Source organism: Scyliorhinus canicula, chromosome 17, assembly GCF_902713615.1.
Source record: "Scyliorhinus canicula chromosome 17, sScyCan1.1, whole genome shotgun sequence".
Classification (NCBI taxonomy): Eukaryota; Metazoa; Chordata; class Chondrichthyes; order Carcharhiniformes; family Scyliorhinidae; genus Scyliorhinus; species Scyliorhinus canicula.
The window spans coordinates 96,280,243-96,345,142 of record NC_052162.1 but is presented as its reverse complement, the minus strand read 5'-3'; the positions used below and the strand labels follow the sequence as shown (position 1 = coordinate 96,345,142).

The following is a 64,900-nucleotide window of genomic DNA, read 5'->3' as shown; positions in this document are numbered from 1 at the left end:
ACAAATTGACTTTACTTAAACAGGGACCAAAGGAAAGGATCGAGGATCAGTGATGGACTGGCCAGGGTGTCGGCTTGCCCGATGGCAAGTGGGCCCCTGATGAAGTGGGCCCCCTATATCAAATAAAAATGCAATAAAAAAACAAACATAGACAACTGTTTTAGTAATAAAAAGGAATAAGAAAAAGGAGAGAACAGGATACAAATAAGCAGTGCATGAAAAGGAACAAAGCAGGGGAGGTAGTGAAAGGATGTTCAATAGGGGGGCCCGGGTTGGGCATAATAAAGGAAATTCCATGTTTTCAGAAAGAGTGTGTGAATTTAAAGATAAAATTACAATTCGTGATTTGAGATGGTCGGCAACTTCAAAGGATATCAAGCAGTAGTCTTGGTTAAGCCGGTACATCGGCCCGGGGCCCGTGAATCTCTGAAGGGCCCTTAAAAATTATAATTAATTAGATAAATAAATCTCCAACTTTTTTCCTGAGATTTGTATTCTAACTTAATAAAATATAATTGTTTTTAAAAAGAGCAATACCAAATAAAAATGCAATAAAGAAACAAACAAATAATCACTCAGTGTATGAAGGAACGAAGCAGTGTTAAACAGATGTGAAAAGGAGTGGAGTGGGGTGGGGGGGCGGGCTGGTTCACCCGGGTCGGACATAGTTGGAAATCCACGTTTTCAGCAAGAGTGTGTGAATTTAAAGATAAAGTTACAGTTCGTGATTTGAGATGGTCGGCAACTTGATAGGATATCAAGCAGTACATAGGGTCGTGAGGTCACCAAAAAGGAGAAGCGGTACATTTGACCGTGAATCATGAGGTCAAAGATATTAAAGTGATAAGCCATGATCGGTAAACTCAAAGGGTTGTGACTTGTAACACTACACTGGTATCAAACTGGACATGTTAACTTTGGCCGTGGGACCATTCTTAATGTCTTACAATAGTCGGACCAAACTTCTAAGTTTCAACAGTTGTCTCAGTTGCTTGCTGGTATGAACACTGGACAGTGGATTGTCTCCTCTTCTGAAGCTGCATAGGCCACAGTAGTATTGACTAATGAACATAGCCTACTGAAGTGTAAATAAGTTATTCTATATTTTTTATCAAGTAGGGGTTTATCTGGCGTTCCTTCAAGTTATTCTTGCAATCATCAATATTAATTTTTACCAATGTGGGCTATTTTTAATTAAGTTTTTATTTCAGGAATGTTACCCCTACCAGCATGGAAAAGAAAAAGCATAAATCTGGGTCACTAAAACGCAAAGAACAAAAAGAAGCAGAAAGGAAGGAATCAGCCAAGCAATGCAGGCCTATTACAGAGTTTATAATACCACAAGCACAATCCACATCAATATCCAGTTCTGCAACAAATAATCAAGAAGCAAGAAACAATGCTCATGGTGATGATGCAATGACATGCGAGTTACAAGAACAGAGAAGAACTACATTGAATGTAGAGACAAATACAAGTGCATCCATTACTAATCAAACCAGGCCCAATATTTCTTCTGGCTTCCTTGTTCCGATATCTGTACTGCCTGTAGTCGCAACATTTGAACACATAGCTTCAACTAGTGACAGGGAATCAGATATTCCTTCAAACATAAATAAACATCCACTTCAGCCACGATGATCTGCCATTTGATGCTCGTTTGTATGAGAGGAAAATTATGAATGACTCAGTCCCAAGAAAATGGCTAACATATAACAAAGAAAATAAATGCTTATATTGTTCATACTGCTTAGCCTTTGAGTTTCCCAACACTTGTAATCCATCACCCTTTGTACTTGGCTTTAGTGACTACAAGCGTATTAGCCAGAGCTTGACTTTACATGAATCGACAACAATACATGCCAGAAATGCTCAGCAATATATCAGTGTGGTTAATGATGGCACCTTAGATAAATTTTTTGCAGCATCACTAATTAAAAGGAAAGAAGAAGTATTGAAGTGGAGAAGTATTGCCATGAGGATTATAGACATCATAAAGTTGTTACGCAAGCAAGCACTTCCTTTCGAGGTCACAGAAATAAATCGGCCTACACTCGAGATAATGAGGTTCTGAATCATGGCAATTTTTTAGCTACAGTGCAGTTGATGGAAAAATATGACCCCATTATGGCAGCTCACGTTTCTGCAGTGCAAAACAAGTCTAAACAAAGAATCAAACGATTAGAGCAACAAGGAAAGGCTCAAAGTAAAGGTGTGGTGGACTTGTTACATACCTGAGTAAAACAACTATAAATATGTTAATCAAAATTATGAAGAATATGATACAAGAAAGAATTAGTCATGAAGTTTCTCAAGCAAAATGTTATTCTATTCAGGTTGATTCAACACAAGATAATTCATCCATCGATCAGTTTAGCATTATTATTTGGTATGTGCTTAAAGGTATTATCTGTGAGCGACTACTTTCAGTTGTGCCAAGTAATGATGGTACAGGACAGGGACTTTTTGATCTATTGATTGAAACATTACAGCATCTTAAAATTGACCCCCAAAAATGTTTATCTGATAGCACAGATGGCGCTGCAAGCTACCATGGCCAGTATAATGGTTTACAATGTAAAATTGCTGATGTGGCTGATCAACATGTTCATATATGGTGCTATGCCCATGTATTGAATTTGGTGATAACTGAAACAACAAAATGTTGTGTGCCTGCAGTTTCTTTTTTCAATTTGCTCCAGAATAGAGCAACTTTTGTGAAAGCATCATACAAGAGAATGGCTGTATGGATAGAAGTTGTTGGAAAACACCTAGGACAATACAACATGAAACGATTAAAGCGGGTAGCAGGGTAGCATGGTGGTTAGCATAAATGCTTCACAGCTCCAGGGTCCCAGGTTCGATTCCCGGCTGGGTCACTGTCTGTGTGGAGTCTGCACGTCCTCCCCCTGTGTGCGTGGGTTTCCTCCGGGTGCTCCGGTTTCCTCCCACAGTCCAAAGATGTGCGGGTTAGGTGGATTGGCCATGCTAAATTGCCCGTAGTGTCCTAATAAAAGTAAGGTTGGGGGGGGGGGGTTGTTGGGTTACGGGTATAGGGTGGATACGTGGGTTTGAGTAGGGTGATCATGGCTCGGCACAACATTGAGGGCCGAAGGGCCTGTTCTGTGCTGTACTGTTCTATGTTCTATGTTCTAATTGGTGAGACCAGATGGTCAGGAAAATCCAATGCAGCAACAACTATATTTGGACGTTTTGATGATGCCGCTGCCAGTACTTTCGTAAATCTATTGACATGCTTATCAATGATACAAGATTCAGAAAAGTTTGATGCAAAAACAAAACATGAAGCAAATGTTTTACTTCAAAGTCTTCTAAAGTTTGAAACCATATTGACAGCATTTACTTACTTGTATATATTTGAAACTTCAACCCCGTTATCAAGTTATCTACAGACAAGTGGTTTAGATATGTTTACTGCATGGAGTTTGGTAGATTCAGCTACAACAAAGTTGAAGCAACAGACAAGAACATTTGATAATGTTCACAGCAAGGCTTTGGAATTTGTAAATAAATGTAATGACAGGATTTCACAGATGAATATGGATGAAAATCAAACTTTGGAACTTGATATGTTGGAAACAGCATTGCCAGTTAAGAGGCAGAGGAAGAAGAAAAGAATGGCAGATGAGCTTATTGATGATGAAAGAAATTCCTCCGATTCTCTAGCTGATTTTCGAGTAAATGTGTTTAACCTAATAATGGATCGCATTGCCCAGTCACTAGAATCACGCTTTGTACAACACAAACAGTTGTATAAAGATTTGTCCTGCTTGGACCCAGCAAATTTTAAAACTATTGCAGAGAAGGGCCTTGAAGATGAAGCATTGGAAGGTATTATTAAACTGTTTCCACAAATTAGCAAAGATCAAGTAATATTGGATTTGTTTTCTTTTGCTTCAAACTTTGATGTATTAAAGCTATTGCTTAATGATGGTGAGAATATGGATTCCAGTTGCAACAATTGTAAAATTTGCAGCACTTGCCCATCGTGTGTATTAAAAATTCTGACATCCAACAGACTTCATGACAAGGCATATAATAACCTTTATGAACTTTATAAAGTCATCTGCACACTATCAGTTACTCAAGTCTAAAGTGAGAATACATTTTCAAAGCTAAAGATCATAAAGACAAGGTTAAGAAGTTCGCTGTCTGAGGAGAATTTGGAATCATACATGTTGCTATCCATTGAAAAGGAATTGTTAGATGAATTGGATGCAGAAGCAATTATTGGCAGATTTGCACAATCATCTAGCGAACACAAACGATTGCTCTTAATATAGTGGACTGCATGCAATGCAGTGCTTTTGAACTATCTGTCAATGTGTAAATTGTGCAGTAAACTATTTAAAAATATCAACCAATTACTTAAAATTTTAAAACATAAATAAAAAATTCAATTATAACATTCTGTATTTACATTTCGTATCTGCTGCCAGTAATATGTACAGTACATGTACACTGTAATTACTAAGAAATACACATTTTTTCCACAAAAGTTTTAATTGTACCCTTTTTTCCATATGTATTTTTTGAAAATTTTATTTATTCGTTATGAAAATTAAATGATAGCATTGTAGTTGTAAAAGGGAATATAGATAAGATTGAATATGACAGATTTAGGACAGAGATCTCTCTCAGAGGATTGTGCAACTTTGGAATTATTTGCCTGAGACGGTGGTGGAGACGGGGGTCATCAAATTTTTTTGAGGTGGAGGTAGATAGTTTTTCGTTAGTCAAGAGAATCAAAGGTTATGAGGGTAGATGAGAATGTGGAACTTGAAAGACAATGAGGCCAGATTTATGGAATAGTTGAGCAGGCTTGAGGGGAAGAATGGCCGATCTCTACTCCTAATTTGTCTGTACTATAAAGAGGGGGAGACATTTATTTTACGAAGATTTGTGAGGCTATGGAATGCACAATGAGTTGATAATTAAAACAGAGACCAAGTCGACATTTAAAAATAGGAGAGAAAGATACGTCAAGGAAAGGGATATGGAACCAGGGGGCTGGATTCTCAGCCGCAGAGGAAGCCCTGCTGCCGGCAGTGGAGAATACCACGTCAGCACTGGTCCCTATCCGATGCTCCAGTTCTCTTGCTGGTGTCTGGATTGTGGTTCAGGCCCCTCATTAGCAGGAAAATAAATGGGTCACCATGTTCTCTGGGCCCTCGTGAATCTCCGGCCCTCTGGGCCGGGAATCACGTGAGCGAGAATTGGTTCAGGTCTCGACAAGCATGGCCCTGATGTGATGGACCTCGCAGTGGGCCAAGGGGGTAACTCTTTTAGCAAGTTGCTCCGAAAGCCCATCACCCTCACCCAACCGTAACCCTAACCCTTACCCTAACCCTCCCACAATGCAAGACATGCCCGGCTCACCCTCACCAGAACATTACCGCTCCCCCAGCAAAGACCCCCTAATTAAACAGAGCCCCACCAGAGACCCCATAATTAGAGAGGCCCTTACTGGAGACCACCTAATTAGAGAGATCCCACCAGAGACCCTGGAATCAGAAATACTCACACTAGTGACTCCATCTCCAAAAGAGTGACCCCCTTCCTGAAAGCTAGAGAACAGCCCAGAGAGAGGCAGTGAAAAAAATCACTGCTTTCAAACTCACCTGTGCAATACACCTGCTGGCCCAGGAAGGCACATTTCCTGGAAAGAGAAAACCAGTCAGTTGGGTTTATACCCTCTCCGATCTTCGATCTATTCTTTATTATCAGCTAATAAGGAGCAAGGACATTGTTATTCGCCAATACAGTGTAAAAACCCTGGGCTTGGTTCTCTGTTTATCCAATTAAGAGCCAATTTAGCTTGGCCAATTCAGCTACCCTGCACATCTTTGTGTTGTGGGGTGAAACCCACGCAAACACGGGAAAATGTGCAAACTCCACACGGACAGTGACCCCGAGCCGGGATTGAACTTGTGACTTTGGTGCCATGAGACAGCAGTGGTAATCACTGCACCACCGTGCTGCCCTGTTTCTGAGACTAAGTGTGGACGCCAGCAGCGCATGTGTGGGTTTTCATGACAGGAAAATCGTAACGAACCCCTCACCACCGATTCCGGTACCGGTGAGGGGCTAGCATCAGCGCTGAGTGCTAACTCTGTAATATATTCCAATCTGTATCACACATATACTAACTCTCTGATATATTCCAATCAGTATCACACCTATACTAACTATCCGATATATTCCAATCAGTATCACACCTATACTAACTCTCTGATATATTCCAATCAGTATCACACCTATACTAACTCTCTGATATATTCCAATCAGTATCACACCTATACTAACTCTCTGATATATTCCAATCAGTATCTCACCTATACTAACTCTCCGAATGATGCAGTAAATCATCTAACTGACCGAAACCCCCTGGGACTTCATCAGGTCAGATGATTAACTCCGAGCATCTTTTTTTAAATTTTTTTTTATTATTCATATTTTTTATTATTCATTATTCATGGAGTTTAGTGCGGAAAAGTGTGAGGTGGTTCACTTTGGAGGGTGTAACAGGAATGCAGAGTACTGGGCTAATGGCAAGATTCTTGGTAGTGTAGATGAACAGAGAGATCTCGGCATCCAGGTACATAAATCCCTGAAAGTTGACACCCAGGTTAATAGGGCTGTTAAGAAGGCATATGGTGCGCTAGCCTTTATCAGTAGGGGGATTGAGTTTTGGAGCCATGATGTCATGCAGCAGCTGTGCAAAACTCTGGTGCGGCCGTACCTGGAGTACTGCGTGCAGTTCTGGTCACAACATTATAGGAAGGATGTGGAAGCTTTGGAAAGGGTTCAGAGGAGATTTACTAGGATGTTGCCTGGTATGGAGGGGAGGTCTTACGAGGAAAGGCTCAGGGACTTGAGGTTGTTTTCGTTAGAGAGGAGAAGGCTGAGAGGTGACTTAATAGAGACATATAAGATAGTCAGAGGGTTAGATAGGGTGGACAGTGAGAGTCTTTTTCCTCGGATGGTGATGACCAACACGAGGGGACATAGCTTTAAATTGAGGGGTGGTAGATATAGGACAGATGTCAGAGGCAGTTTCTTTACTCAGAGAATAGTAGGGGTGTGGAACGCCCTGCCTGCAACAGTAGTAGACTCGCCAACTTTAAGGGCATTTAAGTGGTCACTGGATAGACACATGGATGAAAATGGAATAGTGTAGGTCAGATAGGCTTCAGATGGTTTCACAGGTCGGCGCAACATCGAGGGCCGAAGGGCCCTTACTGCGCTGTAATGTTCTATGTTCTATGTTCTATACTGGCCCTATTCCCTAGTTCTCCCTCAATGCTTTCACCTTCTGACCTATTGGTCCGGTCCCCACCCCCCTGCCATACTAGTTTAAACCCTCCTGTGTGACACCAGCAAACCTCGCGGCCAGGATATTTATGCCTCTTCAGTTTAGATGCAACCCGTCCTTCTTATACAGGTCACATCTGCCCCGGAAGAGCTCCCAGTGGTCCAGATAATGGAATCCTTCCCTCCTACACTTGCTGTTTAGCCACGTGTTTAGCTGCTCTATCTTCCTATTTCTAGCCTCACTGGCACGTAGCACAGGCAGTAATCCCGAGATTACAACCACAGAGGTCCTGTCATTTAACTTTCTGCCTCGCTCCCTGAACTCCTGCTGCAGCAACTCATGCCCCTTCCTGCCTATGTTTTTAGTACCAATATGTACAACAACCTCTGCCTGTTTGCCCTCCCCCTTCAGGATGCCTGCTACCAGTTCTGAGACATACTGGACCCTGGCACCAGGGAGGCAACATACCATCCTGGAGTCTCTTTCATGTCGACAGAAGCACCTATCTGTGCCCCTGACTATAGAGGACCCATGACTACTGCTCTTCTGTGCTTTGACCCTCCCTGCTGAACATCAGAGCCAGCCGTGGTGTCACTGCTCTGGCTGCTGCTGTTTTCCCCTGATAGGCTATTCCCCCCCCGCCCCCCCCCCCCCCCCCCCCCCCCCCCCCCGACAGTATCCAAAGGGGTATACCTGTTCGAGAGGGGGACAACCACAGGGGATTCATGCACTGACTGCCTGCCCTTCCTGGTCGTCACCCATTTCTCTGCCTGCACCTTGGGTGTGACCACATTTATATAACTGCTATCTATGACGCTTTCCGCCTCCTGCATGCTCCAAAGTGCATCCAACTGCTGCTCCAACCGAACCATGCGGTCTGTGAGGAGCTCTAGTTGGGTGCACTTTCTACAGATGAAGCCATCCGGGGCGCTGGGAGCCTCCCGGACCTGCCACATCTCACAGTCAGAACACTGCACCCCTCTAATTGACATTGTGTCAATTAATTCGTAAATTACATTTTCAAATTTTTTTTTAAGTTACTGTTAACAAAATGTTTCCTGGCACTATATCTCTACTATAAATGTGAAAGCTAAATACAGTACACTTCAATCTCTCTCTTAGATACCCTCCAAATTATAATTAAGTAATTATGTTTAATTAGTTTAACAATGGGTAATTTTTTTAATTTACCATGTCATGTTTTGTAGACTGGCTAATATGAATGATGCACTATAGAATATCTAGTTTACATAATTTATTATGAAACAACTGTGTGGTAAAGATACCTGGAATAAATAACCAATAAACTACTGACACTAACTAACTGTTATAGAGCTACTGCAAAATAAGTCTATCAACCAACACGATTTACTCCCGATTGTCTCGGGGCACAGAACCACATGATAGACTTACCCTGCCACACTGCCACCTGCTGGTCAGAGATCATGTACAATATTATCTACAGAATTGCTTCATGCATATCATCACACCTGCCTCATCGAACATACCATCCATTAGTGACTGAGAAGGTAGGAGTCATGGAAATTCCCAGGGAACAGAGCACAGGCTTGCAGGATGCGCTTTTGATGGTCTCCTTTCAGGTGCTGAACATCATGGGCTGTTGCCATGGAGTCACTGAAGTCACATGGGTGCAGTCTATTGCACCCTGCACACATGGGAACCCAGAGATAACTGTGAAGTCTGTAAATGTCTAAGCCTAGCTATCCTCATCCAGAGAAAAGTTCACATAATGATGGGACCTCCTGTAAAGCCCTCCTGGATGCATCAATGTCTTTCTGATGGTGAAATTCCCACCAGGTGCCCTGTTGATCCCTAGAAAGACCCAGAGGCAAAGAAATTGAGTGCTGCTATCACCTTCAGGGCCACGAGCAGAGGGAAGCCACCAAACTCACATGGCGTCAGGTCTTCTCGGAGAATGTGGCAGAGGGGGTGTGCAAAATATCAGGGTAATCACAGATTCGCCCTGCACTGCCTCTCATTCACGTGCAAATTGGAGACGTGCTCATAGACCCTCAGTGTGGTGAGTTATCTCTGCTCTCTGGGTGTCTGCTTTTGGATGTGGCATTTGACCAATTGCATTTACTTTATCTTGATCTGGTTGTACACATCTTTCGAAATTCCAACTTCAATTTCTCTATGCCAAATTGGCATTTGTCTTTGTTTAATTTCAGGCCATGCAAGTCAATTCTCATCATTGTTTACATGAGTCTTGAATAATGTTGTTCTGGTGTAGTTGACCATATTATAACATCATCGATGTAGACTCTAACACCAGATATTTGGTTCGTAAAAAGTCCCAAGTTCCGAGCTAGTGAACGCCCTCTCATTGTCGGGGACAATGATTTCTGGTATGCCGTGTGTAATGAACGTCTGGCGGAGTCGCCCGATTGTGGGCTTGGACGTTGTCAGTATCATTCGGTTCATATCCATCCACTTGGAATAGGTGTCGGCCAGGATCAAGAACATCAATCCCTAGAATGGCCTGGAAAACTAATAATAATAATAATAATAATAATAATAATAATCTTTATTAGTGTCACAAATAAACTTACATTAATACTGCAATGAAGTTGCTGTGAAAAGCCCCTAGTCGCCACACTCTGCGCCTGTTCTTGTATATTGAGGGAGAATTCAGAATGTCCAATTCACCGCCAGAAGAGGGAGAACGTGCAGACACTGCACAGACAGTGACCCAAGCCGGGAATCGAACCCAGGTCCCTGGTGCTGTGAAGCAACAGTGCTAACCACTTTGCTATTGTGCCGCCCTAAATCAACAAAATCGGCATGAAGCCGCGACCAGGTGGAGGGGCACTGCCGGCAGAAATTTCGGGTGCTGCTGGCTCAGGCCGCACTGCTGGGCAAGTTTTTTGATGTCCTTGTCAATACCAGGCCACCACACATAGCTGCAAGCCAGAATCTTCATTTTCCAGACCACAGGATGGTCACTGTGGAGATTCTTCAAAATGGTGCCGCAACCTTTTGTTGGAACCAAGATGCATGTCCCCCATAGGAAGACCCTGTCCTCTATGATGAGGTCCGTGACCATCAGGCAAAGCGCGGTGCTGAGTCCTGTCCAATGTGATGTGCCGGATACGGGCTAACTGGAGATCCGTGTGGATCCAGATCCTGAGTTGAGATGTGGTAACAGGCAATGTTTCCATAAAATGCAAAGTAACAATGATTTTGTCGGTTCAAGTGGGCATCAGTGGCCTGGTCGGCAGGGGAAGACGTCTTAGAGCGTCTGCATGAGGGATCTCCATCCCAGGCCGGTGTCCATTATATATTCATAAGCTTCCAGCAGCAAAGCCCATCATTGAATTTGTGCGGGTGCGACGGGAGGGATTGCCCTGTCTTCCTTGGAGTGTGATCTGTCAGAATCTTGAAGACGTGGCCAGAGACATATTGATGGAATTTCTTCAATGCAAAACTCTATGGTCAAAGCCTCTTCCTCAATCTGGGCGTAATTTCGCTCGGCTGTTGCAAGAGTCTGAGAAGTGAAGGTGATGGGCCGTTTTGTGCCGTTGTCCATCCTGTGGGCTAAGGGTGCTCCGATGCAGTAAGTATCCGGCTCATCAGTAGCTTGGCGGAGTCGAAGTAGGTGAGCAACCACAAGGATGAGAGTTACTATTTTACCTCGGCAAACACGGCCTGCTATGGTGGACGCCATGTTCATTCCTGAACCTTCTTCAGAAACTGGTGTAAGAGGGGCCAGCAGTGTTGCGAGGGTCGGGATAAATTTCCTGTAATAGTTTCCCGTTACAACCCGGTGAAGGCCACGGTGTTCCATACGGGAACCGACGTACGTAATTTCCCGGATGTGGAACACGCACGTCTCCCTTGTAGCCACCGAAGTTGGCCACTGCCCGAACACAAAATGGTGGATTAAAATGCATGCAGGGAAAATTGGACAATGTAAGGAAGACAAGCAGGTTGCAGAATCTCCCTGTGTATTCTGACTGCAAAGAAACCAGACAGCACTGAAGCTGGCTGTTGCGCATATTAATTGAGCGATTTCCCGGGCACAATGGAAACAATCGCGAATAATCGGAACACATCCAGACTCTTCGGCGCCAGCAGGAGTCCCGGACAATAAGTTACAAACAGGCCCCAACAACCGCCCAGCGATCGAGCATCAACCCCAGTATTGGGGGATTTAAACCAATCGATTGGTATGAGATCCAATCGATTGAAAGCAAGCATAGGGTTCACCCAGAAGGGTGCGAAACCCCTAAAGCTTATAAGGCAGAGACCCCAATCCCAGCACTCTCTCTCTTCACCAGCCCTCCCAGCAGAACATCCTAGCAGCTCTTTAAAAACTTGACCGTGAGAAGGAGAGGCGTGGCCAACAGGTACATCGACAAGTAAGTGTCCAGTCAACTCATGCAACGAGAATAGACACTCCTGACCGCTTAGCCTATACCAACTGGGAAGCCTGCAGTCTCAGGACAGAACAAGAGGCCATTGTTCCCTGATCCAGTGGGTTCCCTTATCGATGATAAGTATTGGCTCATAGTGGTAGGAATAGTTTAGTCCGCTCGTATTAGTTGCATGAGTATCGATTTACTGTGTAAATAATAAATGTGTTTGATTGAACCTTACTAACTGGTGTATTGAGTTATTGATCTGATCTTGGACTTGAACCTCGTGGCGGTATCATAAGGATACCTGGCGACTCCAGAGCTAAGTAATAAAACAGAGCAAATTAAGTGGTAAGCACACTTAGTAAAACGAGCAACACCCTGCAGCCGAAAAGCAGCGGTGAGAAGCTCATTAAGTTTCCTTAAGTGTTCCTGGTCCGACGTCGCAAGGCCACCCTTGTAATATGTTTTCCTTGACACATTAGAATATTGCGTAAGCCAATGATACCCCAAAAGGTGGTCTCGTATATTCATACAACCCACGGTGCGTATTTACTGTCACAAATTTTCTTGATACCGGTTCCAAGATCAGCTAAGGTCAACCATGGTACGGGAATTGAACCTGCACTGCTGGCCTGCCTTGATCGGCTTTAAAAGCCAGCTATTTAGCCCACTGTGCTAAACCAGTCCCTATATCCGTGCTACCTTTGGTGCAGCAATGCAGTGCAGTTGCTGGCAGTCAACAACTTCATCCAAAAAATATGTCTGGTTCGGGTGGGGGTGCGGGATGGCGGGGTTGTCGTGTCTGGCGGGCTGGCGTGCTGGCAGGTGGATGGGCCTTCTCTCTGGTGCCTCTCTGCCCAGTCCCGGTAGCCATACATATACCGGTCACTCCGATCCATGTTCTGCGGGTTGGGGGAATGCGCCTGCCGGGCATCCTAATCCTGCCAAGAGCGGAAATTGGAATAATCGGTTCCAGAAGGCGGTGCTCTGTGGGTGGTTGGGCCTCTCAGATTGAGGACCACCTTGCCCTGTAGCTCCTGTATTCCTTGTTCCGCACTCACGCGGGAAAGAACTATTTCAATGGGCTTCTTCAGGTCCAATTGTGGGTTGGCCAATATTTTCCTCTGGGTTGCCGCGTTGCAGATGCATGTGCAGCCATGTAAAATGGCCACTTGCAAAGGACAATGGGAACTGTGGTCAATTTAGGACACAGACAGGTACACAGCCTCTGTGTGTTGTGCAAAGAAACCAGACCTGGGAGAAACTCACAGTTCATTAAAGACTGATCACTTGCTCCCGCCAGACAATAGCATTCGCATTAAAAACCATCAACAATAGCAGCCTAACCGGCGCCACTCACCTTATTTGGAAAGGCCTATGTGCCTGGGACAATGTTAGCTAGGACCCGCCCAGCCATCACGGTATCCGCCCCTAATTGGCTAATATCGATGAGGGTGATCTAAACCCTATTGATCCATTGGACCTGGAGTAAGGACTGCCCAAAAGGGCGCGAAAGAGATGAAGGATAAAAGGCAAATAGAAATAGAAAAGCAAAATCTCCCCATTAACAGGTGACCATACAGGGTTTTGATTGTCATTGGATAGTATGCAGCAATCTACCCAATGACTTAATCAAAAGCTGTTAATCTGTTCATTGTGACTGTACTCCCTGTGCAAACATTCACACTGAAATACTCACTTTGGATAGAGAAGTTAGCAGTGCGAGAACTTCACTGAGTAAACACTCTGCTCATGCCAGGGAGCTGTACAGGTAAGAATGGAGAATTGAAACAAAGCGCGGTTGTCACAATTCAGGGTGAATTTTATTCAACAGGTTTAACGAGAGATTTTTAAAAATAAATTTAGAGTACCCAATTCATTTTTTTCAATGAAGGGGCAGTTTAGCGTGGCCAATCCATCGAGCTTGCACATTTTTAGGTTGTGGGGGCAAAACCCACGCTAACACGGGGAGAATGTGCAAACTCCACACGGACAGTGACCCTGAACAAAGAACAAAGAAAAATTACAGCACAGGAACAGGCACTTCGGCCCTCCCAGCCTGCGCCGATCCAGATCCTTTATCTAAACCTGTTGCCTATTTTCCAAGGTCTACTTCTCTCTGTTCCCCGCTCGTTCATTTATCTGTCTAGATGCATCTTAAATGATGCTATCGTGCCCGCCTCTACCAGCTCCGCTGGCAAAGCATTCCAGACACCCACCACCCTCTGTGTAAAAAACTTTCCACGCACATCTCCCTTAAACTTTCCCCCTCTCACCTTGAAATCGTGACCCCTTGTAATTGACACCCCCATTCTTGGAAAAAGCTTGTTGCTGTCTATCCTGTCCATACCTCTATAATTTTGTATACCTGAATCAGTTCTCCACCTCAACCTCCACCTTTCTAATGAAAACAATCCTAATCTACTCAACCTTTCTTCATAGCTAGCACCCTCCATACCAGACAACATCCTATTGAACCTCGTCTGCACCCTCTCTAAAGCATCCACATCCTTCTGGTAATGTGGCGACCAGAACTGCACGCAGTATTCCAAATGTGGCCTAACCAAAGTCCGATACAACTGTAACATGACCTGCCGACTCTTGTACTCAATACCCCGTCCGATGAAGGCAAGCATGCTGTACGCCTTCTTGATCACTCCATCGACCTGCTTGCTACCTTTAGGGTACAATGGACCTGAACTCCCAGATCTCTCTGTACATCAATTTTCCCCAGGGCTCTTCCATTGACCATATAGTCTGCGCTCAAGTTAGATCTTCCAAAGTGCATCACCTCGCATTTGCCTGGATTGAACTCCATCTGCCATTTCTCTGCCCAACTCTCCAATCTATCTATATTTTGCTGTATTCTCTGACAGTCCTCCTCGCTATCTGCAACTCCCCCAATCTTAGTATCATCTGCAAACTTGGTATTCAGGCCACCTATACCTTCCTCCAGGTCAATTATGTAGATCACAAACAACAGTGGTAGCGAGCACGGATCCCTGTGGAACACCACTAGTCACCTTTCTCCATTTTGAGACACTCCCTTCCATCACTACTCTCTGTCTCCTATTGCCCAGCCAGTTCTTTATCCATCTAGTTAGTACACCCTGAACCCCATACGACTTCACTTTTTCCATCAACCTGCCATGGGAAACTTTATCAAATGCTTCGCTGAAGTCCATATATATGACATCTACAGCCGGGATCAAACCTGGGACCTCGGCGCCGTGAGGCAGCAGGGCTAACCCACTGCGCCACCGTGCTGCCCTGGTTTAATGAGAGTTATCGCATACCTTTAAAGATTGCACTTGCGCGTTTGACTCTGTCCGTCTCCTTTTGTTTTTAAGCTCTGGCTGTGTTGAAACCCAAAAATTACTGAAAGCAAGCTTTATATTCGTTGTTCAGAGGGCAAACTGAAAAGAGAAACAAAACTTCAGGAAATAACGAGTCATTTATTTAGCAGATTGTGAAATGATGCAATAACGGGGTGTAGTGATCAAGTGAACAGAGGAGTTCAACAGACTGTTCATTTTTTTCAGTACATGCAAATCAGCTGATGTGCTTTGTCATTCCACTGCAGAGCTGATGAAAAGTTTGGAATAAGTGAGAAAGCACTGTTCGATATTAGTGCATGGAGGTTGTTAACATTTTTTAAAAAAATTGTTTTCAAAAGTTTTATAATGGCCACGTACTTACATCTATGGGTCAACAGTCACTAAATCACTGACCCTCGACTAGCTCTGACCAGAGCCACAGCAAATCCCTGACACTGCCCATCCACCCAGGTCTCACACACAACTGTCTTTTGGAAAATATATACTTTCATTAAATATCTGAAAGTGAGATTTCAAAACATTTCAAAATCATCAAAACATGGAAGTGCAATGATATTCAGATTTTCTCCAGAACAAAGAACATTACAGCACTGGGGCAGCACGGCCGCATAGTGGTTAGTACAATTGCTTCACAGCTCCAGGGTCCCAGGTTCGATTCCCGGCTGGGGTCACTGTCTGTGCTGAGTCTGAACGTTCTCCCCGTGTGTGCGTGGGTTTCCTCCGGGTGCTCCGGTTTCCTCCCACAGTCTAAAGATGTGTGGGTTAGGTGGATTGGCAAGGCTAAATTGTCCTTAGTGTTCAAGAAGGTTGGGTGGGATTACTGGGTTACAGGAATAGGGTGTGGGCTTGGGTAGGGTGCTCTTTCCACAAGCCGATGCAGACTCGATGGGCCGAATGGCCTCCTTCTGCACTGTAAATTCTATGAGCACAGGAATAGGTCCTTTGACCCGCCAAGTGTGCACTGATTGAGATTCCTGATTTAGACTTGGCAATGCGTTCCAGGCAACCACCACCCTCTTTCACCACACATCTTGTTGCTCGTTATGCCTTCCCTTAATTTGCTCTGTTTTAATTACCTTTGCTCAAGAGTCGCCAGGTATCTTTCTGATACCACCACAAGGTTCAAAACTGAATACTGATCAATGACTCGATACACCAGTTAGTAAGTTTGAAATCAATGCACATTTATTTACATACACAGTCAATTATTACTCATGCATAAACTCTATTCGCTAAACTACAACTACTACTAAAAGCCTATACTTAGCTTCAGGGGGGCACACTGAGTCAGAGGAACAATGGCCGTTGTCCGGTTCTGATACTGCTGGCTTCGAACTGGTATAGAATAGTAGCTAGGAGCGCCTATCTCATAGCGTGCGTTGACCTTAGACTTACTTGGCTGGTGCTTGGCGGGCCTCTCATCGCTGAGAGACAAAGTGAAGGTGATGAAGACGAAGAAGAATAAGAGAGCGAACTGACCTTGGGAACTCTGCTTTACAGTCCCCAGGGTTTCACGCCCTTCTGGGCGGACCCTGGACTTGGCCCCAATTAATTGGACCATGTCCCAATCGTTTGTATCGATTCTCTTCAATAACGGGGTCGTTCCCCAATCGCTGGGCGGGCTCTAGGTAACCGTTCGCCTGCCTTTGTTTTAGTCTCCACTGGCGCCAGGGAGTCTGTCCTGGTACCGATTGTTTCAATGTTTACTTTTGTCCCCGGAGATAGCTCATTACTATGCTAATGGCTTGTAGTTTCAGTTCTGTCTGGGCTCTGCAAGTTCTAATCCACAGGAATCCTTGTACCTTCTCGTTTTTCTAGTGCTGTCCATTTTTCCCTGTACTCTTTGCGAGTGTCCATTTTGGAATCGGGACGTGGCCACCCCAGGTGGCTACACTCCCTCCTTGTGATCCTCAACGCGAAGCGTGAAGGATCACCTTACTGTGATGTCTTCGTTCCCTGACCAAGCGGGCACCCATGACTAGGCTCTACTCTGACCCTAACTATGCAACATATTTTGAACTAAACAATTTTACATACACACATCATCTTAGGGGGGCGCTATGTCATTAAGGACATGCATTACAAAATAAAAAAGTGGAACCTCTAACTATTCTCTATAAACTATCATCACTCAAAAATATCCTAATATTTTAACTGTACAAAGATAGCAGCATTCAAATTTCTCTGGTTTGGCAGTCAAACACAGAGTTCACATTTCTTTATTCAACAAATGAAGACACACAAAACAAAAAAACGAATGTACTTTAATCCATGTCAAGGGGTTCGGGGGTCTGGTGGAAACCGAATATAGGGGATCTAATACTGTATACCGGGGTGCTAGAGCGGTAGGCTCTCCTTCGCCATTTCTTCATTCGAATGGTCTGCACGATACTGCACAGTATCGCCAGTACTACAAGTGCTTCAACAACATATGAGAGGGAATACCAAGTGATAAATTTATAACACCAGGTTGGGGTACTGTTGACTGTTACTGGGCTCTGTGTACTGTGGGGGAGTGAATCATTGATGGCCTGTGGGGTGGGGGTGAGGTGGTTAGCGTTCGCGCGCAACCAATGGGACCCTGCTAGTCCATTTAGCAAAGGTGGAGGTCATCTTCATCTTTTCTTCTCTTCTTGTCTTTCTTCTCTTCTTGTCTTCCTTCTCTTCTTGTCTTCTTCTGGAATCTTGTGAACACAAGCATAATACCTGTCACTATCTTGCTTAAGATCTCGTGTGTTTGTTCTTTATTGCCAATTACCCTTTATAATTGGTCACCACCTGTGACTCCCTCATTTTTTTTTAAAAACCGAATTTCTGGACAAGACATTCTTGAAAAATACTGACACAGTGCGAGCAGTCTCGCAGCCTGTGCGATTTACCATCCCAATATTTGAGGATGTAAATAGCATGAGGAAAGCAACCGAAGGGTCACTATAAAACAAAACAAAACTTTTTTGAATTGAAAGAGACAAAATGAGGTGCTTATGGGCCGCGGCAGGTACGATTTGGATGGAATCCCTGGGTAGGACAGGATGTGCTCTCCCCGAGCTCTGCTGACCAGAGGGGGGGGGGGGGTGTTCCTCAGGCAGGGCGGGGACCAGTGCCATTTCTCCACTTCCTGAGTAACCGGCAAGAACGGGCAAGAATGTAGTCGTTGTGGTGGGTTGCAGTGATGCCTCTTCTACCCTCAAATTAGAAGAGCAGTTACGAATTGGATTCTGGGCAAATTCTCCAATGTTTCTGCGGACAAACACGGCAGCTGTCCGTGGACAAACTTGCTCCATTAACTGCCAGGGGGCGTTAAAGAAGTGGTGGCGTGGGGCTGTGAACAGCTGTTTAAATTCTAATCACTCAACACTTAACAAACACATACAAACAAACATGCAACAAATATCGTGCAGGTTCCATCAGAAAGGACACCGCATCTCTCTAACAGTTCCTTTTAACATCATCTGGCCACCTCAGTTTTCAGTTGTAAACAGGGTCGCAAAGGGATTCGTGTGGTGGGAGTCAGACTAAATGTCATCATCTTCTCCCGGCTGCCATACTCTTGACTGCAGAAGTCCTGCCAAAGCTGCGTGGGGTGACATGGGGTCCATCTCATCGTTCCTGATGAGCCTGAATGAATTGTCTCGGTGCCAGATTCGTGTGTCTAGGTTGGAGCTACTGGAGTTCAGTCCGTAATCGTCGGGCGGTGGGTCTGGGTCAGGGGCTGTAATGTATGTGATCTCGAAGGGATCACTTGAATTGTACTCGGAGTCGCTGGGAGTGGGGCCTGGTGCATGGGGACAGTATCGTGGTGTGCTGTGGCTGCCGTCAGTGCTTTCGCAGTCACTGTCGCTGCAGCTGCTGTCTGGGGGCAGGGAGAGGCAGAGTCATGGGTCAGGGGGTGGAGTCGAAGTTGTGTCAGAGGACGGGCTGGACTGGCTGGGGGAGGGTAGGAATGTGGGCGGGGCGAGCTTATCTGCTACTGCGAGCAGGATGTGGTGTGTGTGGTTGTTCTGCGATCCATAAGCCTTGAGCTGCTTTATGTGGAACCACACAGACTTTCCATTAGGGTATTTTATCTTGTAGACAGACTTGCTTACTTTGTCCGAAATGGAGTACGGACCTGAGTATTTTGGTGACAGGAATGTGCGGGGATTGTATAGGGAAAGCAGTACTTGCTGCCCTACTTCAAACTCAGTGGCATGCACTGTCTTATCGAAACAAGCCTTGCTTTGTTTTTTCCTTGTGCCCAATCTCAAAGCGGCTGCGAGTTGGGCCGCCTTCACATTTGCTATTAACTGCTGTACAGCGTTTTCGTGTGTGAGGGCTGTCACTGCGGGGCTGGTCAAATCTAAGCCTAATAAATATTCCGTTCCTTTCATGGGGCGTCTGGTGATGAGTGTGTGGGGGGTGTATCCTGTGGACGTGGATACCGTGTTTCTCAAAAACATTAATGCAAATGGGAGGACTGAATCCCAGGTGCTATTGTTCTGCTGAACCATTTTCCTGAGGGTGGCTTTTAGTGTCCTATTCATGCGTTTGATAATACCACTTGACTGGGGGTGGTACGCGATATGAAACTTTTGAGTAATTCCAAAAATTGTGAGGACGTTTTTCATAACTCGTCCTGTAACGTGGGAGCCTTGATCGAACTCTATACTGCGGGGGAGTCCCCATCTTGTAAAGATGTGTTGGGTTAGTATTTTGTCTGTGGTATTTGCCGTATTGGTGCGCGATGGAAAAGCTTCCACCCGTTTTGTGAAGGTGTCGATGACCACCAACACATACTTATATCCGTTTCTGCAAGGGGTTAGGGGTCCAATGAAGTCTATCTGGAGGTTAGTCCATGGGCCATTAACGGGCGGGTGTGGCTAAATTGAGCCTTCTTTGCGTATCTGTTCGGATTGTTCTGGGCACAGATCAAGCAATTCTCAACGTAGTGTGTCACGTCGGCTTTTAAATTTGGCCACAAACAGAGCGGTCTGAGGTGGGCTAAAGTGGGTTCAATTCCCTGATGTCCATGATTGTCATGGAACAAACAAATGAGTTGGTTCCTATCCTGCTCTGGAACTACAGAAAGGCTGTCCTTAAAAGGTTCCCTTTAAAACTTCCCTGAGCTTCTCATCCTGTTTCAATGCCTGGGCTAAATCCTGTATGTTGGTCTGTGAGACCTGAACTGCGTATACTGGGGTGCTTTCAGGGGGGTTAGAAAAATACCCATGCCTAGAACCTGCCTTTGCTAGGGCATCAGCTTTAACATTTCCAAGGGGGGAAGAACGGTGGTGACTGCAACTTTCACAATGCGGTATATCCTGTCCTTTGCCTGCTTTAAAATATGGCTGAGTAATGGGGCTGATGGTAGGGGTTTTCCATCTGTGGAAACAAATCCTCTTGTCTTCCACAGGGGTAGGAATTCGGTTAAACTATTACAGACATACAGACTGGCTGAATAGATCTCTGCTGGAGTGGGGAACGAGTCGGGGTGGTCTACTAGATACACTATTGCTGCCAGCGAGCCTAAGTGTCCTGGCAACTTTAGGGAAATCTCTTCTATGTAAAGAAATAAAATGAAAATCGCTTATTGTCACGAGTAGGCTTCAATGACGTTACTGTGAAAAGCCCCTAGTCGCCGCATTCCGGCGCCTGTCCGGGAGGCTGGTACGGGAATCGATCCGTGCTGGTGGCCTGCTTGGTCTGCTTCAAAAGCCAGTGATTTAGCCCAGTGAGCTAAACCAGCCCCTACCCTGCGCGTCCTCTACATAAATACCGCCTTCTGTTATGCGTTTGCCGTCTAAAACTGTGGAGGAGCCATCCACATAGATTTTCAGGGGTGCGCACGTGTCTGTGGGCTGGGGTCTCCGGGGTGAACTACCGATCTACCTGGGTGATGTCTTTGGAATGAATGGGCCTGTGTTGTGCTGGGTGGAGATAATCTCACATTCATGAGGGGTGCCTGGGTACTGTAAATTGTCTGCAAGGAAAGTGTGTGTCTTTGTTCATTTAACTGTGATGTCCTGTCCCTGTAAAAGAAGGGTCCAGCGGGCTGCTCGGATTTGACTGACTGTGCCATCTTTAAGTCGGCTGTCTAACAAAAGCTGTGTTGGGGTGTGTTCTGTGAGGATGGTGATGGGGTTGAGTCCTGTAATGTATGAAAAGTACTGTACTGCCCAAAAAACTGCAAGCAGGTGCCTTTCACAGGCAGGAAATACTTGCTCGACAGGGTCTAATACTTGGGATGCAAATGCTACGGGTCTTAACTGTTCATGCCGTTCCTGGAGGAGAACGGCCGAAAGGGTTCGGTCGATGCTTGCTACTTCGATAGCGTACGGGGAAAGTGGGTCTGGGACCTGTAGTGCGGGGGCAGTGCTGAGTGCACTTTTTAAAGCATCCACGGCATCTGTATGCTGGGGAAGCCATTCCCAAGGTGCCTTTTTCTTAAGAAGGTCGGATAGGGGCGCTGCTTTAGTGGTGAAACCGTCAATGTGGTTTTGGCAGTAGCCAACCAGTCCTAAAATTCTTTTAGGATTCCTAGGAGTTCTGCTAGAAGCGTAATGTGCTCTGCCTTTGTGTCTGTCTGTAGTAGCAGGTCGTCTACATACTGGACCAGACATTCGGGGCGGGAAAATTTAGCTAATCCATTTGCCAGCTGTCGGTGGAAAATGGAGGGGGAGTTGTGGAAGCCTTGTGGAAGGCACGTCCACATATACTGCTGTCCTTTAAAGGTGAAGGCAAATTTGTACTGGCACGCTTTAGCCAATGGAATGGACCAGAAGCAGTTACTAATGTCCAAAACCGTAAAGAATCGTGACTGGAGTCCCTGCTTGAGCATGGTGTCGGGACTTGTGGCTACGGTGGGGGCTGCTGCTGGGGTTACTTTATTCAGTTCCCAGTAATCAATGGTCAGTCGGCATGATCCATCGGGTTTCCTGACGGGCCAAATCAGGGCATTATTAGTGGAGGCTACTGATCTCAGTACGCATTGTTCTAACAAGCCATCTATCACTTTTGAGATTTCTCCCTTTGCTTCCTGGGGAAATCCGTACTGTTTCTGGGGTCTGGGGTCAGGACCTGTAATCTGCACAGAGCCAGCCATTCTGCCACAGTCGTGCTTGTGCTGTGCAAATGCTGCTTTGTGTTCTTGCAGGACTGCCCTAACCTGTCTGTCTGCACTAATTGTTCTCGGGTCAAACCAGTAGTCTCCAACTGAGCTGATTCTATCTGCATATTCTCCTACTGTGAGCGTGGCGGGGGCTCGTGCTGCTTTTACCATTTTCCAGACACATTTGTTGACTGGATCAAATGAAAGGTTGTGGGAGCTTATAAAGTCGATTCCTAAAATGTGCTCTACTGTGTGGGACAGATCAACTAACACTATGGGGTGCTTTGTGGTGAGGTTGCCGATTTGTATGGATACAGGGACTGTGATGTGTCCCTGCTGTAAGTGACCTGTAAAGCCGCTGAGGGTGATGGTGTCTGTTGTGGGCCACGTGTCCCTCTGAAACATCGTGGAGGAATTGAGTATGGTGCGGGACCCTCCTGTGTCCCAAAGAAATTCAACGGGCTGACCCCGGACTTTGGCTGCTACGACCGGTCGGCCGGACTTATCCCAAAGGGTGTAGCAGACACAAGTTAGGGAGCCCGAACACCGTCAGTCTGTGCTGTTCATGTCTCCCTGGTCTGAACGGTTGCTAACACTATGAATAGGCTTTACCCTATTCCTATTTAGGGTGCCTGTCTGTTGGGCTCTTTGTGGTTTCTGTGGCGCATTGCACTAGAACATAGAACATAGAACATAGAACGATACAGCGCAGTACAGGCCCTTCGGCCCTCGATGTTGCACCGACATGGAAAAAAAAACTAAAGGCCATCTAACCTACACTATGCCCTTATCATCCATATGCTTATCCAATAAATTTTTAAATGCCCTCAATGTCGGCGAGTTCACTACTGTTGCAGGTAGGGCATTCCACGGCCTCACCACTCTTTGCGTAAAAAACCCACCTCTGACCTCTGTCCTATATCTATTACCCCTCAATTTAAGGCTATGTCCCCTCGTGCTAGCCACCTCCATCCGCGGGAGAAGGCTCTCGCTGTCCACCCTATCTAACCCTCTGATCATTTTGTATGCCTCTATTAAGTCACCTCTTAACCTTCTTCTCTCTAACGAAAACAACCTCAAGTCCATCAGCCTTTCCTCATAAGATTTTCCCTCCATACCAGGCAACATCCTGGTAAATCTCCTCTGCACCCGTTCCAAAGCTTCCACGTCCTTCCTATAATGAGGCGACCAGAACTGTACGCAATACTCCAAATGCGGCCGTACCAGAGTTTGGTACAGCTGCATCATGACCTCATGGCTCCGGAACTCAATCCCTCTACCAATAAAGGCCAACACACCATAGGCCTTCTTCACAACCCTATCAACCTGGGTGGCAACTTTCAGGGATCTATGTACACTCTCGTGCAAAGTGTCCTAACTGATCACATGGAGATCAGGATTTTTATATCTGCCAGGCCTCCTTTGTGATGGTCTCTGGGTCTATTCAGGAGTGTTCACAAAGAATATCAAGCTGAGTTATTGAAGAAAGCTGATTTATTTACACTAGTTTTGAAATAGAAAAGCAAAATCTCCCCAGTAACAAGTGACCATACAGGATTTTGATTGTCATTGGATAGTATGCAGCAATCTATCCAATGACTTATTCAAAAGCTGTTAATCTGTTCATTGTGACTGTACTCCCAGTGCGAACTCGACATTGAAATACTCACTCTGGATAGAGAAGTTAGCAGTGCGAGAACTTCACTGAGTAAACACTCTGCTCACGCCAGGGAGCTGTACAGGTAAGAATGGAGAATTGAAACAAAGCGCGGTTGTCACAATTCAGGGTGAATTTTATTCAACAGGTTTAACGAGAGATTTAAAAAAATAAATTTAGAGTGCCTAATTCATTTTTTTCAATGAAGGGGCAGTTTAGCGTGGCCAATCCATCTAGCTTGCATATTTTTAGGTTGTGGGGGCAAAACCCACGCAAACACGGGGAGAATGTGCAAACTCCACACGGACAGTGACCCAGAGCCGGGATCAAACCTGGGACCTCAGTGCCGTGAGGCAGCAGGGCTAACCCACTGCACCACCGTGTTGCCCTGGTTTAATGAGAGTTATCGCATAACTTTAAAGATTGCACTCGCGCGTTTGACTCTGTCCGTCTACTTTTGTTTTTAAGCTCTGGCTGTGTTCAAACGCAAAAAATTACTGAAAGCAAGTTTTATATCCGTTGTTCAGAGGGCAAGGGTAAACAAAACTGAAAAGAAAAACAAAACTTCAGGAAATAACGAGTCATTTATTTATTAGATTGTGAAATGATGCAATAACAGGATGAAGTGATCATGTGAATAGAGGAGTTCAACACACTGTTCAATTTTTTCAGTACATGCAAATCAGCTGATGTGTTTTGTCATTCCACTGCAGATCTGATGAAAAGTTTGGAATAAGTGAGAAAGCACTGTTCGATATTAGTGCATGGATGTCTAAACCTCTTGTTAACATTTTAAAAAAAAATTGTTTTTCAAAGATTTTAAAATGGCCACGTACTTACATCTATGGGTCAACAGTCACTAAATCACTGACCCCTCGACTAGCTCTGACCAGAGCCACAGCAAATCCCTGACACTGCCCATCCACCCAGGTCTCACACGCAACTGTCTTTTGGAAAAAATATACTTCTTTCATAAAATATCTGAAACTGAGATTTCAAACATTTCAAATCATCAAAACAAGAAAGTGAAATGATATTCAGATTTTCTCCAGAACAAAGAACATTACAGCACTGGGGCAGCACGGCCGCATAGTGGTTAGTACAATTGCTTCACAGCTCCAGGGTCCCAGGTTCGATTCCCGGCTGGGGTCACTGTATGTGCGGAGTCTGCACGTTCTCCCCGTGTGTGCGTGGGTTTCCTCCGGGTGCTCCGGTCTCCTCCCACAGTCCAAAGGTGTGCGGGATAGGTGGATGGGCAATGATAAATTGTCCTGAGTGTTCAGGAAGGTTGGGTGGGATTACTGGGTTACGGGAATAGGGTGTGGGCTTGGGTAGGGTGCTCTTTCCAAGAGCTGATACAGACTCGATGGGCCGAATGGCCTCCTTCTGCACTGTAAATTCTATGAGCACAGGAACAGGTCCTTTGACCCACCAAGCCTGCACTGATTGAGATTCCTGATTTAGACTTGCTATTTATTGTCCAAACGCTCTGTATCCCTCCATTCCTGCCCTGTTCATCTGTCTATCAAAATCCATCTGAAATGTTGCTGTAATGCCTGCCTCCACTACCTCTACTGGTAATGCGTTCCAGGCAACCACCACCCTCTTTCACCACACATCTCCCCTAAACATTCCCCCTGTCACCTTGAAGCTTCGCCCCCTTATAATTGAGTCTCCCACCCTCGGAAAAAATTCTGACTATTCAGTCTGTCTATACCTCTCGTAATTTTGTAGACATCAATCAGGACTCCCCTAACTCTTCATCTTGCCAATGAGAATAATCAGTTTATTCAACTTCTCCTCATAGCTAACAATCTCCAGACCAAGGAACATCCTGGTAAACCTTTTTTCCACTCTCCAAAGCATCCACGTCTTTCTGGTAGTGTGGCGACCAGAACTGCTCATAATATTCCAATGCAGCCAAACTAAAGTTCTACTCAACTGTAACATACCTGCCAACTCTTGTATTCAATATCCCAACTGATTAAGGCAAGTATGCTGTATGCCTTCTTGACCACTTTTTCCACCTTCATTTCCGCTTTCAAGGAACTATGGACCTAAATGCCCTGATCACTCTGTATGTCAATGCTCTTAAGGATTCTGTCTTTTACTACATAATTCACACCTGAGTTTGATCTTCCAAAATGCACCACCTCACTTCTGTCCAGATTGAATTCCATCTGCCTTTTCTCTGCCAACTCACCAATATGTATCAATATTCTGCTGGATTCTCTGACAGTTGCCTTTACTATTTGCAAATCCACCTATTTTAGTGTCATCTGTAAACTTGCTAATCAGACCATCTACATTTTCCTCCAGATCATTTATATATATACATACAACAGGGAGCCCAGCCCTTTGGAACAGCACTAGTCACAGATCTCAATTCTGAAAAACTCCCTTCCACTGCTACTCTCTGTCTCCTATTGACAAGCCAGTTCTTTATCCATCTAGCTAGCATACTCCAAATACCATCCAACAGTACCAGATGACATCCACAGCCTTTCCCTCATAAATTAATTTTGTCACCTTCTCAAAAAACTCCATCAAGTTGGTAAGAAATTATCTTCCCTCCACGAAACCTTGTTGCCTCATGTTTCCAAATGTGAATAAATCCTGTCTCAGTATCTTCTCCAACAGCTTCCCCACCACTGACGTTAGGCTCACTGGTTGATAATTACCTGGATTATCCCATTTCCCTTCTTAAACAAAGATATCTGTTCAGACTCAGCTATTTCCTCTCTTGCCTCCCAAAGGAACCTGCGATAGATTCCATCCGGCCCAGGAGACTTGTCTACATTAATGCATTTTAAAATATCCAAAACTTCCTCCTTCATTATGCTGACATGTCCTAAAGTATTCAGACACCCATCTCTCAACTTAATATCCATCCTATCTGAAGGGTTGTGTTGTAATTCTCCGACTGACTACTAGGGGCTTCACTAGTGTATAAGTGAATGTTAAAGTCAGCTGACCTCAGACTGGCTGGAGGAAGCTGAAGACAGAGGTTGCTTGTCGATGATTTTACTGTTATTCATCTGATGTTATAGTTCACCAACAGTTAATGTTAATAAATCATTTATAACATTAGCTAAAAGTGTTCCTGTGATAAATCAGGCCATCCATCAAGATCATCTCAATATCCCTCTCCTTGGTGAATATCGATGCAAAGTACGCATTAAGGATCACACCCACTTCCTCTGACTCCACGCACAACTTCCCTCCTTTGTCCTTGAGTGGGCCTACTCTTTCCCTAGCTACCCTCTTGCACCTTATATATGTATAAAAGGCCTTGGGATTTTCCTTGACCCTGCTCGCCAATGACATTTCATGGCCCCTTTTAGCCTTCCTAACTCCCTGTTAGAGTTTGTTCCTACATTCCCTCCAATCTTCAAAAGTTTTGTCTGCTTTTAATTGCCGAGACCTTGGGTGGGATTCTCCCCTACCCGGCGTGATGGGGCGTCCCAGCATAGGGGAGTGGCGCCAACCACTCCGGGGTCGGGCCTCCCCAAAGGTGGGGAATTCTCCGCAACTTTGGGGGCTAGCCCCGCGCCGGAGTGATTGGCACCAGAAGACTGGCGCAAAAAACCGGCGCCCCCGGAAGCGGGGCTGGCCGAAAGGCTTTCGCTGGTCCAGCCCCACCGACAACTACGCACAAGCTGCCCAGTGGAAAGGAAGATCCTCCCCCGGCCTGGCCCCCGCTAGCTCCGACTAGTGGTACGGACGCAAGAACAGGATCATTGCTCCCTGAGTCACGGACGACCACCGCTCCAACGTCGCCAGCACAGCTACGCAGGTCGCACAGGACGTCCAAGGCACTCGATCGGCTGATCAAATCCATGTGAACTGCTGATGGACTCTTATTTTGCTTGTTCCCCATTTTGTGTCTCCCCCCCCATTTTTTCCAAACTGTACAAAGTTACTGTTCTGTATTTTGTAAATAGCTGCGGGCCAGTGGACAGCCATCAATGCAATGGTACGATCTAACATCTCTCGTCATACTACCAGTCTCCGCGTTCCCAGTACACCCACCCACACTCCCCCCGGTTCCTTTCTCAACAGGAGGTGAATGTGGTAGTATGACTAGGGGTATTACGGTACCTGGGAGTGTGAGCTGCCATTGGTGCAGAGGACTCGCTGCCCATTGACCCAGGTATGTCATGTGCCTCTCAGCCGATTGGCTGCGAGGTAGGTAGCTCCACCTACAAGGCGGGGTATAAGAACCCGTGTTCCCGGCAGTCTGCCGTTCTTCTGTACGTCTGCTGCTGGGTCCACTTCTGGTGTATTAAAGCCTATCATTCGGACTTTATCTACGTTTCGTGTCCATTGATTGTGCATCAATTTAATACACAAGATTTTCAAGGATGGAGCTTCGCATCAAGCCAGAGTGCCTTCGACTCAGCCGGCACGCAGCGAATGCAACAGCAGCATTTAAGCACTGGCTTGTTTGCTTCAATAGCTACCTGAGTACAGCCAAAAACATCCCAACGAGGGAATAGAAATTGCACATCCTCAACTCGTGCTTAGACACCGCCGTGTACACGCTCATAGAGGACACAACAGACTATGATGCTGCCATGGACTTACTTAAAGGACATTTCATACGGCCGGTGAACCAAGTCTACACTTGGCACTTACTAGCCACGAGGCAGCAGATACCTGGTGAGTCACTGGACGAATTTTACCGTGCCCTCCTCGTGCTGGGGAGTAACTGCGGCTGCCCACAGGTTTCTGCTGCCGAGCATACCGAACTTCTGATCAGAGACGCTTTCGTTGCAGGTATGCAGTCCTCGCAGATCCGCCAAAGACTTTTAGAGAGAAAGACTTTAAGCCTCACGGAGGCACGGGCCCTCGCCTCCTCCCTAGATGTTGCTAATCGGAATGCTCGCGGATACGCCCCCGACCGCGCGGCGGCCCCCTGGGCAGCGTGGAACACGAACTCCCTCACCCCCACGGACTCGAACCCCCCCAGGCCTGCGCTGCAGGGCACCACGATAAACCCATGGGTCACCGCTGCTATTTTTGCAGCCAGGCAAAGTACCCCCACCAGCGCTGCCCGGCCCGCTCCGCAACGTGCAAGGGCTGCGGCAAGAAGGGCCACTTTGTGGCCGTTTGCCAATCCAAAGCGGTTGCTGCGGTCCCAAGCAGCAACCACGGTCCTCCCCCCAGCTCTCCTCAGGGGCCCCGTGCGGCCCGCAGACCTCGCTGCCCCCACCCCCCACCGCCACATGCGATCCCCGGGCACCGCCATTTTGGGCCCCCGACTCCATGTGCGGGGAACGGGAGCCGCCATTTTGTCCAATCTCCACCATCTTGGATCAGCACCGAGGACCCCGCAGATGACTACTCCTCCTGAGGACGACTCAGAGTTTCTGCCACGACTCGCCTCAGTCACATTGGACCAGTTGTGGCCCCGCACTCTATCCACAGCAACTATGAAGATCCTCCTCAACGGCCATGAGACAAGCTGCCTGCTGGACTCCGGGAGCAGAGAGATGTTTTGCCCACCCCACGATGGTATGACGCTGTGCACTTCCTGTTTACACAGTCAAACAAAAAATCGCTCTGGCCTCCGGTTCCCACTCGATCCAGTCCAGATCACGGGGTGCTGCATAGCAGACCTCACGGTCCAGGGGAGGGAGTTTAAAAATTACAAGCTTTTTGTCCTTCCCCACCTCTGCACGGAAGCACCCCTGGGGTTAGATTTCCAGTGCAACCTCCAGAGATTAACATTCAAATTCGCGGCCCTATGCCCCCCCCCTTACTGCCTGCAGCCTCGTGGCCCTCAAGCCTCGCGTCCCTCAAGGTCGATCCCCCATCCTTGTTTTGAAACCTCACCCCGGATTGTAAATCCATCGCCACCAGGAGCAGACGGTACAGTGCCCAGGACCGGACCTTCATCAGGTCTGAGGTCCAACGGCTACTGAAGGAAGGGGTCATCGAGGCTAGCAACAGCCCCTGGCGAGCACAAGTGCTGGTGGTAAAGACCAGGGCGAAAAATAGGATGGTCATAGACTACAGTCAGACCATCAACAGGTTTACGCAGCTGGACGCGTACCCTCTCCCATGTATCTCCGACCTGGTCAACAGGATCGCGCAGTACAAGGTCTTCTCAACGGTGGACCTCAAGTCCGCTTACCATCAGCTCCCCATCCGCGCGAGTGACCAAAAGTACAATGCGTTCGAAGCGGATGGGCGACTATACCATTTTTTAAGGGTTCCCTTCAGTGTCAAAAACGGGGTCTCGGTCTTCCAACGGGAGATGGACCGAATGGTCGACCAATACGGTTTACGGGCAACCTTCCCGTATCTCGATAATGTCACCATCTGCGACCAGGATCAGCAGGACCACAACACCAACCTCCGAAAATTCCTCCGAACCGCAGAACTCCTTAATCTGACCTACAACAAGGACAAATGCATGTTTAGCACCGACCGTCTAGCCATCCTTGGCTATGTAGAGTGTAACGGAGTAATAGGCCCCAACCCTGAATGCATGCGCCCCCTGATGGAGCTTCCCGTCCCCCACTCCCTCAAAGCTGTCAAGCGCTGTTTGGGCTTCTTTTCACATTATGCCCAGTGGATCCCCAATTATGCCGACAAAGCCTGTCCCCTCATCCAATCAGCCACTTTTCCCCTGTCGGTGGATGCCCGCCATGCCTTTAGCCGCATCAAAGCAGACGTTGCAAAGGCCATGATGCGACCTATCGATGAGTCCCTCCCCTTCCAGGTCGAGAGCAACGCGTCCGATGTAGCTCCGGCAACCACCCTCAATCAAGCGGGCAGACCCATGACCTTCTTCTCCCGTACCCTCCATGCTTCCGAAATCTGCTACTATTCAATCGAGAAGAAGCACAGGCCATAGTTGAAGCTGTGCGACATTGGAGGGACTATCTGGCCGGCAGGAGGTTCACCCTCCTCACAGACCAATGGTCAGTGGCTTTCATTTTCGACAACGCACAGACGGGCAAGATAAAGAACGACAAGATCTTGGGGTGGAGGATAGAACTGTCCACCTACAACTACGACATCTTGTATTGCCCTAGGAAGCTAAACGAGCCTCCCGATGCCCTGTCCCGCGGCACCTGTGCACAAGTGGACCGCCTCCGAACCCTCCACGCAGACCTCTGCCATCCGGGGGTCACGCGCTTTTTCCACTTTATAAAGGCCCGCAACCTGCCCTACTCCATCGAGGAGGTCAGGACCGTGACCAGGGAATGCCACATCTGCGCGGAGTGCAAGCCGCACTTCTACCGCCTTGAACAAACGCATCTCATAAAGGCTTCCCGCCCCTTTGAACATCTCAGCATGGACTTCAGTGCTCCCCTCCCCTCCAACGACCGCAACACGTACTTCCTCAATGTGATTGACGAGTACTCCCGCTTCCCTTTCGCCATCCCCTGCCCTGACATGACCACCACCACCATCATTTAAGCCCTGCACAGCATTTTCTCCCTGTTCGGATTCCCCGCTTACATTCATAGCGATCGGGGGTCCTCCTTTATGAGTGACGAGCTGCGTCAATTCCTGCTCATAGGAGCATCGCCTCCAGCAGGACGACCAGTTACAACTCCCGGGGTAACGGACAGGTTGAGAGGGAGAACGGTACGGTCTGGAAGACCGTCCTGCTGGCCCTGCGGTCCAGAAATCTCCCAGTCTCCCACTGGCAAGAGGTCCTCCCAGACGCCGTCCATTCTATCCGGTCACTCCTCTGTACCTCCACTAACCAAACGCCTGACGAACGCCATCTTGTTTACCCAGGAAGTCTTCCTCAGGAACCTTGCTCCCGACCTGGCTGGCTACCCCCGGACCCATCCTGCTCCGGAAACACATGCGGGTGCACAAGTCGGACCACATGCGGGTGCACAAGTCGAAAGAATCCAGCTACTCCACGGAAACCCGTAATACGCGTATGAGGAGAATCCCGACGGCCAACAGGACACGGTCTCCCTTTGGGACCTGGCACCCGCCGGATCCCGGCCGCACACCCCCCCCCCCCCCGCCCCCGTCGCCAGCATCCCCAACCCCCCCCCAACCCTAACTGCCCCCGGAAGGCACCCCCTCCCCATCCCCACCGACACCTACGCACAAGCTGCCCAGTGGAAAGGACGATCCTTCCCTGGCCTGGCCACCGCTTGCTCCGACTAGGGGTATGGACGCAAGACCAGGATCATTGCTCCCAGAGTCACGGACGACCACCGCTCCAACGTCGCCGGCACAGCTACGCAGGTTGCACAGGACATCCAAGGCACTCGATCGGCTGATCAAATCCATGTGAACTGCTGATGGACTCTTATTTTGCTTGTTCTCCATTTTTTGTCTACCCCCCATTTTTCCCAAACTGTACAAAGTTACGGTTCTGTATTTTGTAAATAGCTGCGGGCCAGTGGGCAGACATCAATGCAATGGTACGATCTAACATCTCTCGTCATACTACCAGTCTCTCACGCATTCATGGGACACGCCCCTCCATGTCCGCGTTCCCAGTACACCCACCCACACATCCCCGGTTCATTTCTCAACAGGGGGTGAATGTGGTAGTATGACTAGGGGTATTACGGTACCTGGGAGTGTGAGCTGCCATTGGTGCAGAGGACTCGCTGCCCATTGGCCCGGGTAAGTCATGTGCCTCTCAGCCAATTGGTTTTTTGTCCATTGATTGGCCTTTAACCTGCCCTGTTAGCCTTTGACCAGCCCTGGTAGCCACAGTATTAATGTGGCTCATCCAGTTCAGTTTCTGGTCAATGGTAACCCCCAGGATGTTGATTGTGGGGGATTCAGCGACGGTAATGCAATTGAATGACAAGGGATGGTGGTTAGATCCTCTCTTATAGGAGATCATCTTATAGGTCATTGCCTGGCTCTTGTGTGGCACGAATTTAACTTGCCACTTGTCAGCCCACGACCTGGATATTGTCCAGGCCTTGCTGCATTTGGACATGGACTGCTTCATTATCTGAGGAGTTGTGAATGGTGCTGAACATTGTGCAGTCATCCGCAAACATCCCTACTTCTGACCATTAAAGGAAAAGAGGTCATTGACGAAGGAGCTGAAGATGGTTGTGTGTGGACACTACCCTGAGGAACTCCTGCAGTGATGTCCTGGAGCTGAGATGATTGACCTCCAACCAGGTATACCTCCAACTTTGTGCCAGGTATGATTCCAACCAGCAAAGAATTTTCCCTTTGTTTCCCATTGAATCCCATTAGCTCGGGCTCCTTGATCCTACACTCAGTCAAGTGCTGCCTTGATGTCAAAGACTCATCTCACCTCTGGCATTCAGCTCTTTGTTTGAACCAAGGCTATAATGAAGTCAGGAGCTGAGTGCCCCTGGCAGAACCCAAACTGAGTGTCCATGAGCAGATTATTGCTGAGTAAGTGCCATTTGATAGCACTGTTGATGACTCCTTCCATCACTTTGCTGATGATTGAGAAAAGACTGATGGTAATTGGCTGGGTTGCATTTGTCCTGTTTATTGTTTACGGAGACCTGGGATCGGGACCCACCGATCCGCGGGAGGGCCTGTGCCATTGGGGCACTCTGGCCGTGATTCTCCCAACGGGAAACTAAGTGCTGATGCCGGAGTGAAACCCGGAGTGTTTCACTCCGGCGTCGGAGGCCACACCTCGCCCCTATTCTCCCCCGCACTCCCCCGGGGGTCTAGGAGCTTCAGCGCGTGAATTCGAAGCGCCCGGCCTTGATGCTTGCGTCAATGCGGCACGCCACGAATGACGCGGCAAGCAGCGTTGAAGTGATGTCAGCTGCACATGCGCAGGTTGGCTGGCGCCAACCTATGCATGCACGGTTGCCGTCTTCCCCTCCGCTGCCCCGCAAGACATGGCGGCTTGATCTTGCAGGGTGGCGGAGGGAAAAGAGACGCCGGCCCGGCGATCAGTGGCGGGGTGGAGGGGGTCTCCTTCACAGGTGGGGGGGGCCTTCGATGTGGTCTGGCCCACAATCGGGGTCGACAGATTGGCGGGCCGACCTCTTTCCCCCCCCGGCCCTACTTTCTGGCGCGTTGGCCCCTGAATACTGGCTCCATGTTGAGTTGGAGCCAGAGCGCTAAAGAAGTCCCCCGCACACGTGCAGGTTGGCGGCCATTTATCGCCGCAAAAGGAGGTTGGAGTGGCGCGAACCGCTCCAGCGCCATACTGGCCCCCTGTGGTCGTGCCAGGGCATGATTCGCGCCGTCATGAAACGCGACGACGTTCACGACGGCTTGGGCTCTATATCGGAGAATCGCCCAAGTTCTTGAAGAATGGAATTAAAAAGCAAGGTAATTATATCAAGCGCCTTGGATTGATTACACTACAAGCGCTGGACACTGAAAAATTATAGAGGTCATAGAATAATACAGCTCAGAAAAGGCCATTCCACCTGACCATTCCAATCCCATTTTCCAGCACTTTGGCCCTGGAGAACGTGCAAAATAGATCCACAAGGTTGATACCAAAGTAGAGCAAATACACTGCAGGAAAGATCAAACAGGTTGTGGCTGTTTTCTAATAGAGAAGGCTGAGGGGATCAACTTGATCACTTGGAACATAACACAAGAAATAGGAGTAGACCATACGGTCCCTCAAACCTGCTCTGCTCTTCAATATTATGGCTGAATCTTGACTACAACTTATTTTTCAGTCCATCTCTTGACTCCCCAAACATTCCAAAATTCTATCAATCTCGACGACCCCAAACAATGTCCTTCTGACCATTCCCTTACTATTTCTTTTATATCAATATTGTGTTTGATCCAGAAGCAAGGCAAAGCTATCTGAAGAAGCAAGAGGATTCAGAGAGATGAAAAATCCAATAATATTACTGTCAGGAGGGGTTGTTTCGGAAGTGGCAGCGGGCAGGGATCGAGAGATTTGGAGACCTCTTTATTGATGAGGGTTTCCCAAGCTTGGAGGAGCTGGAGGAGGAGTTTGAGTTGACAGGTTGGAATGGGTTTTGGTATATACAAGTGAGGGATTTTGCGCGGAGGCAAGTTTCCACCTTGCCGCACCTGCCGACCGGGAACTGCAGGATGGTGTCGAGAACTGGAGTAGGAGAGCGGAAGGTCTGAGAGATCTATTTGGAGCTGATGGAGTGGGAGGGAGCGCTAATATGGTTGAAGAGAAAGTGGGAAGAAGAGCTGGGTGGGGGGTTGGAGGCCGGATTAAGGGAGGAGGCCCTGATGAGAGTTAACGCTTCCTCGTTGTACACCAGGCTCAGCCTGATACAATTCAAGGGCACACATGACAGTGGCCAGGATGAGCAGGTTCTTTGAGGGTGTGGAGGATAGGTGTGGACGGTGTGAACCACCTTGAATTGAACCACCTGCGAACCATGTCCATATGTTTTGAGCATGTCCGAGGCTGAGGGGTTTCTAGCAGGGCTTTGCTGACGTCATGTCAGAGGTCTTACAAGTGAGGGTGGTGCCGAGTCCTAAGGTGTCGACCGTTGATGGGTTGCAAGGCCGGGGAGCCCAGGGGGTGAGAGAGGATGACACCCTGTCCTCTGCCTTCCTGGAGGCCTGGAGACGGATCGTACCAGGATGGAGGGAATTGGAACCCCCGCACCACGGCCGTGCCAAGGGCCCGCAATCAGTGGGCACCAATCGCGGGCAGCGGGTCTGATACCCGCGCACTCTTTGCTCCTCCGCCGCCCCGTAGGATCAGTCCGCGGGGCGGCTGAGGGGCATGACGGCCCACGCATGCGCGGGTTTGACGCATATACGTGATGAGGTCATATGCGTGATGAGGAGCTGTCCAACCCGCGCATGCGCGGCTGACGTCATCATGCGCGACGGTCGCTAAGCCCGCGATACCGTTCTTCACGGCGCCGCGCTGCTAGCCCTGACCGGGGGGGAGAATTGGGTCCCGGGAGGGGGCGCGGAGGCTGCCATGAAACATGACCAGTTTCACGGCAGCCTTTACGACTCTCCGCAATCGCGCCTCTCAGACTTGAGAAAATTAAATTTGCCTTGAGGGGTTCGGTGCAGGGGTTTTCCTGGAGGGGCAGCTGTTTATTGACTTCTTTGAGAAAAATTAAGCTGTCGGGGGAGGGGCGGGAGGCCGTCAAAATTCATGAAGTACGTTAGCTAGTTGTTTAAGCTGTTTTACACAGACAGATTCCCACTTGAGAGACAAATCCTGAATATTATGTGTTGAAGTGAAAGTCTCATAATGCTCGACACCATTGTTAATCTAATGTTACCGTACAGGTGCAGTTGGTCACAGCTCATTGATGCAGTTTCATTAAGACCCAGGTTTTCCATTCCTTCCGATTAAGAGGGCAGTGGGAATTACATAAATCCTGGTCCTTTTGATTGACCTGCAAATTCAAACTTCAGCCAGTTCACTGCTCACTTACTTCCCACACTGTTTAAAGATGACCCTTTAATTCCCCAACTTTATCCCTACCGATATGGAACCTGTAATTCCTATTTGCTCAACATATTGAAGAAACTCTACTATATCAAATAGTAGATAGTACCGATGCTAGAGGCAATGGCAGAACACAGATAAATACACAGTATTATACAGTACACAGTGACACAGAAATATTCAGTATAAATATGAGAAATTAGCTGTATTCAGTCGATAAAGTGTGTTCATTCATTCTGCTCTCAGTCACAATTCCTAGATAGAAAATTCCCAGATGCACAAATCTCACTCTGCTGAAGTCTCACCCTTTTGATAACCTGACCATCAAGTCCTGGAACTTTGTCTCTCTCTCTCTCTTTCTAGTACCATTATTTTTCTATTACTATTTCAAACTTCCATTATGTCATAAAGCTTTTCCTTTGATTTGCTTTTAACTTTCATCCTATTTCTGGTACTTTATTCTCTGTTGTGATGTCAAATGAGTATTTAGCAAATCAGCCATTTCCCAATTTCAATTGTAGTTTGATTAATGGCCAATTAATGTAACAACTTCATGAAGATCATGGGAGGTCACATTTTCCATTTACACTCAGTCTGCACTCTCTCACTGATCCACATTAGGTGCTACTTCGCTGAAATATTAAGAGGGATATACGGGAGCATTGTACTTTATCTGATGGTAAATAAAGGGCTGCCACTCACACTCTCTACTTTCCTCTCAAAGGAGAAAACCCAACACAACCAAAGAGAAAGAAGAGAACCACACGCCTCTGCCCTCTCCCCCTTTCTGAGGAGGAATCTCTGAGATCGCTGGACAGTCACACGGGGAAAGCCGCGACAGAGAAGCAGGATGGGAGGATCCAGCTCCAGGTTGGTCAAGAAAATCCCCATATTGTGTCTCTTCAGTTCCTCTCTTCCAGCACACCAAGTCATTGTAACATATGACCATTGCTTAATGTAATCACTTGTAATGAGAGTGTATTGAACAATTCTAAATGTACCTCCATTAACCTGTCCTCTTGTTCAGCTCTTCAACAGAGGAGGATAAGCCTCAAGAACCAGGGCCCTCAGTTTGGGCTTAAGCCAACCCTCACTTCACCAACCCTATCACTGCATCTGAGCCTCACAAACAGTAAGTGTGTGACATCCAATTGGGATGGCTCAGTCAGATTGAGGACAGATCACATGGTGATTCACAGAGTGGCGAATAGAAATCAGTTGTGGATCAATGAGGCTGCAGTACTGCTGTCTAGAGAGACAGGAGATGATTGCCCTTAGCTGTGCCACCTCATGATCAAAATGTAAGGGGCAGCACGGTAGCATTGTGGTTAGCACAATTGCTTCACAGTCCAGGGTCCCAGGTTCGATTCCCAGCTTGGGTCACTTTCTGTGCGGAGTCTGCATGTTCTCCCCATGTCTGCGTGGGTTTCCTCCGGGTGCTCCGGTTTCCTCCCACAGTCCAAAGACTTGCAGGTTAGGTGGATTGGCCAAGATAAATTGCCCTTAGTGTCCAAAATTGCCCTGAGTGTTGGATGGGGTTACTGGGTTATGGGGATAGGGTGGTGGTGTGGACCTTGGGTAGGGTGCTCTTTCCAAGAGCCGGTGCAGACCTGATGGGCCGAATGGCCTCCTTCTGCACTGTAAATTCTATCAAATAACATGGTTACTTTCAAGAAAAGTCAAATTTACTGCTCCTTCATCCAATTGCTAACTGCGGTATCTTGCTGTGCATAAATTAGCTATCATAATCAGCTACATGATTGTTTCCAAAAGGAATTAATGAGATGTGCAAGGAGGTTTTGAGGATGTGACAATGTGCGGTATGAATCGGAATTATTTTCCACTGGTGTAAAACATGTAAAATGTTTCCTTTCAGAGATCAAACTGCTGAAACTTCAAACTCTTCATTCTTCACTGAGGATGAACTGAGGAATCTGAAATCTGAATATGAAACGGGTGGGATGGAAAAGGCAAAACTACTGATACAGAGAAAAATAAATGATCTGGAGAACACCGAGCTTAACATCGCAGTGACAGGAGAATCAGGAGCAGGTAAATCCACCTTCATCAATGCAGTGAGAGGACTTAACAAACATGATGAGGGAGCTGCTAAAACTGGAACCACAGAAGGTACAATGGAGCCAACCGGATACAGACATCTCACCCTGCCCAATGTTTGTTTGTGGGATCTGCCAGGAATGGGAACAATTAAATTCCCAGCAAATAAATACCTGAAACAAATGAAATTTGAAAAATATGATTTTTTCATCATTATCTCTGAATGTCGATTCACAGAAAATGATGTAAAACTCGCCAAAGAGATTAAGCGGCTGGAGAAGAATTTCTACTTTGTTCGATCTAAAATTGATAATGATCTTCATGCAATGAGAATGGAAGGGGGGGACTTTAATGAAGAAGAAGAACTGGAAAAGATCAGGGATTATTGTAACAGGAACCTGCAAGAGGCAGGGATACAATCACCCCGTGTTTTCCTGATATCAAGCATTGAAATGAATCGGTATGATTGTAATCTGTTAAATAATGCTCTTGAAGGTGATCTTCCCAGTATAAAGAAAAGTATTTACATCCTGGCCCTTCCAAATCTAAGTTTGGAAATTGTAGAGAGGAAAAAGAAAGAGATAAAGAAACGAGTCTGGATGTTGGCATCACTTGCCGGAGCGATCGGAGCTGTGCCAATTCCTGGAGTTTCCCTTGGTTGTGACATTGCGATACTGATTAGAGGAATAATAGATTTCCGTAAGTGTCTGGGTCTGGATGATGCCTCTCTTCAAAGACTGGCGAAGATGGCAGGGAAACCTGTGGGAGATCTGAAAGCCGTGGTGAACTCTCCCCTGGTGGGTGAAATAACTCCCGATATAATAAACAGATTAGCCTGGGGTACCGCTGCTGTTGTCATATCTGGTCTTGAGATCGCACTTGACATCATTCCAGTTGTTGGTTCCATCTTTGGGGCAGGATCGTCAATTCTTATGACCTACAAACTGCTGACTGGTGTACTGGATGATTTAACAGTGAATGCAAAGAGAGTGGTGAAGGCTGCATTTGGGACTGACTAAAATGATTCAGAGCAAACACCAACCCAGTGAACCAATGGAGCAGCTGATATATTAAAGATCTCTAACACTGGACATTACAGATTCTTCTACCATATTCCCTTTTTACTGACTTAATTCCTGGACATATTCCTGACCCATTTTGTGGAAGGAATTTCATGCTATTGTGTTTAGTGAAAGGTTTTGTCTCGGTGTAATCTGAATTTTAAAAGAGCCCACCTAATATCACACACGAGGCCCATGTGATTCCCTTCATTAAACACAATAACAAGTACATTTGTCCTGTTCATAGAATCAGAGGCCGGGATTCTCCGTTGCCATTGCGTCGCGCTATGACGAGGAAGTAATTTTGGTGCTCTGCCAAATCTCCCATTCCCTGCAGCGGGACTGGAGAATCCCGCTGCCGTGAACAAGCGGAGAAACCTTCCCCCAGAATCATATGACACAGCTTGTGGCCATTCAGCCCATCATCCCTATGTCAGAAATCTCTGTGTTCTCAATGAGCTCCTTCTCCGTGAAGTTCACATTTGATTCATGGGTTTACAATGGAGTGAAAACCATTGAGAAGATATATTTTATTTCCTTTTTGACAATAATTTCTCGCTGATTCCGCCCTCATCTGTGTGATTTACAGCAAATTTGATACCTAGGTTAACAGTGCAGTCTTTCTTCCAGTACACACTGAACACGATATAGGGATTTATTAAGAGGAAACCCATTTCCTAATTCGATTAAACCATTATCCACTTTCACTGGGCATCCCTCTCGATTCTGTCTTTAGAACCATTGCTGCACCAAACAATGTCTGTCTGAAAAGGAATCAATTCTCTACAGTTCTAATAAATTCTGTTTTGTCCGAGAAGCAGCAGAATCCAAGATTGAGACAGTCAGGATCAGACGGTTGTCGAATGTTAAGAATACAGACTCCCCATCATATATATTCCATCTGTCATATAGAGTCATCCTGACCATCCCTCGCACAGATCATCCTTCGCACAGACCCTTCCTCACACTGAGCATTCCTCACACAGACTGTCCCTCAGACAGACCATCCCTCACACAGACCATCCCTCACACAGCCCATCCCTCATACAGACCATCCATCATACAGTCCAACCCTCACACAGATCATCGCTCACACAGACCATCCCTCACACAGACCATCCCTCACACAGCCCATCCCTCATACAGACCATCCATCATACAGACCAACCCTCACACAGGTCATCGCTCACACAGACCATCCCTCAAACAGACAATCCCTCACACAGACCGTCCCTCACACAGACCGTCCCTAATTCAGGCCATCCTAATTTGGTGAAAAGTTTATAGCAATGAACAGGAAAAGCTCTGGGAATGTGGGGAAATATATTAACTATTGTTCAGAAAGGCAATGAATCGCAATAAGATAAAAGCAAAATACTGCAGATGCTGGGAATTTGGAAAACAGAAGTGCTGAAGAAACCCAGTGGGTCTGGCAGCATCTGTGGAGGAAGACACAGAGTTAATGCTTCAACTCCAATATCGCTCTTCTTTGCTTCCAGCGTAATCAGGGAATGGGTGTTGCTCGTCCATCAAACATTCCAGTTAATGTGGAATTTCATTATCAGCACAACACCTGTAAATGACTGAATATGCAAGTACTCATAAAGTAAAGAACTATGGGCGCGATTCTCCGCCCCCCACGCCAGGTGGGAGAATAGCGGGAGGGCCTTCCCGACATTTTTCCCGACCTCCCGCTATTCTCCCCCCCCCCCCCCCCTCCCCACGGCCGGCCCACGACACGAATCGCTGCCCGCCGTTTTTTACACACACCTGCTCTCACCATTCGTGAAAACGGCCGCAAAGTGCCATTCTGCACAACCATACCACCGATTGGCACGGCCGCACCACGGCCGTACCAAGGGTGGCATGGGCCCACGATCGGTGTCCACCAATCGCGGGCAGTGGGTCTGATTCCCGTGCACTCTTTGTCCCTCCGCCGCCCCGCAGGATAAGTCCATGGGGCGGCTGAGGGGCATGACGGACAGCGCATGCGCGGGTTTGACGCATATGCGCGATGACATCATCCGCGCATGCACGGGTTGGAGCCATCCAACCCGCGCATGCGCGGCTGACATCGTGAGTCTTGGCGGCCGGGCTTAGCGAACGTTTGCTAAGCCCGCGCTGCCGTTCTTCCAGGGGTTGCGATGCTAGCCCCGACCGGGGGGGTGAATCGGGTCCCGGGAGGGGACTGCCGTGAAACATGGCCGGTTTCACGGCAGCCTTTACGACTCTCCGCATTTGTGGAGAATCGCGCCCTATATTTTTACTTCTAACATTCAACTGTGCATTTAAACATAAAGTGTAAAATAATACAATACAATGCGTTCCGATAGTTTCATAATTCTAGTTTGTAAAGTGAGAATTTGCATTCGGGGAACATCAACAATTTCGGTTGGTGGAGAATTCCGGTTATTTAACCGGATAAACAGAAAGTGTGCTGCACTTTCTGCCACAAAGCAGCATTGGTGCTTGACCCTCAGTGAGTTTAGGAGACAGAGAGTGATGACAGATGGCTGCTTTAGTGACTGGAAGCCGGTATCCTGTGGAATACCACAACAGGTCCCTATTGTTTGTCATTTAGAGAAACAACATTGATGACGATGTTGGGGGTAGGATCAGTAAGTTTGCGGATGATACAAAAATTGGCTAGATGGTTAACAGTAATGTTCAATGTCTTGGGTTACCGGAAGTTATAGATGGAATGGTCAAATAGACAGAAAAGTGGCAGATGGAATTTAACCCTGAAAAGTGTGAGATGATACACTTTGGAAGGAGTAATGTGACAAGGAAGTATTCAATGAATGGCATTACACTGGGAAGTTCCGAGGTCCATAGATCTCTGAAAGCAAAAGGGCAGGTTAAAAGACTGGTGAAAAAGGCGTATGCAACACTTGCCTTTACCAATCGAGGCATAGATTCCAAAAGCCGGGAGGTCAGGTTGGAGTTTTATAGAACTTTGGTGCGGCAATAGGTGGAGTACTGTGTGCAATTCTGGTCGCCACATTATAGGAAGGATGTGATTGCACTGGATGGGGTGTGGAGGCGATTCACCAGGATGTTGCCTGTGATGGAATATTTAAGTTATGAAGAGAGGTTGGAAAGGCTTGGGTTATTTTTGCAGGAACAGAGAAGGCTGAGGGGAGTCCTGATCAAAGTTTACAGGATTATGTGGGGCATGGACAGAGTGGATATGGAGCAGCTGGGATGTGTATCTCTCTGTATCCTCCAAAACAGGAAGTACCTTCCATTACTCAATGGTGAGATCACCGACACCCATCATGGTATTGACAACACATTCATCAGTAGAGTGAATGAAACACTGTCAGAATGATGACCACCATGTCAGTTCCAGCTGGCTGGAAAAAGGGAGAGGAAAATGATCCGAAATAGCAGCAGAAGAACAGTTTCTGCTGGGGGAGAGGTGTTGGGTGTGTGTTACACCAACACACTGGAGCCTACTGTTCTGCAATATCACTTGATATGTACAATGGGTTGATGTTATTGATGTGTTATATTGTATTTTTAATCTGTATTGTGACTTTCTTGGAGTAATTGAATTTAATTATCATTTATCCATATGTATGATTTCTTGTTAGCTGATGATAAATATATACATTTTTCAACATAAAGGCTCTGATGAACCTTTTGGTGTATTAATTGTGAATTTATGTTTATCTGTCCTGTGGGAGCCCACAGGAATCAGTGTTGGGGTCCTTGCTGTTTGTGGCTTATAGAAATGATTTAGATATGACTGTCGGATGGTTGATCAGTAAGTTTGCAGATGATCGGAAAATTGTTGGGGTGGTAAATATTGAGGAGGATAACCTTAGATTACAGGAGGAAAAAGATGATCTGGTCAGATGGGCTGATCAGTGACAAATGGAATTCAATCCAGGTAAGTATGAGGTGATGCACTTAGAACATAGAACATAGAACATAGAACATTACAGCGCAGTACGGGCCCTTCGGCCCTCAATGTTGCGCCGACCTGTGAAACCATCAGAAGCCTATCTGACCTACACTATTCCATTTTCATCCATGTGTCTATCCAGTGACCACTTAAATGCCCTTAAAGTTGGCGAGTCTACTACTGTTGCAGGCAGGGCGTTCCACACCCCTACTACTCTCTGAGTAAAGAAACTGCCTCTGACATCTGTCCTATATCTACCACTTGGGCAGGAAAAACAAGGCAAGGGGATACATGATAAACGGCAGGACCCTGGGAAGCACCAAGGATCAGAGGGTCCTTGGTGTGCATGTACACCCATCCCTTGAAGCAGCAGAACAGGGAGATACAGTAGTTAAGAAGGCATATGGCCTGCTTGTCTTTATTCGCCAAGGCATAGAGTTTAAGAGCAGGAGGTTATGCTGCAACTGTATAAAAGTTTAGTTAGATCCCTGCTAGAATATTGTGTGCAGTTCTGGAATCCACATAACCGGGTGGATGTGATAGCACGGGAAAGGATACAGAGAAGACTTACCAGGAAGTTGCCTGGATTGGAGAGTGTTAGTTATGAAAAGAGATTAGATAGACTAGGATTGTTTTTCTTGGAGCAGAGGAGACTGAGGGGGGGGGGGGGGGGGGGGGGGGGGGGGCATGATTGAGATGTATGAAATTGTGAGGGGCATGGAGACAGGAGACTGGGAGAAACCTTTCCCTTTGGTGGAGGGATCAATGACCAGGGGGAATAGATTTAAGGTAAGGGGAAGGAGCTTTAGAGGGGGTGTGAAGAACAACTTTTTTCACCTAGAGTGTGGTGGGAGTTTGCCTGAAAGGGACGTGGAGGCAGAGACCCTATAACATTTAAGAAGTATTCAGATGTGAAATTGCGACCTAGGGCATACAAGGTTTATGGGCCAAATGCTTCAAAATGGGATTAGAATAGTTAGGTGGTGGTTTTTGACCAGCAAAGACTTGATGGGCCATGGAGCTTTTTCTGTGCTCGATAACTCTCTGACTCTAAATGATTTCCAGGACAGATGGAAATATAATCAAGTGAAACTTACGAACAATGCCATTGTAACATTCTAAACATGAATATGGTGTCTTTTGCTCATGTATCTCTGCTTTGGAAACCAGGTGTTGTTGGCATTGCTGCTGAGACAATACTGTCCCAACTCAGGCAGGTAACATCCACACACCATGTAATGATACAATAAATGCTGAACTCTTCACCTCATGTTTGTGCTGAGTATTTATTTGTCACCACTATTACGATTCAAGACCAGGCCCCAACAGAGGCTAGGATACTGGACTGAAACCCCAATATTTTAGTTTCTTTAGACTGTGTGGAAAGAGTAATTTCACAAAGAAATCAGGTTTTGATATATTTAAAGCAGAACTTTATTATGTATACAATATTAAACTTTTTAACTTTACACCCGAAATGAACAGCTTATAATTACCCTTGAAACAACACATTACCTGGCATGTTTCAGCTTCTTCCTTGTCCCCAGACAAGACTGCTCCGCTTCAAATATTGTGACTCTTTCATAACTGTCCTGCTGTGCGAGAATTGTGGACTTAGTGTCAGACAGATCAGACCTCACCTCTGATCACGCCGAAGCCTTCTCCAAAACTGACCCTCTGCATTCCTTGGCTCCACACAGCGACAACATCATCTCCCCAAGCTGGAAAACAAATGACCTCTGCAGACTGAAAGCACATTAACTCCACAGGGACTTTCCCCAGTCAAATTACAGTGCATTAGTCCAGGCTGAAAGCCAACAATCCTTTATCAATTTCACCTACTGGCTCCTCAAAGCCCTCAGGGCTTTACAAAACAAAATCCCTTCTGAAACATGACCACTGCAGTCAAGCACACTATGTTAGCGGAAGAAATTGCTATGTGTGTCACAGAATTGATATAAGTAATAATAAAGATGTCTCAAGTTTTATAGCAGCACAGGTCAAGGGAAAAACCAGTAGACAAGGGGTTAAAATGTTGAACCTTGAAAAAAGTCACCTAAACTTGAAATAATTCAATCATACTCCAGGGCATTAGGATAAGAAAAGGGACCCACAACACAGAAATCATGGTTCCAGCCTGTCTGTAAGAGATTCATTATTTAGCCCAGAGCAGGGGATAAAAACACATTAAGAAGTTAAGGTTAAGGGAAATATGTGGAAAGAATCCAGGAGATTGTAAAGAAGCATTGTATTAGTTGATCGTTTTTCCATTAAAGGGCATAGAAAATAGGCACACTGATCACCTTGTCTTGTTACAAATGAATTGATGACGTCAATGCCTACTTGTAACTCTGAAAGAACTTTAAATGTATATGCATGTAACTCTGACCATGATCAGAGCTGACTTTTGTGAGCTAAGGATAGTAGCAGAATGTGCCTCTCCTGTGTGCATACAGCGATTCCGAATAAACGCAACTTTTACAACCCCACGCGGTCGAGAAAAGACTCTGAGTATTAGTTCCCTCCAACACTTAGCACTGTGAGCAAGGGTATCGGCACAGGACAACCGCCGACTATGTGGCTCAAAATCGGGTGAGTGTTTTTATCTACCACCCATAGTTAGGGAGAAATTTCACGTTAGTCGTTGGCCGACTGTAAGTTGCGATTCCAAAGAACGAAACGGATGAAGAGTCTGACCGCGTGAAGTGGAGTAAAATCGTTGGGGGATACCGGGGTGTGGGTTTGGATAGTTATGTTAAGGAAAACTTGTTAAGGAATTGCTTTGGAGATTGAAGTGCCTGGTCATAAGTAAAAACCCGTAGGACAAAATACCACGGGAAAAAGAGTTGGAAGGATCTCACCTGCTGTGAGAAAGGTATAGCCGCAGGAGTAACCGTGAGAGGGTAGAGCCACGGAGGAGGAACCCCGCAGGAATGGTGTGTGTGTGTTTGTGAGAGTCAACGGCAGAGATGGCCGGATCCGATAAAACAGGCAGCAAGACCAAGTTAGAGCAAGATAGATGGGAACCTGAGAGATCGATCATACAGATGATTGTAACCCAGAATAGTAAGTTAATTGCAAAGATGAGGGAGAAAGGATACAACCCAGACGCACCCGCAGCTGAGCAGAAGGCCTAGTGGACAAACCAAACGAAGAAAAAGTATGAAAAGGGGGTAATAATGGCAACTGTGATTTTAAAGAACCAAGGGATTGAAGAATTGCAGGAGGCAAGAGTAGCAGCTGTAAGACACGCGCAGGAAGGGGACAAGAGAAAACCGCAGGGAAGATTTGTAGAGACTGTGACCCCAACAGCTCCATGTGTCATGGAGGAGAGTGACTATGTGGATGACTGGGACAGTTTTGAGGAGGGAAGGTACGAGGATTATGCATCCTCCGTCCTTATGAGGAAAAGGATGAACCATTGCCTGTAGCCCCATTGCATGTAGTGAGGAAAATGGTGGAGGGGCAAACCACTGAGCAGCATATCCAAATACTTTTCACAGCTGGGGAATAAAAAATGATCCTGAATGAACTGCCTTCTCTAAAACGACAGGATGATAATGGCTCATTTTGGGATAAACTGGACGAATTACGGGAGGCTCATGGGTTAACCACTGATGATATTAATTTATTGTTAAGGTCAAAGTATGGGCAAGCATGCCACAACCATACAGAGATCGCACGTGGGTCACGCAGAGGTGTGGGGGAGACTAGGATCCCCGCTTTGCAACCTTTGGAATGGCAGTGTGAACGGCCCTTGGGAGAGGTAGCCCAAATTGACTTTACTTAAACAGGGACCAAAGGAATGAATTTGAGGATCAGTGACGGACTGGCCAGGGTGTCGGCTTGCCCGATGGCAAGTGGGCCCCTGATGAAGTGGGCCCCCTATATCAAATAAAAATGCAATAAAGAAACAAACACAGACAACTGTTTTAGTAATAAAAAGGAATAAGAAAAAGAAGAGAACAGGATACAAATAAGCAGTGCATGAAAAGGAACAAAGCAGGGGAGGTAGTGAAAGGATGTTCAATAGGGGGGCCCGGGTTGGGCATAATAAAGGAAATTCCATGTTTTCAGAAAGAGTGTGTGAATTTAAAGATAAAATTACAATTCGTGATTTGAGATGGTCGACAACTTCAAAGGATATCAAGCAGAAGTCTTGGTTCAACCGGTACATCGGCCCGGGGCCCGGAGAGCCAAGAAGGGGCCCGTGAATCTCTGAAGGGCCCTTAAAAATTATAATTAATTAGATAAATAAATCTCCAACTTTTTTCCTGAGATTTGTATTCTAACTTAATAAAATATAATTGTTTTTAAAAAGAGCAATACCAAATAAAAATGCAATAAAGAAACAAACAAATAATAACTCAGTGTATGAAGGAACAAAGCAGTGTTAAACAGATGTGAAAAGGAGTGGAGGGGGGTGGGGGGGGCGGGCTGGTTCACCCGCGTCGGACATAGTTGGAAATCCACGTTTTCAGCAAGAATGTGTGAATTTAAAGATAAAGTTACAGTTCGTGATTTGAGATGGTCGGCAACTTGAAAGGATATCAAGCAGCACATAGGGTCGTGAGGTCACCAAAAAGGAGAAGCGGTACATTTGACCGTGAATCATGAGGTCAAAGATATTGAAGTGATAAGCCATGATCGGTAAACTCAAAGGGTTGTGACTTGTAACACTGCACTGGTATCAAACTGGACATGTTAACTTTGGTCGTGGGACCATTCTTAATGTCTTACAATAGTCGGACCAAACTTCTAAGTTTCAACAGTTGTCTCAGTTGCTTGCTGGTGTGAACACTGGACAGTGGATTGTCTCCTCTTCTGAAGCTGCATAGGCCACAGTAGTATTGACTAATGAACATAGCCTACTGAAGTGTAAATAAGTTATTCTATATTTTTTATCAAGTAGGGGTTTATCTGGCGTTCCTTCAAGTTATTCTTGCAATCATCAATATTCATTTTTCACAATGTGGGCTATTTTTAATTAAGTTTTTATTTCAGGACTATTACCCCTACCAGCATGGAAAAGAAAAAGCATAAATCTGGGTCACTAAAACGCAAAGAACAAAAAGAAGCAGAAAGGAAGGAATCAGCCAAGCAATGCAGGCTTATTACAGAGATTACAATACCACAAGCACAATCCACATCAATATCCAGTTCTGCAACAAATAATCAAGAAGCAAGAAACAATGCTCATGGTGATGATGCAATGACATGCGAGTTACAAGAACAGAGAAGAACTACTTTGAATGTAGAGACAAATACAAGTGCATCCATTACTAATCAAACCAGGCCCAATATTTCTTCTGGCTTCCTTGTTCCGATATCTGTTATGCCTGTAGTTGCAACATCTGAACACATAGCTTCAACTAGTGACAGGGAATCAGATATTCCTTCAAACATAAATGACGGTTTCTGAAGCACATCCTGTAAATGAACCTACGCAAGAAAATGAAAGATCAATTACTGGAATCTTCCAATATCCATCACGAGCAAAGCTAAAACAGTTTTTTGCTGAACATCCACTTCAGCCACGATGATCTGCCATTTGATGCTCGTTTGTATGAGAGGAAAATTATGAATGACTCAGTCCCAAGAAAATGGCTAACATATAACAAAGAAAATAAATGCTTATATTGTTCATACTGCTTAGCCTTTGAGTTTCCCAACACTTGTAATCCATCACCCTTTGTACTTGGCTTTAGTGACTACAAGCGTATTAGCCAGAGCTTGACTTTACATGAATCGACAACAATACATGCCAGAAATGCTCAGCAATATATCAGTGTGGTTAATGATGGCACCTTAGATAAATTTTTTGCAGCATCACTAATTAAAAGGAAAGAAGAAGTATTGAAGTGGAGAAGTATTGCCATGAGGATTATAGACATCATAAAGTTGTTACGCAAGCAAGCACTTCCTTTCGAGGTCACAGAAATAAATCGGCCTACACTCGAGATAATGAGGTTCTGAATCATGGCAATTTTTTAGCTACAGTGCAGTTGATGGAAAAATATGACCCCATTATGGCAGCTCACGTTTCTGCAGTGCAAAACAAGTCTAAACAAAGAATCAAACGATTAGAGCAACAAGGAAAGGCTCAAAGTAAAGGTGTGGTGGACTTGTTACATACCTGAGTAAAACAACTATAAATATGTTAATCAAAATTATGAAGAATATGATACAAGAAAGAATTAGTCATGAAGTTTCTCAAGCAAAATGTTATTCTATTCAGGTTGATTCAACACAAGATAATTCATCCATCGATCAGTTTAGCATTATTATTTGGTATGTGCTTAAAGGTATTATCTGTGAGCGACTACTTTCAGTTGTGCCAAGTAATGATGGTACAGGACAGGGACTTTTTGATCTATTGATTGAAACATTACAGCATCTTAAAATTGACCCCCAAAAATGTTTATCTGATAGCACAGATGGCGCTGCAAGCTACCATGGCCAGTATAATGGTTTACAATGTAAAATTGCTGATGTGGCTGATCAACATGTTCATATATGGTGCTATGCCCATGTATTGAATTTGGTGATAACTGAAACAACAAAATGTTGTGTGCCTGCAGTTTCTTTTTTCAATTTGCTCCAGAATAGAGCAACTTTTGTGAAAGCATCATACAAGAGAATGGCTGTATGGATAGAAGTTGTTGGAAAACACCTAGGACAATACAACATGAAACGATTAAAGCTAATTGGTGAGACCAGATGGTCAGGAAAATCCAATGCAGCAACAACTATATTTGAACGTTTTGATGATGCTGCTGCCAGTACTTTCGTAAATATATTGACATGCTTATCAATGATACAAGATTCAGAAAAGTTTGATGCAAAAACAAAACATGAAGCAAATGTTTTACTTCAAAGTCTTCTAAAGTTTGAAACCATATTGACAGCATCTACTTACTTGTATATATTTGAAACTACAACCCCATTATCAAGTTATCTACAGACAAGTGGTTTAGATATGTTTACTGCATGGAGTTTGGTAGATTCAGCTACAACAAAGTTGAAGGAACAGACAAGAACATTTGATAATGTTCACAGCAAGGCTTTGGAATTTGTAAATAAATGTAATGACAGGATTTCACAGATGAATATGGAAGAAAATCAAACATTGGAAATTGATACGTTGGAAACAGCATTGCCAGTTAAGAGGCAGAGGAAGAAGAAAAGAATGGCAGATGAGCTTATTGATGATGAAAGAAATTCCTCAGATTCTCTAGCTGATTTTCGGGTAAATGTGTTTAACCTAATAATGGATCGCATTGCCCAGTCACTAGAATCACGCTTTGTACAACACAAACAGTTGTATAAAGATTTGTCCTGCTTGGACCCAGCAAATTTTAAATCCATTGCATAGAAGGGCCTTGAAGATGAAGCATTGAAAGGTATTATTAAACTGTTTCCACAAATTAGCAAAGATCAAGTAATATTGGAATTGTTTTCTTTTGCTTCAAACTTTGATGTATTAAAGCTATTGCTTAATGATGGTGAGAATATGGATTCCAGTTGCAACAATTGTAAAATTTGCAGCACTTGCCCATCGTGTGTATTAAAAATTCTGACATCCAACAGACTTCATGACAAGGCATATAATAACCTTCATGAACTTTATAAAGTCATCTGCACACTATCAGTTACTCAAGTCTAATGTGAGAAGACATTTTCAAAGCTAAAGATCATAAAGACAAGGTTAAGAAGTTCGCTGTCTGAGAAGAATTTGGAATCATACACGTTGCTATCCATTGAAAAGGAATTGTTAGATGAATTGGATGCAGAAGCAATTATTGGCAGATTTGCACAATCATCTAGCGAACACAAACGATTGCTCTTAATATAGTGGACTGCATGCAATGCTCTATTGTGCTTTTGAACTATCTGTCAATGTGTAAATTCTGCAGTAAACTATTTAAAAATATCAACCAATTACTTAAAATTTTAAAAAATAAATAAAAAATTCAATTATAACATTCTGTATTTACATTTGGTATCTGCTGCCAGTAATATGTACAGTACATGTACACTGTAATTACTAAGAAATAAACATTTTTTCCACAACATTTTTAATTGTACCCTTTTTTTCCATATGTATTTTTTGAAAATGTTATTTATTCGTTATGAAAATTAAATGATAGCATTGTAGTTGTAAAAGGGAATATAGATAAGATTGAATATGACAGATTTAGGACAGAGATCTCTCTCAGAGGATTGTGCAACTTTGGAATTCTTTGCCTGAGACGGTGGTGGAGACGGGGGTCATCAAATTTTTTGAGGTGGAGGTAGATAGTTTTTCGTTAGTCAAGAGAATCAAAGGTTATGAGGGTAGATGGGAATGTGGAACTTGAAAGACAATGAGCCCAGATTTATGGAATAGTTGAGCAGGCTTGAGGGGAAGAATGGCCGATCTCTACTCCTAATTTGTCTGTACTATAAAGAGGGGGAGACATTTATTTTACGAAGATTTGTGAGGCTATGGAATGCACAATGAGTTGATAATTAAAACAGAGACCAAGTCGACATTTAAAAATAGGAGAGAAAGATACGTCAAGGAAAGGGATATGGAACCAGGGGGCTGGATTCTCAGCCGCAAAGGAAGCCCTGCTGCCGGCAGTGGAGAATACCACGTCAGCACTGGTCCCTATCCGATGCTCCAGTTCTCTTGCTGGTGTCTGGATTGTGGTTCAGGCCCCTCATTAGCAGGAAAATAAATGGGTCACCATATTCTCTGGGCCCTCGTGAATCTCCGGCCCTCTGGGCCGGGAATCACGTGAGCGAGAATTGGTTCAGGTCTCGACAAGCATGGCCCTGATGTGATGGACCTCGCAGTTGGCCAAGGGGGTAACTCTTTTAGCAAGTTGCTCCGAAAGCCCATCACCCTCACCCAACCGTAACCCTAACCCTTACCCTAACCCTCCCACAATGCAAGACATGCCCGGCTCACCCTCACCAGAACATTACCGCTCCCCCAGCAAAGACCCCCTAATTAAACAGAGCCCCACCAGAGACCCCATAATTAGAGAGGCCCTTACTGGAGACCACCTAATTAGAGAGATCCCACCAGAGACCCTGGAATTAGAAACACTCGCACTAGTGACTCCATCTCCAAAAGAGTGACCCCTTCCTGTATTCGTCAATACAGTGTAAAAACCCTGGGCTTGGTCCTCTGTTTATCCAATTAAGAGCCAATTTAGCTTGGCCAATACAGCTACCCTGCACATCTTTGTGTTGTGGGGTGAAACCCACGCAAACACGGGAAAATGTGCAAACTCCACACGGACAGTGACCCCGAGCCGGGTTTGAACTTGTGACTTTGGTGCCATGAGACAGCAGTGGTAATCACTGCAGCACCGTGCTGCCCTTGGATTCTCTGTTTCTGAGACTAAGTGTGGACGCCAGCAGCGCATGTGTGGGTTTTCACGACAGGAAAATCGGAACGAACCCCTCACCACCGATTCCGGTACCGGTGAGGGGCTAGCATCAGCGCTGAGTACTAACTCTGTGATATATTCCAATCATTATCACACCTATACTAACTCTCTGATATATTCCAATCAGTATCACACCTATACTAACTCTCCGAATGATGCAGTAAATCATCGAACTGACCCAAACCCCCTGAGACTTCATCAGGTCAGATGATTAACTCCGAGCATCTTTGCTCGGAGATGAACCAGATAATTTTTTTTTATTATTCATTTTTTTTATTATTCATTATTCATGGAGTTTAATGCGGAAAAGTGTGAGGTGGTTCACTTTGGAAGGAGTAACAGGAATGCAGAGTACTGGGCTAATGGCAAGATTCATGGTAATGTAGATGAACAGAGCGATCTCGGCATCCAGGTACATAAATCCCTGAAAGTTGCCACCCAGGTTAATAGGGCTGTTAAGAAGGCATATAGTGTGCTAGCCTTTATAAGTAGGGGGATTGAGTTTCGGAGCCATGATGTCATGCTGCAGCTGTACAAAACTCTGGTGCGGCCGTACCTGGAGTACTGCGTGCAGTTCTGGTCACCACATTATAGGAAGGATGTGGAAGCTTTGGAAAGGGTTCAGAGGAGATTTACAAGGATGTTGCCTGGTATGGAGGGGAGGTCTTACGAGGAAAAGCTCAGGGACTTGAGGTTGTTTTCGTTAGAGAGGAGAAGGCTGAGAGGTGACTTAATAGAGACATATAAGATAGTCAGAGGGTTAGATAGGGTGGACAGTGAGAGTCTTTTTCCTCGGATGGTGATGACCAACACGAGGGGACATAGCTTTAAATTGAGGGGTGGTAGATATAGGAGAGATGTCAGAGGCAGTTTCTTTACTCAGAGAATAGTAGGGGTATGGAACGCCCTGCCTGAAACAGTAGTAGACTCGCCAACTTTAAGGGCATTTAAGTGGTCACTGGATAGACACATGGATGAAAATGGAATAGTGTAGGTCAGATAGGCTTCAGATGGTTTCACAGGTCGGCGCAACATCGAGGGCCGAAGGGCCCGTACTGCGCTGTAATGTTCTATGTTCTATGTTCTATACTGGCCCTATTCCCTAGTTCTCCCTCAATGCTTTCACCTTCTGACCTATTGCTCTGGTACCCACCCCCCTGCCATACTAGTTTAAACCCTCCCGTGTGACACCAGCAAACCTCGCGGCCAGGATATTTATGCCTCTTCAGTTTAGATGCAACCCGTCCTTCTTATACAGGTAACATCTGCCCCGGAAGATCTCCCAGTGGTCCAGATAATGGAATCCTTCTCTCCTACACTAGCTGTTTAGCCACGTGTTTAGCTGCTCTATCTTCCTATTTCTAGCCTCACTGGCACGTAGCACAGGCAGTAATCCCGAGATTACAACCACAGAGGTCCTGTCATTTAACTTTCTGCCTCGCTCCCTGAACTCCTGCTGCAGGAACTCATGCCCCTTCCTGCCTATGTTTTTAGTACCAATATGTACAACAACCTCTGCCTGTTTGCCCTCCCCCTTCAGGATGCCTGCTACCAGTTCTGAGACATCCTGGACCCTGGCACCAGGGAGGCAACATACCATCCTGGAGTCTCTTTCATGTCGACAGAAGCGCCTATCTGTGCCCCTGACTATAGAGTCCCCATGACTATTGCTCTTCTGTGCTTTGACCCTCCCTGCTGAACATCAGAGCCAGCCGTGGTGTCACTGCTCTGGCTGCTGCTGTTTTCCCCTGATAGGCTATTCCCCCCCCGCCCCCCCCCCCCCCCCTCCGACAGTATCCAAAGGGGTATACCTGTTCGAGAGGGGGACAACCACAGGGGATTCATGCACTGACTGCCTGCCCCTTCTGGTCATCACCCATTTCTCTGCCTGCACCTTGGGTGTGACCACATTTATATAACTGCTATCTATGACGCTTTCCGCCTCCTGCATGCTCCAAAGTGCATCCAACTGATGCTCCAACAAACCATGCGGTCTGTGAGGAGCTCTAGTTGGGTGCACTTTCTACAGATGAAGCCATCTGGGGCGCTGGGAGCCTCCCGGACCTGCCACATCTCACAGTCAGAGCACTGCACCCCTCTAATTGACATTGTGTCAATTAATTCGTAAATTATATTTTCAAATTTTTTTTTAAGTTACTGTTAACTATATGTTTCCTGGCACTATATCTCTACTATAAATGTGAAAGCTAAATACAGTACACTTCAATCTCTCTCTTAGATACCCTCCAAATTATAATTAAGTAATTATGTTTAATTAGTTTAACAATGGGTAATTTTTTTAATTTACCATGTCATGTTTTGTAGACTGGCTAATATGAATGATGCACTATAGAATATCTAGTTTACATAATTTATTATGAAACAACTGTGTGGTAAAGATATCTGGAATAAATAACCAATAAACTACTGACACTAACTAACTGTTATAGAGCTACTGCAAAATAAGTCTATCAACCAACACGATTTACTCCCGATTGTCTCGGGGCACAGAGCCACATGATAGACTTACCCTGCCACACTGCCACCTGCTGGTCAGAGATCATGTACAATATTATCTACAGAATTGCTTCATGCATATCATCACACCTGCCTCCTCGAACATACCATCCATTAGTGACTGAGAAGGTAGGAGTCATGGAAATTCCCAGGGAACAGAGCACAGGCTTGCAGGATGTGCTTTTGATGGTCTCCTTTCAGGTGCTGAACATCATGGGCTGTTGCCATGGAGTCACTGAAGTCACATGGGTGCAGTCTATTGCACCCTGCACACATGGGAACCCAGAGATAACTGTGAAGTCTGTAAATGTCTAAGCCTAGCTATCCTCATCCAGAGAAAAGTTCACATAATGATGGGACCTCCTGTAAAGCCCTCCTGGATGCATCAATGTCTTTCTGATGGTGAAATTCCCGCCAGGTGCCCTGTTGATCCCTAGAAAGACCCAGAGGCAAAGAAATTGAGTGCTGCTATCACCTTCAGGGCCACGAGCAGAGGGAAGCCACCAAACTCACATGGCGTCAGGTCTTCTCGGAGAATGTGGCAGAGGGGGTGGACAAAATATCAGGGTAATCACAGATTAGCCCTGCACTGCCTCTCATTCACGTGCAAGTAGGAGACTTGCTCATAGACCCTCAGTGTGGTGAGTTATCTCTGCTCTCTGGGTGTCTGCTTTTGAATCTGGCATTTGACCAATTGCATTTACTTTATCTTGATCTGGTTGTACACATCTTTTGAAATTCCAACTTCAATTTCTCTATGCCAAATTGGCATTTGTCTTTGTTTAATTTCAGGCCATGCAAGTCAATTCTCATCATTGTTTACATGAGTCTTGAATAATGTTCTTCTGGCGTAGTTGACCATATTATAACATCATCGACATAGACTCTAACACCAGGTATTTGGTTCGTAAAAAGGTCCCAAATTCCGAGCTAGTGAACGCCCTCCCATTGTCGGGGACAATGATTTCTGGTATGCCGTGTGTAATGAACGTCTGGCGGAGTCGCTCGATTGTGGGCTTGGACGTTGTCAGTATCATTCGGTTAATATCCATTCACTTGGAATAGGTGTCGGCCAGGATCAAGAATATCAATCCCTAGAATGGCCTGGAAAACTAATAATAATAATAATAATCTTTATTAGTGTCACAACTAAACTTACATTAATACTGCAATGAAGTTGCTGTGAAAAGCCCCTAGTCGCCACACTCCGCACCTGTTCTTATATATTGAGGGAGAATTCAGAATGTCCAATTCACCTAACAGCACGTCTTTTGGGACTTCTGCAGGAGGAAACCGGACCGCCAGAAGAGGGAGAACGTGCAGACACTGCACAGACAGTGACCCAAGCCGGGAATCGAACCCAGGTCCCTGGCGCTGTGAAGCAACAGTGCTAACCACTCTGCTATTGTGCCGCCCTAAATCGACAAAATCGCCACCGTGCTGCCCTGGTTTAATGAGAGTTATCGCACAACTTTAAAGATTGCACTCGCACGTTTGACTCTGTCCGTCTCCTTTTGTTTTTAAGCTCTGGCTGTGTTCAAACCCAAAAATTACTGAAAGCAAGATTTATATTCGTTGTTCAGAGGGCAAGGGTAAACCAAACTGAAAAGAGAAACAAAACTTCAGGAAATAACGAGTCATTTATTTAGCAGATTGTGAAATGATGCAATAACAAGATGTAGTGATCAAGTGAATAGAGGAGTTCAACAGACTGTTCATATTTTTCAGTACATGCAAATCAGCTGATGCGTTTTGTCATTCCACTGCAGAGCTGATGAAAAGTTTGGAATAAGTGGGAAAGCACTGTTCGATATTAGTGCATGTCTAAACCTCTTGTTAACATTTAATAAAAAAATTGTTTTCAAAAGTTTTAAAATGGCCACGTACTTACATCTATGGGTCAACAGTCACTAAATCACTGACCCTCGACTAGCTCTGACCAGAGCCACAGCAAATCCCTGACACTGCCCATCCACCCAGGTCTCACACACAACTGTCTTTTGGAAAAAATATACTTCTTTCATTAAATATCTGAAAGTGAGATTTCAAAACATTTCAAAATCATCAAAACATGGAAGTGCAATGATATTCAGATTTTCTCCAGAACAAAGAACATTACAGCACTGGGGCAGCACGGCCACAGAGTGGTTAGCACAATTGCCTCACAGCTCCAGGGTCCCAGGTTCGATTCCCGGCTTGGGTCACTGTCTGTGCTGAGTCTGAACGTTCTCCCCGTGTGTGCGTTAGTTTCCTCTGGGTGCTCCGGTTTCCTCCTGTAGAAGTGGATTTCATTTGGAACTTCGCTGATAGGGTTAATATAACAGTTCTGAAAAGCTCTGTGAAAGAGATGTCAACAGGTCAAGGGAGGAAATAAAGGGAGTGTGTTCTGACCGTATCTGTAAAAGCAAAGATGTCAGAAGGTTATGGGATGGAATATAGGGAGTGTGGCATTGGTACTAATTAATGTTCTGACCGTATCTGTAAAAGCAGAGAGGTCAAAAAGGCAAAGAATGGAATGAATGGTAACCGTTACTTTATTGCAGAGATAACATAATTAAGCTCGTTTGACCAGTTGGAACAAATAAACATTGAAATGTTTATTGGAAGGGCCTTGGAATGAGATAAGCCAGATGGCCATGGGATACAAAAACCTTTGTATTAATATTGATAGTGACTTGTGCTAATGATTATGTCAAAAATAACCTCCCGACCTCGAAGAATAATTCCATATATGTACATGTTCTGGATCCTTGCCAAATCATAGGTGTATCTAGGAATTTAAAGGGACCACCCCTAAGCTGTAAGATGTATAAAGATACCGTCCATATTTTGGACTTTGGCACTTCTCGAAGGTGGTTACCCGACTGCTTAGAGATTTGTCCCGGCCGTAAATAAACGAATATTCGTTACTGACGTGTTCGAGTGTTTTACTTCTGGACTGACGATCAGATACGTGAAAGCGCAATTCACATTTGGTGGCCCGTACGGGGATCTCCAGAGGGGTCTGCGCAACTAACCGGCGTAATTGACTGAGCTCGTTCAAAGTAGAGGACGAATTTGGCCCCCAACGTGAGTAAAAATTTGTTTTCCACCTTGGTATTCGCCTACTACCAGTTTGATCGTTGCTCAGCCTTGCCGTTGGTTTGTCGAGAAGCCTCTGCGAGATCCAGGTCAGTCCAGCGAACCCGTTTTAAAGAGGGTAAGTGAGTGAACCCTGCGGTTATCGTCTCTAGGGGCAGCCTGGGACTGCCGCCGTGATTCCAGGCAGCGTTCGCTGGAGTTATGGGCGGGGTTCTCAGGATTGCTAGGGGACGGTTAACGGGCTGTGGGCAGCCTGGGACTGCCGCCGTGATTCCAGGCAGCGTTCGCTGGAGTTATGGGCGGGGTTGCCAGGACTGCTGGGGGCAGCCTGAGGAGCCGCCGTGATTCCAGGCAGCGTTCGCTGGAGTTACGGGCGGGGTTCTCAGGATTGCTAGGGGACGGTTAACGGGCTGTGGGCAGCCTGGGACTGCCGCCGTGATTCCAGGCAGCGTTCGCTGGAGTTACGGGTGGGGTTGCCAGGACTGTTAGGGGCAGCCTGAGGAGCCGCCGTGATTCCAGGCAGCGTTCGCTGGAGTTACGGGCGGGGTTCTCAGGACTGCTAGGGGATGGTTAACGGGCTGTGGGCTCCGGACGGGACTGCCGCCGTGATTCCAGGCAGCGTTCTCTGGAAGTTACGGGCGGGGTTCTCGGAGCCTATCCCCCGGTATAACCCATACCTTCACCGAAGAATTTTACCTACTTACCCCTTAATAGCATTGGTGTCCTGGGTCCTGTGTTATTAAGGAAGTGAAGTAAGCTAATAACCACTTAAAATCTGGTCTTCTTGAGTTGTATTAGCTGTTTAAACTCGGCTGCTTTCCTTGTCTTTCTCCAGCAGGCTGTGTCTCTCTCTCTCTCTCTCTCTCTCCTGTTGCTGTTGCAGAGTGCTGGTGCTTCTGCTCCCTGGGTTTATATTCTCTTTCGAAGAGTTATTAAGTTTTAACGACTGTATTGTATATGGGCTTGTTTCACTTTGATAGTTTAAAAGTATCTTTGATGTAAACATCTTACTACAACTAATTATTCATTTCAGGCATATCGTCTCCTCTCAGATTTGATTTAAAAAATGCTTTTGTTTCAATAGTTAACTTTTATTTCTGTGATTTCAAATCGTTTAATTTTCCAATTGTCCCCAGTTCATAACTTTGCCTTTGATTTTGACTTAAATGTTGTTTCTCGTAGCCAGGTCATCTCCAATTTTCTTTTAATTAACTTGATGTTTGTAGAATTTTACCCCTTAAATTGACACTAAATTTGACTGAGCATCTTCCATTCTTTCCAGCTGTTTACTAAGAGAGTTTATTTCAATTAAGGTGTGAAACTTTGCTCTTAGCTGTATGCTAAAATTTAACTTGGTTGTGACTTGAAAGACTTGCCTGTTTTAAACATTCGTCACTTAATGCAATTGAAACTCTGATCCATGCTTTTTCAGATGCTTTCTGAGATAGTTACATTCCATGAAGGTGTGAGCCATTGTTTTAGCTTACCACATGAAGCCTGTGTGTCTGCTGAGGCCTGATTGTGAGCAAGAATCTGCATTTTATAACCCTGCTCTTTGCAGCTGCTATTAACATTTTGTGGGATCTTTCCCTGTACCCTCTCAAACCAGATATTGCCAGACTTTCATGTTTCAAATGACACATTTTTCTGTATTATCAAGAACCCACCGCAAAGAAATTAATTGCCTTGTGGAGGGAATACTGTCAGTCATTGAAAGATGCATCTATACTGGCTAGCTGGCAGGAAAATGCCTCAAAATTGGGTATTGGCCTCACAAAAGGGGGAATTGTTAAAACAGTAGAGGTCTTCAAAAGGGAATGTAAAGAATATAAGAAACGTAAGAATGCTACTCCTCCCCCCGGCGCCGGTCAGCAATGCGAAGCAAGGTTGGGAGGAGGGGGACGATTAGGATGAGGAACATCTGTTCAATTGCGGGGGACGTCAAAAGCCCCCACAGCCCCCACAGCCCCCACAGCCCCCACAGCCACCTCTGCCACCGCCCCTGGAATGTGATCAGTATTATGAGTAACTCAGTATGTTCAGAACTACATTGGTCTCAGACTAAACAGATAAAGGATTTGTGCTGGGCAGTTTCGAAACTGCTGTGTTGAAATTGACACTGCATGGCTCCGCAGGGTCCTAGTGCCCGCTGATCACAAACAGTCACTAGCAGAACCGCCTCAAGGAGGCACTCCTCCAGGCCCCTGCCCTTGGTCGACCCTTATATGATCGCCCTTTTCAGCTCTATTGCACAGTCCTTGCCGACTGCGCCACAGCTGTCCTGACCCAACGCCACGGCGACCGCTGTCGCCCGGTTGCATACTACTCCTCTAAACTCGATCCGGTGGCCCTTGGCTATCCTATCTGTACCCAAACTCTTGCAGCTATCTACAACAGCCTTCAATCGGCTGCTAATATTACCCTCCAACAAGATATCACTGTCTATAGTTCCCATTCTGTTACGGCCCTTTTGGGACAGCTACAGACTCAGCATCTCACGATGGCTCGTCAGAATAGATATGAGATTGCTCTCCTTAATAACCCAAAGGTCCAGTTTGCCCACTGCACCACTATCAACCCTGCTAACTTTTTGACGCATCCCCCCACAGCCATGCTCGACCCAACTCATGACTGTCTGCAACTGTTGCAGGAAGTCTCCTCGGTTCGAGACGACCTCTCCGATATACCCCTCCCAAGTGCAGATTGTTCCTTTTTCACCGATGGAAGTTCTTCCGTCGGCGAAAGGGGGGATAGACAATCTGGCTATGCAATCATCGATCAAGACGGTGATGGAAAAACAGAGGATTTCTAAACTCCGCTGGTACACCCATCTCACACCAGCAGTTAGTAACCCAGTTATTGCAGGCCCTTATGCTCCCAGACAAGAGCGGTCGAGAAGGCAAAAGAAATTTCTAAATCTGGCAAACTAATGGTGCCTAGAATGATGAGGCAGACTAAAACCCCCCCGGAAAAGTCTCCCTCTGAAAAACCTATGCCAACCATTGCTGACATAATCCAAATGCAGGAGGACGCTCCTGCAACTGCTGTAAATATGTGGAAAAACTTAGGATGTATATATGATATCGAAAATAAGCTGTGGGTCACCCCGGTAGGACAAACATGTATGACCGATGCATTAGCAGCCTGGGTGACCGAATGTGTACACTTTGCAACTCACTGTGGAGCTCGTGCCACAGGGGACATATTGTTAAAAAGCTGGTGGCACCCACGACTGCAAGAAATGGCCCAACAAATTAGCAGTCGGTGCCTAATCTGTCAACAGCACAACCCCGGTAAGGCCGTCCCCTGTGATCCTGGCACAGCCCCCTTACCTGAGGGTCCATTTGAGACCCTGCAAATGGATTACATTGAGTTGGAAAGATGTCAATGCTATAAATATGTGTTAGTCATTGTGGACACTTTTAGCAAATGGATCGAGGCCTACCCGACTACGGATAACAAGGCCTCGACAGTAGTTAAGGTGTTAATGCGAGAAATTGTTCCGCGATTTGGAATTCCAGCCCGGCTGAGCTCTGACAATGGTCCCCACTTCATAGGTCAAATCAATAAGGAATTCTGTGCTCTGCTAGGAATAAAGCAACAGTTTCATTGTGCCTACAGACCACAAGCCGCTGGAGTGGTGGAAAGGGCTAATCAGACTCTAAAGACTAAACTCGCTAAACTACAAGCAGACACTGGGGCCACTTGGCTCAAACTCCTGCCTTTAGCACTCTTCCAGCTACGTGCCACTCCCGCAGGAAAAACTCGCCTAAGCCCAGCAGAAATACTATATGGCAGACCCTTTCGAACGCCTTGGGACAGCAGTGTTCCACGGAATGTTCAATTCCATTACATGACTACCGAGATGGCTAATTATATATTAACACTAACTAGAATTTTGAAAGGATTACACTCCCGAGTTCGTGCCACCCAGGAAGAAGTCCCATCCATTACTCATGACGTCTCCATCAACCCTGGGGATTATGTCCTAATTCGAAATTGGACACGTAAGGGTTTGGAACCTCGATGGGAGGGTCCCCTACAGGTTCTACTCACTACCCCCACTGCAGTAAAAGTGGAGGGCCGGAACGCATGGGTACATATGCACCATTGTAAGTTAATTAAGTATCCATGATGTTCTAAACTTTTCCTTTAAGTCCTAGGAACACGAGTACCAGGATGAAGTCCCTCTTCACCGTCACAATACTCGCCACCCTGCTCTCTCTCGCTGCATCCGGAAGGAGATGCCCGTATGGAAGCCGACGTCCACCCCTGTGCCGAGAAGGGACCCCACGATGTGGAACAACGACAGATCTCCGATGGATCACCACGGCTATCAAAACCTGCCCAACCACCGTTCATCCCGACGACCAGAAGCCCCGATTCCGGACTACGTACATGGTTCTGATCTACGATCGCCGCACATGCCGGTGGAACCACCGGTGCATTGATAAGGACAGGGTACAAATTTTACCATCAAGGACTACTCACCCCTACTCGCCTTCCAGAAGGAAGCGGGCAACGCACCATGTAACGGCAAATTCTTTTCTGTTTATGTCCTATGTCTATGCTAAGAAAGTGGGTGTCTCCTCTTGCTGGGTATGTACACAGGTCCCGACCCATGCCCATGGAGGCGTTCCCTTGATATCTGTTCCTTTCTCGATCGAACAGACGGCTGAATGGGTTATATTCCAGAACAGGACAGTAACTAGTCACTCTGCCTTACCAACCAGGGCCTCCAGGTCCTCCTCTGTAAACCACAGGGAAGCAGCCCAAGAATGGCTGAGTGCCGGCTACCCTTTGCGGGATTTCTTTGGTTGGCGACAGCCATCTTACTCAGCAGATCGCACACCCCCGTTCTTCAATATCCAGAACCCCCAGACCGGAACGGTCTGCTTACTCCGGGAAGTACGAACTCCTGGAACATATGTGTTAGGAACCAGTTCATGTAAGTACACTTTTGGTCTTACTGACTGGAAAGGCCACGCCATCATCAATAACATTACTAGCCAAAGAAGGGGGGACCTGTGCTATCATAGGGACCGAATGTTGCACTTACATTCCAGACAGTTCAGAGAATATCACGCGTCTGGTAACCCATATCAGAGATGGAGTACAGCGCTTGCGACTCGCCGGTCAGGCTGACTGGTGGAGCTGGATGTGGTCCAATTCTTGGGCCACATACCTATTCCATGGGCTCATTATCTTCGTTACCATCTGTTTGTTGCTCTGTATCATAGCTACTGGTGTGAAATGCCTATGCAACCGTTTGGGTGCCACTGCATTACCACAGATGCTTCAGAGATCCGCCCTAGACGAAAAAGAAACACTGGTTCCACCTACCCCTGACCTATATGAGGAAGTGGCATCCTGCCGGAGCCTAGTAGAGGAGGAGTACCTCCGCCTCGCTCTCATTTCCATCTAAAGTATCCTGAGTGTTATGTGATCAAGGAATGATCAAAGGGGGGAATGTAGAAGTGGATTTCATTTGGAACTTCGCTGATAGGGTTAATATAACAGTTCTGAAAAGCTCTGTGAAAGAGATGTCAACAGGTCAAGGGAGGAAATAAAGGGAGTGTGTTCTGACCGTATCTGTAAAAGCAAAGATGTCAGAAGGTTATGGGATGGAATATAGGGAGTGTGGCATTGGTACTAATTAATGTTCTGACCGTATCTGTAAAAGCAGAGAGGTCAAAAAGGCAAAGAATGGAATGAATGGTAACCGTTACTTTATTGCAGAGATAACATAATTAAGCTCGTTTGACCAGTTGGAACAAATAAACATTGAAATGTTTATTGGAAGGGCCTTGGAATGAGATAAGCCAGATGGCCATGGGATACAAAAACCTTTGTATTAATATTGATAGTGACTTGTGCTAATGATTATGTCAAAAATAACCTCCCGACCTCGAAGAATAATTCCATATATGTACATGTTCTGGATCCTTGCCAAATCATAGGTGTATCTAGGAATTTAAAGGGACCACCCCTAAGCTGTAAGATGTATAAAGATACCGTCCATATTTTGGACTTTGGCACTTCTCGAAGGTGGTTACCCGACTGCTTAGAGATTTGTCCCGGCCGTAAATAAACGAATATTCGTTACTGACGTGTTCGAGTGTTTTACTTCTGGACTGACGATCAGATACGTGAAAGCGCAATTCACACTCCCACAGTCCAAAGATGTGCAGGTTAGGTGGATTGGCAATGCTACATTGTCCTCAGTGTTCAAGAAGGTTGGGTGGGATTACTGGGTTACGGCAATAGGGTGTGGGCTTGGGTAGGGAGCTCTTTCCAAGAGCCGATGCAGACTCGATGGGCGGAATGGCCTCCTTCTGCACTGTAAATTCTATGAGCACAGGAACAGGTCCTTTGACCCACCAAGCCTGCACTGATTGAGATTCCTGATTTAGACTTGCTATTTATTGTCCAAACGTGCTGTGTCCCTCCGTTCTTGGCCTGTTCATCTGTCTATCAAAATCCATCTGAAATGTTGCTGTCTTGCCTGCCTCCACTACCTCTACTGGTAATGCGTTCCACGCAACCACCACCCTCTTTCACCACACATCGTGTTGCTCGTTATGCTTTCTCTTAATTTGCTCTGCTTTAATTAACTTTGCTCAAGAGTCGCCAGGTATCTTTCTGATACCACCACAAGGT

At 46.0% G+C, this 64,900-nt stretch overlaps 1 protein-coding gene across 2 annotated transcripts; it reads left to right on the top strand.

Annotated features, from left to right (window-relative positions):
• The first annotated feature begins 13,430 nt into the window (after window positions 1–13,430).
• LOC119952091 (interferon-inducible GTPase 5-like) lies at window positions 13,431–39,516 on the top strand. Of its 2 annotated transcripts, none has more exons than XM_038775641.1 (3): window positions 13,431–13,489; window positions 36,895–37,040; window positions 38,047–39,516. In XM_038775641.1, exons 2-3 carry the CDS (start codon window positions 37,021–37,023, stop codon window positions 39,245–39,247), a joined length of 1,221 nt encoding a protein of 406 aa, XP_038631569.1. In that variant the 5' UTR covers window positions 13,431–13,489; window positions 36,895–37,020; the 3' UTR covers window positions 39,248–39,516. The 2 variants fall into 2 exon arrangements, with proteins under 2 accessions (XP_038631569.1, XP_038631570.1); XM_038775642.1 differs by lacking the exon at window positions 13,431–13,489 and adding an exon at window positions 23,796–23,885.
• The last annotated feature ends 25,384 nt before the right edge of the window (window positions 39,517–64,900 follow it).

Coding starts and splice junctions, on each gene's coding strand:
- LOC119952091 (XM_038775641.1), top strand. CDS start 37,021: ATGGGAGGATCCAGCTCCAG. Junction 37,041..38,046: donor ATGGGAGGATCCAGCTCCAG/GTTGGTCAAGAA, acceptor GTTTCCTTTCAG/AGATCAAACTGCTGAAACTT.